Source organism: Micropterus salmoides, unplaced genomic scaffold (genome assembly GCF_014851395.1).
Source record: "Micropterus salmoides isolate LMB-PRFRI ecotype aquatic unplaced genomic scaffold, ASM1485139v1 Ms_hic_scaffold_15, whole genome shotgun sequence".
NCBI lineage: Eukaryota > Metazoa > Chordata > Actinopteri > Centrarchiformes > Centrarchidae > Micropterus > Micropterus salmoides.
The window spans coordinates 3,637,198-3,709,286 of NW_024040596.1; the positions used below are offsets into that span (position 1 = coordinate 3,637,198).

General features: G+C 40.5%; 2 protein-coding genes across 3 annotated transcripts in view; both read right to left on the reverse strand.

The window, feature by feature from the left end:
* Positions 1–4,179: 4,179 nt before the first annotated feature.
* LOC119903825 (insulin-like growth factor-binding protein 2-B) lies at positions 4,180–33,600 on the reverse strand. Its single transcript, XM_038720065.1, has 4 exons — positions 33,171–33,600; positions 13,462–13,613; positions 9,917–10,057; positions 4,180–6,230 (listed from the first exon to the last, which is right to left on the reverse strand). The coding sequence occupies exons 1-4, from the start codon at positions 33,529–33,531 to the stop codon at positions 6,072–6,074; spliced, it is 813 nt and encodes a 270-aa protein (XP_038575993.1). The 5' UTR covers positions 33,532–33,600; the 3' UTR covers positions 4,180–6,071.
* Positions 33,601–67,523: 33,923 nt separating this feature from the next.
* slc4a3 (solute carrier family 4 member 3) overlaps positions 67,524–72,089 on the reverse strand; it is a 36,162-nt gene continuing 31,596 nt past the window's right edge. The window contains exons 20-21 of one of the 2 annotated variants that reach the window (XM_038720066.1): positions 68,669–68,842; positions 67,524–67,826 (exon numbers count right to left, since the gene is read on the reverse strand). In XM_038720066.1, the coding sequence (XP_038575994.1) occupies positions 67,749–67,826; positions 68,669–68,842 (252 nt within the window). In that variant the 3' untranslated portion in view covers positions 67,524–67,748. The remainder of the gene's footprint in view (positions 67,827–68,668; positions 68,843–72,089) is intronic. The other variant, XM_038720067.1, reaches the window with a different exon arrangement.

A 72,089-nucleotide genomic window follows, 5' to 3' on the forward strand; every position in this document is an offset into this window, starting at 1 on the left:
TCATGGATGGGTCTTTTCTTTTTGGGGGCCACCAAAGTCTTTCCCTGGGGACCTTAAGACATTGACCAACTCCAGATGTGGGTGACTGAAGCAGGGCTTGAAAGGGTGGAGGGCCCAGCAGTTCCTGTACAGCAAGCAGATCAAGGCTGCCGTGAAGGTTGTTGTGGTGCGTCTGTGTGTGTGTACATGTAGCAGGGAGGGCACAGACTCTGACTTCAGGGAGGAGGAAACATGTGTTGAAGATTTGATTTGTGAGGCAGTGAACATGACAATTACTATTTGCCTTCAAAGAAAATGACAACTGCACTTAGGACTTCAAAGCATTTATGCCCCTTTTATTACATAATTAGGCCAACAACGCTGGGTAGCTTCATCTAACGTCAACACACGCACCTCACTCCATCCCAAACCCAGTCAAACTGCTGTGTCGAGTCAAACTGCTGTGTCGAGCATTTCGAAACTCAAGAGTTTTGCGCAAAGGTTGCATGCTCTTCCTCTCTGCATATCTTCGTATGCAGTATTATTATGATCAGTGCTGTAAAATCACATGCTATAGATTTGGAGATGCTTTCACTTGCTTGTGCGTCAATTTGCCTGTGGCTCATATCATTAAATGTGACTTTTAGAAATGATGATGGGGCATATAAAAACACAAGCGTACAAATGGCACGCAGATGTTTACACTGCGTAATTGGGATCTTGGCAAATCACTGCTTGTGCTCTTGTATAATGCTATCTCTTAAAGAGGTAATGGTGGTTCTTTTCTTCGCCGGGATGGAGATGAAAGGAGATTTGAAAGAATGTACAGCGGCTGGGAGTAAATCACACGACTTACTGGTGGAATCCTCCAATGCCGGTGGTAGACGACGGCAGACAAGTGTCTGCTAGTATTCATCCAAGCCCTTTCATCACTGATGGACTTAGACCCGGAATCCCAAATAGAGGGTTCTTAAGCTCGGATCGGATGTGACTGTGAGAACCACAACTGCATGTTAAGTAAACCAACTTTGAGATTAAGATTGAACATCCAACAAATCATAAAAGGAGCATATTAAGGCAGAATTATAATTCTCCTGCTTTGGCTGACATGCAATGCAGTATCAGACAAGGGCACGGTCTGTAGTCCTGCATTTCACCAGTGGTGTGGTAAAAATGCTTTATATAAGGAGGAAAAAACAAGAGATAAAAAAAAAAAAAAACATGTCATGGAAGATTTGGGCAATTTAAACCAGTAATCTGACATTTTAATGTTTAGAGCTTGAAGTTCTGGCCATTGGGTCTCAGATTATCAAACAACTTCCCAGTTCAACTTTGAGCTACAGTTCTCAAGTCACTTGTGGTTCTTGCACCGTCCAGCCTATTTTTAGCGATGTCACTGTGCTCAGAGATCCCAGCAATTCATTTTGTGAGAATAATGCTATGTAACCTGAGAAACGCGCTGGCCGGATCTACTGAAGATGCAGCTTTCCATTAAGTTTTTTAGCTTAGAATTGGTCTTTAGCATGCCGTGTTTCCAGGCTGGATAAACACACACACACACACACACACACACACACACACATAGTGGCTTAAAGATATTAGCTTGTTCAATATTTTCTTCTATTCTTGCCCCTTTTGCACAGTGCAAATATGCAAATGCATAACCCCATCTATACAGATTCAAGGCACTGTTACTCTCTTGACTATAGAAAGTCACAGTCTTCCACTACCTTTCCACATGCCACCATTACAATGCATATTTTAAGGTTTTGTTAATCAGTCTTTCTACAAAGCTGAAACATAATACCTCCGTCCTTTGTCCTTATTTGAAGGTAAACCCATCTACTGCTGTAGAATCTGCTAACATCGGAGTCCCATGACATTTTAACGTTGATAAAACAACAATTATTTTGTTAACATTCAACAAGTACAGCTTCAGTGAGTCTTACAAACAGGCACACCATCAACATATCAAGGGAAGTTGTTGAATGCTAACAAAAGAAATACTAGCCTGAAAGTAGGGCAGATCTTCGGCTCTCTAGGCCAATACACGCACATGTGCTTTTGCACATACACACAGACACAATCACGTAAGGACACACATACTCACCCCCACTCTTATTCCCACTGCTAAACTACCCTCCTCAGTCCATTGTGCCTGATCTATCAAACCCAAAACAAAAGACACTTGTTTTGATTTGTTTTCAGAAAAGGCCAGCTTAAAACTACCATTAAATGTGGTGAACAACCCGAGGACGCCCGGGATCCGTGGGTGACACCAAGCCAAGCTGTCAAACTTTTAAAGAAAACTTCCTGCCAAAAAAAACAGCATTAATAAAACGACATAAAAAGAAGTTAGAGGAAAAAAAACAGCATGTCGCAAAAGCTGAACAAAGCTGTAAAGTTGTTGTTTCTGGGACTGCTCAGCTAACTGGCACACTGGCACATGTATAAGGTTACAAGGCCAGTCAGGAGTGGTCTCATATGATACTCATTTGGCCAGAACTTCAAAGAAGTATTTCTTTATACCCAAGTCATGAATCTGTTTGATCCCAAATCAATGGTTACTTTAGTTTGATGACTCTTTCAGCCATGCGTAAAATGTACCAAGGTTGTATAACATATAAAAACTTTATGTGTGTCCTAACTGCTGCCTGTATCTCGATTAGTCCGTGTAAAGTCTATCAGAAACAATATTTTCTGCATGTCCTGAACCTGATCAAGAGGATTAAGAGGCATTTTTATTAGATTGTTTCGAGTCTAGTACATCACTCACATGCCATAACCCGCATTGAAAGTGTTAGGGGTCATTGTAGTCATTTCTCCTCATCATGTGTGAAGCGATCTGTTCCATATGCAACTACACAATGAAAGATGGGGGACAAAATCCTCTTCGCTCTGTGCAAACATGCATTCCAAACATCAGGTGATGCTACTTAAAGGCTAATTTTAGTTAGCCAAATCGAGAAGGTATCTTTGATCTGCCAGTGCGTAGGATTATTGCTGCTGTTGTTTCCTCGCAACAAACCCACATGTGACTGCCAGGATGTATCTCTCCGCCACAGCTCACCAAGGAAATACTGTCCGTGGAAACACAGTGGGAGTATGGTATTAAAAAGAGCTTACATTTGGAGCATATCCACTTGGTTTGGGTAACTCACACTGTTGTAGCCTCATATTAGAAGCATTTTTGCAGAAAACTATATTTTGTTGCACTTTTCTTTCTTTTTTTTTTACAGCGTAGTCTTGCTAGGAAGGTGACTTGAGTGTGGAGAGGAGGAATGACTAGAGGGACCAATAACTCTTTTAACCCACATAGTGAGTACTACATTTTGTAGCTTGTGTTACACTTTTAAAGCTCTTGGTCCACTCAGGCTAGTATCAGTGATTTACACCAACAAAACACATACACGTCACATTTTAAAATCCCTTGGAGGGATATAGCGTATCGTCATAATGCACAACTCTAAACATCATTTACCTGGGAGTCATGAGAACGTTAACCTTCACTTAACATAACAAGGGCCGGTCGACATGACGGAAGGTTATAAACGTGTCAGTCACATGCAAGCCATTACAAATACTTCCACAATCACAGCAGGAATAAAAATATATAACACGACTTTCTGATTATGCTGCATCTGCTGAATAATCCCCTTACTGTGTGTTTTTACAGTGGCTGCAATGGATTACAGATACACTTTTAAAATGTGATAAAAACATTCCATGTCATCCATCACTCATGATAATGAGCCTGGCTGTCTAAGGCACAATAACAGTGGATTGCTCACAGCCCATGAATGGCAGAATTGTTCCAGCACAGCCTCTAAAGGTGAGACAATACTTATCAAAGTTAGACACACGGCATTGATGGTCCCAATATCAAGTTTTGTCAGGGGGCATTCAGAATCATTTATAGCACCCGTCTGTTAAGACTTCACCCTGATCTGCAGCACAAAGATATGTGCGTGTGTGTGTGTATGTGCATTTGCGCACTTGGGTTGGTTTATTCATAGACACCTTTACCCACTTAGTATCACATTTGTCAATGTCAGCCCCACATCCTAATCCCTCTTCATTTCAACACTTCATTAGTAACCCCTGTAACACACACACGCAAAACACACACATCCACGCTCATGCACAAACACGCATGTCTACACACACAGCAGTGACAGGAATAGCGATGCCACACAGCAGTTTCCAGCGTTATTACTGTAAGTGCAATTTTTATTTTGTGACACTTATTTGGAGTTGACAAGTGCTGATAGGAAAACTGCTGACAAACAACAACAGCTCTTTGCAGCTGGGTGTGGATTCGTGGAAACACTTGGATGGTGTCAGATTTTACATTTAGAGTTAAATTGACATGATGTGTTTACTGGGAAACGTCATGAAAATGGCAATACAGAGAACAAACAACTTCAGACTCCTTCTCGCTGAATGTCAGAGCAAAATAGCTAACACAGTGGAGAGCAACGGTGAATCAACAGGGACATTTTACAAGATATAATCAGTGAAACGTATGAGTGTGATGCAACTTTGAATTACCTGCTTGTAAAGTATTTACTCATGAAAACAAGGTTAAACGTGTTGGCACTAAAAAGGCTTCTAGATTGCGTGTAGACATCTCCAGGATTCCAAGGAGCGCCTGTAAGTCTTTCACCTCAGCTCAAGAAAACTAGAGACGGTCTGATGTCTAAAGTATACGTCCTCGCTCCATCATTGGCAGAGCATCAAATCTGGCATGAGTTTCCCCAGACTGAGGCTAGAAGAGATCCAGTAACACTGTGTAAACGTGAGCATTCAAATGTGAACACATAGTTCCTTCCACAGTTTTTCTTTTTAAGAAATCATGAAATTACATAGAATTATGTCTTAAATACATTACAACTTATTCACATGTGAAGATAATAATGAGTGTATGAAACATTTTTATTTATTGGTTCGTGTAACAATGACATTGTAGGCCACAACTTTACTGTTTGGGTGCAGTCTCACTGCTCTCATTAACCTTGCTTCCAGCCACAGCAGGCAGCAGTTGTCAGCCGAATAGCTCTGATCAAACTGACTGTATGCTAGCCGCACCAAACAGCAGACAAAGTAAGCGACTAGCTTTTTTAACAGCTAAAAAGCCAGATATCTTTCTCAAGAGTTGATGGAGATCAAAACGAAGTTAAAACAAAAATGAACATAGGACTTACTTTTGTCAAGAGGACAAAAAAACAACTCCGAATGGATCCTAATGTTGCTGCATGTCTGCTGGAATGGGCAGTTGTTTGAGGACACATACACCATGAGGTAATTGTGTCAGCTTGTTCTGCTCCCAAAAAATCAATGAATGCAGCTTTAAATGATAGAGCTGGCAATATTCTTTATATACAGTATATTCTTATGTCCACAAATCCCACAAAGCAAAAATGAGTAGATCCTACTGGCTGGTATTGTCTGTGTAACTTAAGCCTGATACAACGTCTTCCTCTGTTGATGGACTGTGTGGCATGTGTCGTAGTTACAATGAGGAAGAGCTCTGTAGTTTGAGTCAATCCGACATAAACTGTCCATAAATACTTCCTAGCACCTCAAATGCACTGCAAAAACTGAGCTCTCAAAAAAAAAGCATTAAAAAATATTACTTAAAATAGGCATTATCTGCCAACAGAACAAGAATATTTCACTTGCTACTTGCTAAACAAGTGCAATTCTCTAACATCAAAGCCGCCTGGTAAGAAGAAATATCTTGTCAGACAAAAAGCAAGTATATTTTGTCTTAAATTGAGATAATTAATCTTTTGCAGTGTGTGTAATAATCAGTATCTACAAAAAAAAAAAAGAGCTATTTACTACATTTGCTAAAACTACAGTGGCCAGCTGTTTCAAGACATTACTAACTAAAAAAAACAAGCTAGAGAAGTTTTTTTGTGGGATTTGTGGACAGACACTTTAAACAGAGTGTCAATTATAAGAGTCAAAGCCTTCAAATATAGGGATGTCTTTACATGTTGTTAGAATAAGCCTACTGATGGAAAAATCCTTCCAGATTTTGAATCTTGAAGAAAACCCCACCCCGTCGTCAGATGTTCTGGTCAGTGCTAGTGAGGCGTAGCTTCGGTGGGCATCGCTCTGAGCTTCTCCTGAAACTGGTTACAGTTGGGATCCCCTCTTACTTTAGGCGTCGCTGGAATCTGGACCCCGGTTAAGGGGTCAACGCACCAGCACTCACCCCGCTGGCCGTGGGTGGACATGTTGCACTGGAAAGAGGGAAGAAAAACACAAACTAGACAAGATGGAAAACACTGGAAAAAGGAGGGAGGGGTAAAGAAGCACAGCGGGAAGTAGGGGGCGCGTTAATGAAGCACAGTGGCGTGAGATGTGTGTGTGGGTGTGTGGATCTTCTGGTGGTGGTGGTGGTGGGGTTGGGGGTGGGAGGGTGAGTGAGAGCTATGGTTTGGGTGGGACAACACTCACCCAATAACAGCCCATCCTCAGGTCATACCCCCTGCTCACAACTCACAACCCATCCACAGCCACACACACACACACACACATACACACATGCACAGGCATGCCAGTAGACCAGCCCCCCCGCAGAGCCCCCCTCTACTCAGAAATGAGGTCGTAATTGAAGTGGACACAGTTTACACCGCGCACGCGGGGCAGCCACGGAGGGGACGGTGAAAATAATGAAGTGCTGGAGGGGGGGGTGAAGACTTTCCATTTTCTTCCTTGGATGAGAAAGAACAAAAAAAGTGACAGTTACAGTAATTACCCCGCGACAAGGAGGGACAACTCCAAAAGGGAGCCGAGTGTTGAGGAGGTACAGTGTTCCTCCCTGGGAACCAAGGACTCCAGTCCGAAACAATGCTGTTGTTTGTGACCAGTGATGAAAATTGGCCGAGGGGTTGAGAGCCCTGCTTTAGGAAACTGTGGCGCCTATTCAAATCTTCTTTTCTGCTCTACTATCCTCGTAAGAAAACACTGGATATGTGACCTTGTTTGTCCTCCTCTGTCTGATTTCTATGGATGAGAAGAATTCAAATTCAAGCCCCCAGTCGGAAGCACAGTTCGTTCCTCGGCTTAACAAAAGTCTTCCCATGAAGTACGCCAAACAGTTTTATTGCCTTGTAACCTTGAGCTCAGAAGCTGTTGCCTCATTCATGATGACAACATCTCCCCACACATTTGTGTGTGTGTGCGTGTGTGTGTTTGTCTAAGAGCAGCGTATTTAGGAACTGTGTGTGTGAGTTTATAAAAAAAGGGGGGGTGCGGGTAGTTTGGTTAGTGTGGAGAGGGGTGGCAGGTGTTAGTGAGGGGGAGGTTATATTTTTTTGCCAGGGTGAATTTGCCAGGCTGATACAAGAGAGTTTTGTGTTCGCGTGTGTGTGTGCGCGTGTGTGTGGGTCAGTGTATGAAAGAGAAGAGAGGGGAAATCCAAAGGACAACTAAACAAAATGATACAGGACGTATGAGTGTGTGTGTGTGTGTGTGTGTGTGTGTGTGAAAGTGGTGATCAAATTGGACCAAACTAAAATGCACTACACATGTAGGCACAATTACCTGCATTGATATTGGTCAACTAAACCTTTTTCCATCATCAAAGGCAGCGGTCACAATAATCCTATTTACAACAGCTACCAACATAATTTGAAACACGATGACATCTGCGACCACTCGAGTCTCTCTTGTGTTAGTGTTCACCGTGAAACAGCAAGTCACCAGTGAATCCCGCAGAGCAGAACACGAGACAACGCAGCACCAACTGACCCTTCGCTAAGCCTCGCCCCGAATACGCAGCCGGCCAATCACAGCGCGGTATAGGTCTCGGAATCCACTGACTCCGGCTACGGCCCGTTACGCCAGCGCCACGGTTTCGATGCATCCATAGCGCGCCGTAGCCGGAGTCAGTGAGACTTCGTGAGATTTTAACTAGGTCTGAGACTTGGCTGCGCTCCACTGACTCTAATGCAAAAGGAGTCGTCGTATTTTTCCAACATATTACTAAGATACTACACAGTATGTCTACTAGCTATCCATACAACTCTCCAGCGACCTCTGTCCTCTTCCTATTAAAATACTGTATCATCCCTGTGTGAACATTTTGACTACTTTTAATAGTTTATTGAGTCGTAGCAGCGACACACACACATCTCAGAACGCAAGTTTCTAAGGTCAAAGATGGTCAAAGACAGGGGCAAAAAAAAGGTGGCCAGGGGATTTATCAGGAAACACCTGTCTAACTCTCCTAAAGAAAAGTAACCACCACAGCTGAGCCCTTGAGTTTAATAAATAAATAAGCCATATCATTATCAATCTTACCGTCACCACCGCAGCGTTTTTTCCGACTGCTTTGGTTGCTATGATACATTTGTTGCAAGTAGTTCTAGCTGACTTTACTGGATGGAAAAATGTCAACACAGAGCAGAGTACTTGCTCTGTATGAAGAGAAGGCTGAAGCAGGTAGCGAGAGAGGACGGATATGTGGGTTCATGAGATTTTGTGGGCGAGGAAACATCTCGGCGAGTACCACCGTTTGGTCCAAGAGCTGAGGTTTGATGAAGCCCGGTTCCAGGATAGTAACCGTTGCTACGGTGTGGTTTTGTCCCGCCCCTCCTCTACTGTGATTGGACAGCTGAGTAAAAAGTGAGTGACGAGCACAGCGTTTTTCCCAAACGCTCAGCTCAGCTCCCATTGCAATGAATTCAAAAAAGACGCTGGTGTTAGGAAAAAATGCTTTGGTGGACACGGGCCCTTAGCAAAGGGTCAATTGCTCTTTATGGGCTCAGTCTTTCAAAAACGCCACAACCTGGTCTAAACCTTAATGCGTGATGTCACAGCAGGAGTTTTGCCTTTGACAGCGGATGGAACACCTGCTGCTGATTGGGGTGTGGCCATCACTGTGACATTCCTGAAAGTTTCCACCCACTGAGAGCGGCCACTTTGCATTTCAGTTTATATTTAATGTTAAAATACGATAAATTAGTTCCCTGAAGAGCTCATGTGAAATAACTACCATCTGAGCTGAATAATGGAATTTGAATGAATGATAAGCCGAGATATTATTTCCAGTCTCAGGTGCCAAATTCAGACAAACAACTCTCTCTCTCACCCTATTACCGAGACACTGTTTATAGAGTTTTACATGTGCGTCATTTTATAGACATTTTCCTAACATACTGCATTTGGTACCTCTGGAAACTTTGGGACGTTGACCAGCATTTAAAATAAATATCTGTGGGTTTGAATGATGCTTGTGTCAACAACGCGCATTTGTCTTCTGGGCGGAGGAAGTGCACATGGCATTTTGTTTCTACCAGTCTTGAGATTTTTGATTATGTTAGTTTTAACACAATTATCCAGAAATCAAAATAAACTCCTTCACTGATTCATTGGCTGTGAGATGCAGTTTAAAGCACTAGAAAGAGATAATAAATGGACATTGAGTGAAATTGTTTGGTCAAACTGTTTCCAATGTCAATTTTAAGATTTAAAACTAGTTTTGAAAAATCCCAGACATATTTGTTTGATTACAACATCAAAACTAATTTAATGTGATGTACAACTTGGCACTTTTTACACAAAACAATATGGATTATTACTCATCATCAAGCGTTTGTGTGAACATCCAGTCCGATATGAACAGGCCACATTTTGACCCAAATGGACAAAAGTGTGCTACTGGGCACCTATTAGCCCGTTTCCTTGAGAGAGACAGAGTCTTAAGTCCCAATATTGGTTTTGATATTAAGTCATATTCGTAATTTTCCTACATGTCATCATATTTGAGATGTTTTTTTTGACAAATCATCCTGTACTGTAACTGCATTGAAGTTACATTTCCTCCATTTTGGGGGGATTTTTCAGTGTTCTTACTCAATAACAGTGCGTTAGTTCAGCTAAAGTTGTGTGATGGGAGACCAGTGCTCTGTCCATGGCTCACCTGTTTGGGGTTATACAGTCCATGTTTGTCACAGTTTGGAAATTTGAGCCCATACAGGTTCTCCAGCGGGCCTCTGTTATCCTCAGAGGTCATTTTGGAGATCTCCTCTAAGACCTTGTTCAGCTCTTGCTGACAGGCGCTCTGTAAGAACGAGGAAGGACAAAATTATAAATACCAAAACTAATAATGACAATAACTATTTAGCACTTACTAAAGCAGATGTACATATACATTTACAGAAAAGTAAATTAGATAGAATGACTAGGAGACAAGAAATACAGCAAGGATAAGTTTCACTTCAGTTTGAGTCCAAGAAATGTCCAAGAAAAGGAGAAATAAAACACTTCTCTGTGTAAAAATGTCACAAATACACACATTTATAGGTAACATTTTTATGAGGTGCAGTTAGGCAAGCAGAAAGTTCAGCCAATATTATTGATGTGAGTCTGGTGGAGTGGAACACTAGTGGCTAGACTGCTTAACTCAGCAGGTGGCCACGGCCACACACACACACGCAAACCTGTGCAGACGCATGTTCATACACCTACAGAAATACCGTGCACACACACACACACACACGTATCATGTATCCACGTGTACATGCAAACACAGACACACACACAAAGTGTATCAGGCTGCCAGTGGGATCAAAGTGGTCCAGTCTTATGATTAGTTGGCTCAGGATGAGAGAGAAGGGCAGGGGTAGGCGCAGTCTGCCACAAACCTTATCAAACATCTGAACATATGGAAGAAAAGTTCTTTCTTTTGTTTTTTCTCATTCACACTTTGTTTTTAGTCTTTGACTCCAAGGAGCTTGTCCCACTCTGTCTCATAATGAGGACACACATTAACCAGCACCTCAGTACATGCACCCTCCAGTTTCACAGCTGTCGAACTGCTCTCATATTAACAGATAGGTTGCACATACGCTCGTTTGTTTCTAACTCTACATCCACATTTTTTGTTTCATTTTCACACTTGTAGCTTTTAGCCCCAACTCAATCACTTGAGTTAACTGATCACGTTTAGTATAATTCTCTCTGGAGCCACAGAAGGCTTCGTTAACTGTTTTTCACATATGCAGTAGTACTCTCTGTAAGTAATCTGTAAGCACACTTAGAAAAGTGGTGAAATTCCCCTTTAAGGTTATCTGTCTTTATGACAATTAATCACATAAAAAAATCTTAATTTCCTATTTTACCATCAAATCATTTTGTATACTTGTTGCTTTCCATGAGCAAAAATGGAAATAAAATGTCTTAGTTTAGCTTGATTACCATATATATATAACAGTCAGACAGTGACCAAAAGAGACTTTTAAGTATCTAAAACAAATGTGTATATATACAAGGTATAAAGGTAACAAAACTAACACGACCCCAGACAGTGAAGCATGCGTTACAGTAACTGACCTCACATGACCACCCACAACGGAGTCCATCCATGCTTGACACCAGCTGTCTGAAATCCTCCCCCTGCCCAGCTGCACGACTTGTTTTAGTGCATTCTGTCTTTTGTTGCTTCTAATGATCTAGACAATTGTTTTGTCCAGCCCGCTTATGATTTTTTGTTTTATTTTGTTTTGTTTTGCTGCAAGCAAGTGAGGTAAGCGAGGGAGAAAACGAACAAATGCTCGTAATTGTTTTGCCATGTTGAGACATATATGGACCTCCACATGCGCGGCCCTGAGGACCCAAGCTCATTTGCATGAAACAGAAAGAATTTGTTTGTATGCCACCCCAAGGGTTTTCCAGGAATTGTTTTTAATTTCGTTGAGACTGTGAAATGTTGAGTGAGTGGTAAAGAATAGGGGGCGGGGAGGTTTAATCTATAGACAGCATTAAACTGCCAACACGCATTCCACTGTGGCGAGCAAAACAATATCTATTTTCATCACAAAGATGCTCATTATGAGCAATTACTGAAGCTAAGATGGCTCCGTCTGGATGCAGCTAACGTTGCTTACAGAACGCTGTACATAAATGTGAATGCATGCATAAAAGCACAAAGGTACTTTAGTGCTAAAAATATTCTAAAGTTTGAAAAAATTCTCAGTTTGAAAAAATTCTCAGTCAGTCACAAATAAAGACTTGTATGTACAGTATATCAGTATCTGTAAGCTAACTACCACAGCATTTTGGAAGTAGCATTTTTAAATATAACATCACATTATCTTTGTTGCATAATGTTTTCAGCTTTGTTGCATGTTGTTTTCTTATTTTATATCAATATATCATTAGTGCAATATCGTTTTGTGAATCTGACCTTGAGACAGCATAGCTCGTGGTTCCAAGTGATTTGCTATCATGAATTCATGGTGCTTTCAGCTTCAGTTTCAAGGGGTTGAAACATTATGTAATTAGCACTAAAGTACAACGTAAAGTAAAAGTACAGCTAAGGCTGAAGGGAATGTCATTAGTTCTGCCGGTATGTGGTCATAAACAAAGTACGGGACATATGGAAAGTTTGACCTGGTGATCCCGTCAGGTGAAAGGTCAGGGGATCACCAAAGTGATTACAATTCATTCCAAGGGAAACATGAATGCAGCACATGTCATGACAATCCATTCAACTGTTTTCTTTTGAATCAAAAGGGTCAACCTGCCAATTGCCAACCAGAGTTACTAAGACACAGTGTCTTGGAGCCATGAATGTTTGTAAAAAATAATAATAATTGCAGATTCATGCAGTAGATGTGGAGTAATTTCCCTAGATAAAAGGAACCTGCTGTTGGTAATTTATGCAAAGTCAAGGGATCACCAAAGTTGTTTGTCCTCTGCGGCACTTGAATATCTGTACCAGTGTCATGGCCATCCATCCAATAGTTGTCAGGACATTTCACTAAATAAGAAATATGTCAACTTGATGGTGGTGCTGGAGGAAAAGATAGATAGTGCTTATTCTCTGAGGACCATGAATGTCTCTGCCAAGTTCTGAGTGAAAGAGAGCCCAGAGGAGGGCACTACTGTAGCAGACACTGTTGCTCACACACACTGTTGACCTTGTGTCACTGCTTGCTTTTGATAGGCAGACATTTCACTGCATTCTGCCACGCACGACTATTAACTATGACTACATGCAAAATGTAAGCTGGGATGCTGCTGTGGGAAAATAAACAATTTAAAAGTTCATGCAAAATCAAGACACACTAATAAACACATCGTGTTTTGTTGGGACTGTTCATTTTCTACAGCAAACATACATAGACTAACAGTTTTGAATGTAAAATCTATAACTAGCAGAGTCAACTACTTCAGACTTTCAGTTCATAAATGGACTGGTGTCAGTTATGGGTCCATAAAAACAAATCTTGGTGAGATACATATATTTATTTTTAGAATAAGGGCAGAAAACTAGTGCTTCATTTCAGATGCAGTGTATCAATCTTCATGTGTGAGAAGCGTGAAATGCTTTAAACAGCCCACGTGATAGTAGAAAAGGAGGTACTTTTATTCAAAGAACTGGTATTATGTCCATTTTACAACTTTGCTTGGAGTTATAGTAAGTGATACATTTAGAAGAAGTTCAGAAGGTTGAGTTCTTACCTGAGGCCTAATCTGGGCTTGAGGGTCTTCTAGCTGATTTGTCTTCATCTTGGTTTTGCGCTCATTCTGGTGTTGTTTCATGGCGGACTCCTGCCAAAACCAAGCATCAAGGGCAGGTCTTTTGGCGAGGGGACTCTCAGTCCCGCGCACTTCTACAACCAGACAAGCATACAAACCTTCTTAGACAGACAATTAATCTGCAGCATCTGTACATTAAATCTGCCAAGGTCTTCCCGAAAACAGACTTTGTTTATGTCCAAAGAAAGCTATCCATCCATCGTCAACCGCTTATCCTGCGTACAGGGTCATGGGGGCTGGAGCCAATCCCAGCTGACATCGGCGAAAGGCGGGGTACACCCTGGACAGGTCGCCAGTCCAAAAAAAGCTATTCAAAGCTAAATCGACCTTTTGGTATACTTTCTATTTTTTATCCAATTGTAACATTTAATACTTTGGAGGTTCACAGAAATGATTCTAGAGAGTCACCTCTTTCTTTAGTAATCTGAGCCCTGTCTCTTGGGGAAGTAGTTAATGGACAGATGTTAAACACACAGAAAACTACCTCATCTTTAGACATTGCTGCTTTCTTTCAGTATCCATTCTTTAATCTCAAGCTGCTTTTAAAAGCCAACATTTTTTCTAATAACAGGCCCTTTTACAAGTCATCTTAATCCTGGAATTAGAAGACAAAGTCATTCTGTGTCCTCCAGGCATCCTGTGTCCCTCTTACCTCATGCCACTAATTCTATACTGGACAGTCAGGCGTTGCAATTGCTGTAATTACAATGGCGACAGTGTGAACAATCCCCATAAGATCTTTTCTGTGAAACAACTACAGTGCTACATCCAACCACTTAGGTTTCTAACACTAGACTAATCATCCAGTTTGCACAGGTCCCCTCTGAGCAGTGGGGTCACGCTGAGTGTTTCCTGCTGCTTGTCATACCAAAGCGTGTTCATCATTTGTTGGACACAAGAGAGACAAAACACAAACAACAAGCGAACAAGTTAATTCAGAACAGAAACAGACGAAGCATGACGGCAAATGAACACACAATGTCAGTCCCAAAATCAAGACCACTGACTGTGAGTGTAAAACAAATATATGGAGGGGTTAACATATTTATCAATGTATCCATCGACATTACAGACATAATGATCCAAGATTGTCTGACACATTCAACAGTAAAACAGACAAGAGCAGTGACTAAAATAAAGAGCCGAGCTCGACTGCTAGTCAGAGGTGGTGAGTCCAGACTCGTGAGGAAGCACTTCTGATGAATGCTTTTCATGCTGAGTAAGGATATTTTTAGGGATATCTAACCTACCTGCCAGAGGCTGTGTGTGTGTTAGAGAGTTTGTGTGTGTGTGTGTGTGTGTGTGTCTGTAATTAGCGTTGTAAAAACAGGAGCTGAACTCTGAGGTTGTAAATCATGGCTGTGAGGGAAAGGCCCCCCAGTGAATCTTCAGAGCTCATGCAATGACACTGTCTGAAGTGTTTCTGTGTGTGTTCACATGTGTCTGTGCACATGAATTTTGGTGCACACACTTCCAGGTGTCACACCCGGGGCACACTGCCTACCTTTACCAGTGCTTGACGGCTATGTCGCTGTACTGCTGCGGCTCACATGCCTGTAGTGTCCACACAGACAGCATTGCTGTCAGCCCTATCTTTCTACTTGAGTTTGCCTTTGATAAATAATAATAATAATAATAATAATCTTTATTTGTAGAGCACTTTTCAAAAACAAGTTACAAAGTAATTTAACAAGTGTAAATACAATAAACAATACAAGTCTTGTTAACAAATGAAGAGATTCACTCCACAGAAACGGTAAAGTGCTTTTAATCAGAAACTGTTACAGGAGTCATTGACTTAATAACATTTTAAGTATATATATTTTTTGTCTGTGACATATTCTACAGATTCTATATTCTACACGTGCAACAGGCATTTGTCTTACATGCTACATTCAGCATTTAAACATTCATATAAACATTTTTCAAGCATTTTTTTTTCAATTTTACTAATAAGTTGAGAAAATGATTTGTCTGCAATGCAAGTAACAAATGTAGTGGAACAACAGTGTGGATTTGTGCATTTTATATTGAATAAATTTGGAGCTACTCCAAATCCCTCTCTCCTCTCCCAGAGAAGAGCAGGGGTTGTTAAAGATCAACTTCAACAGACTGCTGGGGAGACCCCAAGGGAAGCGGGGGTGAAAGTTGCTTTCTCTAAGCGCTATCCCTGACCATAAAACTGGCACCTTTTTGATTCCGAAGCTGATAACGCGGGGCCTGACTGTTAAACTGACAAAGGGACACGAACCAGCGATTAGCATTTCCCTGAACAGCCTATCAAAACTTCCCTCCCCACACATGTAACCGTAGCAACTGACCTTGCTCTGTGTTTCATTACCCCATCAAAGGGATACCCCCTGTCTCACCCAAGTAGTGACATAACCCAGGACGCCTAACTTTAAATAACCAAAGACTGGAGTCTCCAAAGACTCAAAGCATTTAATTAAGTTTAATTAAATCTTTAGTTACCTGATTACGTTTGCCTTTATGTGAGTAGTTATGTTAACATGTTGTTGCTATCTGTTGTTGATATTAGTGCTGAAAAGAATCTAAATAAGTTACTTTTGCAGTGTTTTTATTTTCAGCAAGACACTTACTCATCTAATGGAATCAATGCTTGTTCATAATACTTTCCTACAAAATTCCTTTAGAAATGATGATAAAGAAATGTTTTACTATACTCTTAATCGCCAGCTTGAATTTAAGGATGAATAACTAAATTCCCCAGTTCCTAAGGAGAGATGATCTTGGATTAATCTAAGCTTTCCTCATGTAACCTGAGCTCCCCCAAGTGGACGAAATAAGTATTACATACCATCGTGGGAAATGCCGTTAAATGTATAAATATCCTGACCAATAATGTGACAATTGTTTCCTGTTACCAAATGCTTAACTTAGAATGGTTCAACCATTTGACCATTGAGGTGCGATTGTGGAAAATATTTGATTATAATACGTGGAAATAGATTTTCTTTTCTTTTAGACATTAAGTTTAGAAAGGCAGTCCCTCGGGAAACCGGAAACGCCCCCTGGGGAACCACGCCCCAGGCAACAAAAGAGCGACACGCGGCGTCGTTCGTTCTCTTTTCTGCTCTCGCTCTCTCTCCCTCTCGGCTCTCTGCCCTCTGGACGCTTCGGCACGCGTGCCTCGCCAGGCAACGCCCTAAGAGTTTGGCCAGCCCTTTGTTTGCTTGAAGCTACACATGCGAAGTGCCGCGACATCGATCTGTCCCTCAGTTTGTTTTATTTTCTTTATTTCTTTTGTTTTGTTATAGTTATCAGTCCGTTAAGTTACACTGGACTCATTCAGGAACGACCAAGTTCCATTTTAAGCTTTTTCGTCGAGCCAACTTCACCGAGGTCAGACCAAGCCACGTGGTCTCGTCAGCGGCAACGAAGGAAACCTGAAAACAGCCGAATTGCCAGACGGAGGACGGCCAACCCTTGAGGTTTTTCTTCAGTCAGACATGGAGAACCCCGGAGAATCCCTAGCAAAAAGCCAGGATCGGGCAGCTAGCGTGGGACCCGTGCAACAGGCCAAAGCAGGCCGTCGACAAGCCGTAAGACCTAACACACATTCTGGGGTCAGAGATGTTCCGAAATGTTAATATTTTTCATTAGTTCTCCTATGCCGTATGAGTCAAATGCTTCCCAAAATCGAACCTCCAGGCTCATTGTGCTGCCATTGTTTATTTACCCTTTTATATCACATTAGTTGGAGAATAAATTCACTGTAATATAATCAAGAACTGTGTGTGTTGCCTATTTCTATGTCCCTGCCAAGAGAATTGACCCTTTAGATATGAGACTGACTGATTGATTTAAGATAATTGAGCGATTATTAACTAACTGATGACTAGTAATAATTGTATAATTTTGCTGTAGTATTTTGCTATGCAAGCAGTTGCGAGAAGTACAGTTGAGGGTGATGGGAACATCATTAGTTTTATAGGTACTGTCATAAACAAAGTAGTGAACAAATGTTCTTGCAGGAACTTTAAAGATGAGCTGACTATAATTCAAAGTAATTTCCTTAGATAAATGGAAACTTTGCTGGTGGCACTATATGTTAAGTCAAGGGATCACCAAAGTTTTTCATCCTCTTAAGGAAACTTCAATATATGTACCAATGTCCATCCAACTGTCAGGAAAGAAGTCAACATGATGCTGGAGGAGAAGCCAGGGAATCCACAAAGTCAATAGTGCTTAATTCTCTGGGGACCATGGAAATGTCTGCGCCAAATCTAATGGAAATCCATTCAATATTTGACGAGAAATCTCACTCTGAACAAAAGTGGTGGATCGAGCCGTCATTTACCGTAGATTATAACATCCTTATTCCTTTGTATGATTCTGTGTGACTGTAGCCATTTAGGGAAACTTTTCCAATCTGAAATTCCACAGGCAAACAGTTAAAACTATGAGGCCACAAATAAGACATTAAAATGTGAAGACTTCAAATTATATTCACTACAGTGTGTGAGCAATGGCTAAAAGTCACAGGCTCCAACCTCCAGCTGAGCACACAAGCCTAGAATTTTTGTTCCAAGTTGTGTTAAGATATTCACAAACAGTGGAGGAATCTCTTGCATGTAGTGAGAGCTTCTGCAGAACACATTAAACATATTCAAGAGAGAGCTTGGCATTTATAATTAAAATATGCTACTGCTCTGAAAAAACTAACAACGTGGCGAAAAGTGATATAGTTTTCTTTACCCCTGGCAAAACTCACTGGACAGGAATGTTAAAATGCTAACCGAAGAGCAAATATTGACAGGTTATAAAAGTGTAAAAGCCCCAACGTATGTCTATAGCTGTGTTTAAGACCTTATTTTCTATAGACACATAGGAACTCATGACAACATGTTCCAGGGAGAATAAAAACAACAACACTTCTTTAGCCAACAACTGTCATCTAAATACTGTGTTGTTGAATTTGTCTTTAGTGCCATAGAAACTACCTGTCTCAAGCTGTTGGGAGTGTTGCCTTTGAGCAATGCTTTCATAGTTCACTCATAGCACAGAATGAGTAATGTCTTTCCATAGTTGCTTAGCATTAATGTATTTGCCATGTTTTTGTATACAGTGAAGCTGTGTCTCTAAAACTTCACTGTGCATCCACGGCCAAGAAAGTGGTCTTAACAGTACTTCAAACCATTGTCAGTGTAAATGGTTCCTCTCAAGACACGGCCACTTCAAACACTTTACAGCTGGCAAATGCACAAAAAGCAATTGAATAATGAAGAAGGTTTTGCTTAGCCAGAGATCCCGTTCAAACCTTTTACGGTTAGCTATTTCTTTCAACTCCTGATGTTCCATGTGGCCTTGTGTGTCATCCTAACCAAGTGAAGTTACCTTTGTAGTTTGAAATGAAAGCTTTTGCCAATTGGTGCTCCTACAGTGTCAGACTTGCAGATGTACACTTTAAGGTCAAGGTGATTTTCTCTTACAAAGTTGTACATAAGTGCTCATAATGCTGATTGACACTAAACTTTCAAATGGCCGTCTAGTGTTGTACTGCATGGAACCAATGTCCATATATAATTTTATTCTTTCAGTTTTTGTGTTGCTAATGTTTTCTCTTTTGTATTGTGTGTTGCATGTGGCTCCTCTTCATTTTGGAGTAACAAATAGCTGCTACAAAAGTGTTGATGGAGAAGTGGATAAGACACATGGCTTTGGTGTGAGAGACCTGGGTTCAACTCCCCACTGTGACACGTCCACCAATATGTCCCTGGGCAAGATACTTAACCCCTAGTCTGGAGGCGTGCGACCGCCGGCATATAAAGCAACTGTAAGTCGCTTTGGATAAAAGCTAAATGTTATAATGATAACTAACCATAAGTCCTTTCCCATGGCTGTTTCTTCTATATCACACACAAAGTTAATTGTTCAACTCTTGTGGTGTAAATATAATTTAAATTTCTTTACTTTAAAATAAATCAATATTGCTATTGCTACCACACAACGGAAATTGGCCTCATCCGGGACGGTGACGAGTCGGCCTACAGAAGGGAGGTTGATCAGCTGGTTCTCTGGTGCGGTCAGAACAACCTGGAGCTTAACACGCTCAAAACTGTGGAGATGATCGTGGACTTCAGGAGGAGCCCCCCACTCTGCCCCCCATACTCAACACCATACTCAACAGCCCTGTGTCTGCTGTGGAATCCTTCAGGTTTCTGGGATCCACTATATCCCAGGACCTGAAGTCAGTCAACACTGACACCAGCAGAAGATGTACTTCCTACGCCAGCTCAGGAAGCTCAACCTGCCTAAGGAGCTGCTGATCCAGTTCTACACAGCCATCATCCAGTCTGTCCTCTGCACCTCCATCACTGTCTGGTTTGGATCTGCCACCAAAAAGGACAGGAGCAGACTACAACGGACAGTCAGGACTGCAGAAAAGATCATCGGTGCCAACCTGCCCTCCATTCAGGATTTATATTCCCACAAGCCATCACTCTGATGAACAGCTGATTTGTGACTCACAGTATCAGGAACAGTTCCTTTGCAATAACCCAGTAACTGTTTACTGGTTACCACTTATTATTTATTCACCATTCTCTATTTCAGAGCTGTTCATAAGGTTTTATTGTCATTTTGTATATTGTATATTCTGTATATCAAATCCACCTACCTCAAGTACACGTGACATGCGTGGTGACCTGGAGGGCAAAACAACAGACCAACATAGCAGCTCACACCACGACTCCTGCGTAGAGACGCACGCCACCAAAGCAGTCAAATTTTATTTGGATCACCTTTCAACTTAAGAAAAAGAAAGAAAGATGAAACGAAAGATATGAAAAAGAAATATATGAAACTGCAAGTGTTGGGCACTTCCAATCCATATACTGTTACAGCATCCGCTGCTGCATTCAGGGGCGCCTTATAGGGGGGGAAGTTAGGACAATTCCAAGGGCCCCTGACTGAAAGGGGCCCCAAAAAATAAAACTAATATCAAATTATATTTATATAAACCATCATCATTGAGTATTTTAAATATAATAATCCAATTAATAATCTCTGTTTTTGGCAAAAGAACTTAAATATCCCCATTGAACAAAAAGTAAACATCCATATTGACCGACCACCCGCCTGTATCTGCATGAAATGGTTTGTTCCTGCCTTAGGGCTCTGATCAGTGACGGTGTTTAGTTGCAGTTATTAGATGCGTCAGAAATACAGTGATCACAATGTTGCCTAGTAAACCAAAAACTGGTTTTCAAAAAAGGAAAGAGAAGACAAAAGACATAGAGGAAAGACAAAGGAAAGGATGTCACTCTGTAACCCAGTTTTTCACCAAGAAAGGAGGGCAGCCTTTAGTCTGTGAGTGGTGTTAACCTGTTGGCTTCATTTCCACAGTGAAATAAGCTAGCTAGCTACAGACTAGTGTTAACCTACATTTACATCAGTGCAGGGAAACGTTTAGCAAGATATTCATATAAAATCATTGTTCCTGCCCCTTTTAGCAGACTAACAACAGATGAGTCAGCAGCACCCCAGTCTCCCCATAACTGTAGCCTCCCTGTCCCAGTGAAGAAGGAGAGCAGCATGGTGTTAATGCCAGTTAGCATCATTCCAGGGAGTCTGTGGGGATTTCTCTGTCTCTCTTGCTCTTTTTACCATAACAAAAAAGAAAATAAAATGTTTATTAATGAGAGAAATTCAAACATATTATTTTCTCACATAATGATCATTTTGAAATAAAATAAAAACAACCTTCTGTCTGTACTGTTGTACAGTTGGAAACAGTGATTAGCTGCATGTAATTTACAGACAATATTAAAATAATCCAGTTTGATAAGTTCAATTAGATTTAATTATGGCTATTAAATGACATCTATAGATAGTTAATTTTACCATAAAAATACATTGAGACTGTAAAAGATTGCCTTAAGGACATTTTTATGGTGGCTTTTAATCTTGCATCAAATAGTGAACTGCATACTGTGTGCAGACTTGCATGTACAAATCACCAGCAGCAAATATTGTGCTAGTACTAGTAATTCATTTGAGTTATGTAAACCTTTTGATGGGAAGGTTAGGTCCTAGAGATGTGGTGACAACAGCTGCGCAGAGGGGGCCCAATTAGATTTTTTGTCATGGGGCCCAAAGTTTCTGGCGGCGCCGCTGGCCGTATTTCTACTGTTAAAAACTGCCAGGTCCCTGCCGCCGCTCGACATAATGTTTACATTTACCTTGTGGGGAATCCCTCACCTAACACAGTCCAGGCTTGTCTCCTCCTCGATTAGTGCATCCAAAAGCACAACAAGCATCCAGCATTTTGGCAACGCAAAAGTAACAAACTCAAAATAACAGTGTATAACTTGCTTCCTGGTTGGCAGGCAGCGGAAAATGTTTCTTGCCCTCCAAGGGAGGGTTTTCCTTGAAACGTGAGGTCACGTGAAAACTATGAATCGTATAAGTAAGTACATTGTGAGAATGGTACAATCCAGAGTCAAATTCCTCGTATGTGTACGCATACCTGTTAATAAAGCTGATTCTGATATGAACACAGAGCTTAAATGAGAGTGATTTTTGGACTTTAGATTTAGATTTGCCAGGTATCCAGAAATACGACTCTTAACAAATGCTAATACTGCTCTGTGTGTCTGCTAGCAAACATTGAAGCAACAGTTTTCTGCACGTTCACCACATTAACTTCATGAAGTGATAATATGTAAGTGTTGGTTTACAGCTTGTTGTGTCACCTACAAAAGTGAGCACAAAAAAATGCAGGCTTGGATAAATAGCTACAAGCAATCTTTTTATTACTGGTGCGTTAACGTGGATGCATTTTAATGGTGATGGAGCTAATAATAATAAGCTATACTGTTATAGTTTAATCTATAACAGTGCATTATGAACGCTTACTTCAGTAAACGTACATAGCCTGCTGTGATAGTAAATTCTGGCTCATAGTATAATCATATTATGCAACATCAACTGTTTTAAGATCAGCACAGAGGGAGGGCTTCCTATTTACACCTCAGGGGGAGTTTTCTCAGAACTGCAGGCACCAGCATGCAGCTCCCACCCAAAGTGATGTCTTATGGCTTCACCTTATTCTGTTGATGTGTGCTGCATACACACTGTGTACACGTGTGCGAACACATCTGCATAGAGTAATTAAAGACCTGACACGGCAAGTGAAGGAGAAGGGGCTTGTCTCAGCAGAGAATCAACTGCAGGGCAACAAGGGCAGTTCTACCGAAAGATGGTCTGACACTTGAACTGATGATTTTAGATTTATTGGAGATCCCTAAACAACTGTAAGAGCTGGTTACAAAACACAAATCAACAAATATGTTAGCTACCTTCCCATACTGTCTCAGAGTATGTTAGCCTAACACTAGCTCACATTAAGCTAACGCTAACTCAGTTAAACAAACCGTTGAGTTATAGCTCACAACTAATTAAAGACACATATCACATCTTAATTTTAGAGTATTACAACAGACACTAACCTTGTGCCTCTTCGTGCTGATACATTACGGTTTTTCTCGATTGCTTAAACACATTTCTTAAAATTATGATTCTTTTTCTCGAAACTCTTAACACAAATCTACAACATCTCACCCAATTCCCCAAACATAATATTTTCAGTAGTGATGTGCGGATCAATCCTAAAGTATCGATATTTCTGATAACAATGTTTCCTGCTCTAGGATCGATACTCATATAAAAGGATCGATATCTGAACTCAGTAATTTGTGTTTTATCACAAGTATCTTACTGTCCCCAGGATGGTCTAATTATACTCGGTTGATAGGAACTACTTTTCCTTCCGCCTGTCAAAGTCAGGCTTGCGCTACGGCTCTGTGACGGAGCTTCTTTGAAGTGAGCCGCTGCAGCCCTTTACATTTCCCGCGATTGAATACTGACTCTGGCCGACTGTTAGCTGTGAAGGTAATAATGTTGCTCTGTGTGATGTGTGTGCAAAGACAGTGAAATACTTTGGCAACACTGCAAACTTCGCTAAACATTAAGTCACACTAATAGGATGATGTTATGAAGCAGCAGTTCTGAACAGGATACTTTCATTGTAATTAAAGAATATGACAGTAGTTTGATTTCTTGTCATTATGCAGCTATTATTTTGAATTAATAAGGCTATAGCCTACTCCTTGTTTCTCTCATAAATACAGAAACGGGAGAGGGAGGTCACATTAAACTAGAAATAAAATATGTAAAAAGTATTGGGATTGGTATTGGCAATACCAGCCTGGGTATTACTTGGTACTGTATCGTATAGGAATTAAGTGGTATCACACATCACTAATTTCCAGGTCAAAATGAAGCTCTCCACTCAAAACCATTCAATCTTGTTGAAAAATCAAACTTTGCCCACAGACATAAAACACAAGTCCTGACCCTGAACTGACCCTGGCCCTTTTATCTACACCAGGGGTTCTTAACCTTTCTGGCAGTCTAACCCCTTTCTGAAGTTGAAAATATTTCATGACCAGACAGAATGCGTTTTTTGCCGTGAGAGGCGCCTTTTAAAAAAATGTATTCTATTTGCAGTGAGCGTTCTGTGTGCTGTTTATGCGCCCTGAGCACCTCGCATTTTGGCCACCTGCTGCGCCTTGTGTTTTTGAATGAGCCCTCTGAGTGCATGAAGTTGAAAAAAATTCTACTCTTGACTGACGGGCCCTCAGTTGTGCTCACAGAAGTTTACAGTTGCTTGGGGTGGTGGTGATGGCGCAATGACTCCTGCCTTTGGTGTGACCTGGGTTCAATCCCCCACTGTGACACTTCCACCAATGTGTCCCTGAGGAAGACACTTAACTCCTTGTTGCTTCAGAGGGCTCCTCTGATATGTATTGTAAGTTGCTTTGGATAAAAGCGTCAGGTAAATGTACAGTAAATTGTCCAGAGACTGCAACAGTCTGTCCCCGACTCAACCTAAAATACGCCTTAAACCGACCATCATTAAGGCGAAGCCCCTGGACCAGCTGGTAGGCTACTACCAGCAGTGTCTCCTCTTTCTGAGGGTCTCATGTGCCACATGGATCTTCCTTTCCCTTCTCCTGCATGTTTGTACAGCTCTCACACTCAAAACGATGCCTGAGCAGGCGCTCTCCGTTTGTCTATTTTTTTAAAAAGCAGATGTCTTTAACAACTAAAGACACAGACCTTGAGCTGTGATCAGTTTCTGCTAGTATGAAACTGTTAAATTGATTTATTTTGCAGTATGCTAGGCCAGGCTTAGCCAGTTTCTGGTTTTCAAAATAGGAACAATAGGAGGAATATAAATGTAAGTACCACTTAAAACTTTTCTTCTTTTATCTGTAAGGAGAACAAGGCTGCAGCTGATCTGTAGCAGATGTTTGCTTTGGTATATTGGTACATAAATAAGAATTATTTAAAATAAAAGCAAATAAAAAGTAAGTAGCCTACTGTAACCACAACTGTAACATTACACTAAGAATGTAATGTCTATTTAGAATAATGATAATAATAAAGAAACAAGAGTCCCCTTTCAAACGACTTCCATTGTTTATTTTTTATCAAAGTGCTTCTAAGTTACACAAGCCTGTCAATCAAAAGCCAGATGTCTCTTGATTAAGTTAAAACGTTACAACATTACTCAGAATGTAAAGACAGCGGTACGAACATTCAAACCGTCTCACAGCTGCGGGTCTTTCCTCTCACGTTGTTGCTGGACTCTGCTGCGGCTGTTGGACCAGACAGCTCGGTGAGCTCATTGGCTGGCTCCATGAGCTGACTGGCCGGCTCGATAGCTAACGGCGTGGGGTGACTCATTAGCTTCCCCCCACCGCACTTTTTCAGTTCACTAACAATTTTCCTAAAACTGCTGATATTTGAAAAATCCACAAAATTAATATCTTGCTTCAAAACTTGTTAGAAATGAAATGATGAAATAGCATATAAAAATTGTAAAACAAGTTCTGTTGTTGTCTTCTAAAGGGAAGACCAGTTGTTGTTCTAACAGCACGCGAGGTAGACTGGTCCGATGCATACTGGAGATTTTTCCCGAATCAGTACGCCATCTGGATATTTTTGGCATATTGCATACTACATTTAGGCCAAATCAGTACGTACTACTAGTATAGTAGGCGGTTTCGAATACAGCCACTGTGTCAATGGAAGTCAATATTATGTGATATATTCTCACCCACCATCTAATAGTTTAAAATATTGCTCTGATGCAAAACTTCTTCTGACCCTTCTTCTTCTAACGTATGTATTCAACAGAGTCAAGTGTCTGCTCTGCCTGAATTCTACCAGAAGTAGAACAAGAAGAACGTAGTGACGAAACGTGCTCTGTAGCGCTGTTTGTCCGTTTTCAGCTACTGTAGAAACATGACGACGCAACGTGGCGACGTGCATGGAAGACCAGCGGTTATGTTGTTATAAATGGCTCATTCTAAGGTAATAAAAACATAATGGTTTATTATATAAAGTCTTTATACACCACTGAAAACATAGTTATACTTCTTAGATTGCATTTCTGTCAATAAGAACTTTCGTCTAAGAACCTTGGCTCTCTCATAGTGTGTAATCAAGTTAAGTGTAACATTTTGGTCCCCTTAAAATGTCTTGTTAAGTACTGGGTTTTAATAAAAGACACTAACAAGTCGGCTGTCAATTTTTTCTGGTAAGAACATTTAGTTTAAGCTTGACTTTCACTTTGACAAACTTAGCTTCCCAATCACCCTCTCAGTTAACATGAATAACCTACCAGGCTGGTTAGCACTGGCTAATTACTTAGTATGACGGATGAAATGTACATTTAGGAGTTTCACTCCTCCCCTCTTCCACCCTCTCGTCCAATTACGGTCACTTGTGTTTCTAAAAAAAAACAAGATGGCGAGGGCCAAAATGCCACACTCGAGGCCTCAGAACAGTAGTCCACACACCCACGGGTGACGTCACGGTGACTCTCTCACTTATTTTATACAGTCTATGCTGAAAACAGGCAAGAATACATAATAAAAGCAATAAAAATGACTGTCAGCAGGCAACAATTGTGTTATTTACAGACAGTCTTTGTCCACCAACTAAACAAGAAAAGAAAGGAGGGAGTAGCACAAACACAGAAGCACAAGGGAAGTGAAAAACAAGATTATACAGGGCAGTGGTTTCCTATTGGCTGGAGAAGGGGGTTTGTCAGTAGAGGATTGGTGCTCTGCATAGTTTAATTAGAAAGAATCCACACATGCCCTTCTATTATGAGATAGTGGTGAGTTGGAGGAAAAGCCCCCACTGTGTACATGTACATGTAGCAGGCACACCTAAATGTGTAGCTAGATTCATTCTGCCTAATTAAAGTTTAACCCAACCACTATCATTATTTAGGCCTCCTATTTAGGCAACCCCCCCCCCCCCAAAAAAAAAAAATTTGAATCACTAAATGCTGCTGGTAGTGGGTTTAAAATAATGCTGTGGATTAGAAGTGTAGAGTTTCAAGTATGTCGAATGAACACAGTTGTGCTGAGTACACATTGCTCAACAGCCGTTCCCTGCATAAATCCAGCACATGTTAAAAAGGTAATGCTTAATACAAATACTGTTGTATAATGATGCATCCATTCCAAATTCACTGCACAGCTTTTTGTTGTGTTTCAGCAGAGCGTTTCAACTCTCACGCGGGCCCAACAGTAGCGCTTGTTTGTATTCCACGGTTTGGAGAATATACAGCAGTCTCAGGTGAGTTTACCAGGACAGAAGTCAGTAAGGAACAGTACATCAATGGACAGATTTTAGAAACACTGAGCTGATTTAGTCAGAGGGTGTTTAGTTTCAAATTCACTGCACAGCTTTTTGCTGTTTTTCAGTAGAGGTGTTCTTTTCCCCTGCCCTTCCAGGTCAGTGGTTGGTCACTTCCTCGTTTCTCCTCTCACAGATAGCGAAGTATCAGAACTCTTGACCTGTAGCCGTCCAACTACATGCCCACTGGATCCGATTCCTACGAATCTCCTCCAAGCCATATCTCCTACTGTGGTCCCGACAATCACTCATGTGATAAATACTTCTCTGGCTTCAGGAACCTTCCCGACCACTTTCAAAAGGGCTCGGGTTACACCCTTGCTCAAAAAGCCCTCACTTGACCCAACTCAAGTTGAGAACTATCGACCAGTGTCTCTTCTACCTTTTTTATCCAAAACTATTGAACGAGCAGTATTCAAACAGGTCTCAGAATTCCTCTCAGGGAATGACCTCCTAGATCCATATCAGTCTGGCTTTAAGAGTGCCCACTCTACTGAAACGGCTCTTCTGTCTGTAACAGAAGCCCTAAGGTCAGTTAAAGCTGCAGACCAATCCTCAGTTCTTATCCTGCTTGACCTATCAGCTGCCTTTGACGCAGTCAACCACAGGATCCTACTATCCACTCTTCAGCAATGGGCATCTCGAGTAAAGCACTCCTGTGGTTCGAATTCTACCTCTCGGGGCGTTCCTATGTTCCAATGTTTTGTGGCAAGGACAATTATCCTCCTCCCACTGCCTCTCCACAGGGGTGCCCCAAGGCTCAGTGCTTGGGCCCCTTCTCTTCTCAATCTACACCACCTCACTGGGGCCGATCATTCATTCGCACGGCTTCTCTTACCACTGCTATGCAGACGACACGCAACTCTACCTATCCTTCCCGCCAGGCGATCCCACTGTCTCGGGGCGGATCACGGACTGTCTATCAGACATATCTGCATGGATGAAGGCTCGCCACCTTCAACTAAACCTCTCTAAGACTGAACTCTTGGTCAATCCAGCCAAGCAATCTATCCACCATAAAATCAAACTACAAATTGACTCCGCAACCATCACTCCAACCAAGGTGGTGAGAAACTTGGGTGTCATGATTGATGACCAGCTGTCCTTTTCAGACCATGTTGCTGCTGTCTCTCGGTCGTGCCGCTTTTCTCTATACAACATAAGGAAAATCAGGCCCTACCTCACTCAGTACGCCACCCAGCTTCTGGTACAGGCCGTGGTTATCTCTCGCATCGACTATTGCAATGCCCTCCTAGCAGGTCTCCCAGCTTGTGCGGTGAAACCCTTACAAATGGTTCAGAATGCAGTAGCGCGTCTAGTTTTTGATCAGCCCAAAAGGCTCATGTCACCCCATTACTCAGTGACCTCCACTGGCTCCCCGTGGCTTCCAGAATCAAATTCAAGTCACTAATGCTGCACACAGAGGGACTACTGGGTCTGCACCCATCTACCTAAACTCCATAATACAAACTTACGTTCCTTCTACGCTCCTCCAACGAACGCTGCCTGGCTCTGCCATCCCTTCACACAAAGCAATCTCAGTCCCGGCTATTCTCATCTGTGACACCACGATGGTGGAACGAGCTACCACACGCCATCAGAGCAGGGGCGTCCCTCTCTAACTTCAAGAAGCTCTTGAAAACTCATCTCTTCCGAGAACACTTCCTCTAATAACACCTCTAACTCCTAACCTCTAACATGCACTTCCTGTGCTCTTCTTCTTCTATCCCCTACAATGATCATGTATTGATTGCACTTTTTGTTTTGATTGCACTTTTTGCTAACTCTTACTTCCTTCCCTAGGTATCTACCCCATTGATGTGATATGTACTGTGAGCTCTTACTAGTATTTATTGCTGCTCTTACTAGTATGTATTGTCAGTTGTAGATCTGTAGTTGATGCTCTGTTGATGCTTGTATGTTGTTCCTCAAATGTAAGTCGCTTTGGATAAAAGTGTCTGCCAAATGAGTAAATGTAAATGTAATGTTCAACTCTCACGCAGGCCCAAAAGTAGCTCTTGTTGTATTCCATGGTTTAGAGAATGTACAGCAGCTTCTGGTGAGATCACCACGACAGAAGTCAGGAAGCAACCGCACCTCAAAGGACTTTTAGAAAAATTGCTGATACACTCAGGGGGTGTGTGAGTTTACTTACTAAAACACGGAGCAATTTAGTGTTTTCAATAGGTATAGGCTCCCTTGGACACAAGCTGTAAAGTCACAGCTGGGTTTTGAACCCAAGATTCCAGTTTACAAGAGGGGCCCTTTTACCATGTAAGCTACAGCACCCGCCACCAGGAAGAACATGTGTCAGGCTCACACCACCATCCTCTCGGTTAACAGCAGAGCGCGCTAACCAATTGCGCCACAGAGATGTATGCTTGTGCACACATCCAGTGTACTTGTCTGCCCATCTCGGATCAAGATGCACGAAACCCATGTCCTTTGAATGCAATTCGTGTGTCCCCTTCATTGGGACAAAATCCAGCAGATACTGGTCCAGCCTACCTCTAAAAAGAAACAATTTTCATTGTGCTGTAGAGGTGCTTACCAACCCATCAACGCAACAGTTTGTTTTTTGACTTTTTGCACTGCTGTGCTCTCCCAGAGGACATTTGTTCCTTGGTGAGGTGGCTATAATAGGAACCAAGGCTAGTATTTTCTACCAATGATTTTTGGGGAAAATTGGTCTCGACCGCGATAGCCCATTAAAGCCACTCTGTATTCCAAGGTGCAGAAGAATCATACTCATACCTGCCACGGACTCCAGTCCCTCATGAGAGACAGTAAAATCATTTTCTTTGCTCAGATTGGAAGGAAGGGAAATACTTTGATTCATTTGGAGAATGAAGCTCATACACACGTCATCTGACTGAAAACTTTTTCAACGTTCACAAACCTTTGTGGACCTTTCCATAAACCTTTGTGGACCTTGACTGAAAGAATATTTCCAAGTGAGCTCCCATTGAAAAAAATAGTTCAAGTGGAAACACTGAAGATGATGTGCCATTTCTAATATTACACACTTTTTGGATTGGAAGAGTTCAAACCAGGGACGGAGCTAGACTCTCAGCACAAGGGCAGCTCTTCATCAAGGGGCCCACCTGCTATCAAGTCATTTATACGAAGTTTACATGACCTCAGACTCACTCCAAAACTCTGCTCTGGCGGCTACCATTGTAGTCAATGCTTGTGCTCACACCAGAAGTGGCTCTTAGCTCCGCTCCAGAGAATACGCAGCCAGTGTATTTTTGACAGAAGCAGCACAGAGCAGATGAACCCGGCAGGAAGTCAGACACAGAAACGGCATAGAGAAGCCGGTCAATTTTCTAAATAAAATACCCTGTGCAGACCCAATCGTATATAAACAATAAACACAGTTAAAACTGACAAAAAAATAAGCAAATTAACTATGTAGCCTACTTAATCATAGTAGAAGCACAGAAACCAAGCACTAATCACCAAAATCTAAACATGTCAGCAAAGTCAGGCAGGTAAAACGCTCTTATTCTGAAATGCTCTCTGTGGGAAATGCACCCGTGCAGACAACGGGTCACAGAGAGCTGTGAAGAATGTAGGAGAAGCAAAAAAAAGTACTTACAATTGCTATATATGTCAGAGGTCGCACGCCTCTGGAGCAACTAGAGGTTAAGTGTCTTGCTCAGGGACACAATGGTGGATGTCTCACAGTGGGAACTGAACCCAGGTCTCCCAAAACCAAAGTCAAGCATCTTATCCATGCGCCATCACCACACCATCACCCCCGAGTAGTCTACGTCCGTCCCTCAGAATTCCCATGATGCATGACGGTGAAGGGAGTTTTGTTGAAATTTGCTAATAAGTTTCCCATTTGTTTGAAATACAAATTTTACTTTATGTTTTATGTTCTTTAAAATGTGTCTGCTTAGAATATAATGTTTTTTGTTGGTAAATGTCAGTCTTGTGGTGTTTAACCATTGAAACCAGGATTGAAGTGACGGTTTTATTTGATAAGAACAGCTGTTTTGTTTTTATTGTTGGAAGCAAACTGCACGCACACAAGTCTTGTTGGCTCGAAGTGTGGAGGAACAGTGTCAGGAATTGTCATTACGCATAACCTTTATGTAGTTGGTCTTTTTATCAGTTCACTAACTCTCCCTTCATTTCAGATTCCGGTTCTTCTTCCTGCCTGGTCATCACTGCACTCCCTTTACCTGGTTATCCCCACCATTGCTCATTTCCCCCGGTTTGCCTCAGTATCTACACCTTCCCCTTTAAACGTGCACCCTGCCAGATTGTCTAGTATCTGTTTGCTTGTTTCCCAGGCCTCCCCTGGGCCAGGCTTTTTCAAATGATAATTTGACCAAATGATTAGCAGTACTTATTACAGTCCTGCGACAGCCACAGATACTGGATTTTTTTTCATTCATGTGTAAGAGCATTTGATCTATTAATTGCTGTCAGGAGGTAAAGAGACTATCAACACATTTAACCCAAATATGCTTCTTAAATAAATTGCCTACTCCAGCTTCAATGACAAGCTGGAGTGTTGTTTTTTTTTTGAACTCTGAACTGTTTACTCAGGCCGTCATGCTGTTTGCTTCAGTTTAGATAGGCAGGTGAGAATAATGACATTTGAACCAAAGAACCACAACCAAATGCTTCAAAATGTCTCTGTCCCCTTTCAAGTGAACAGCAGTGTGGTTATTTAGTAGTGAGAATGTAACCCAAACCGACTACAGGAAACAACCCCAAAATGTGCATTTTAATGGTTACAAAGGAGACAGATGTTGACATCTGATAGCCAGCAGTTGCTCATGCTTGAAAAGCCAAGCATAACACAGTGAACTGAGGTCAGTCTGATCTGATGCTCATTTTCTTTATGTGTTCTAACTGGTTTGAACAGCAAAGGCGGTAAATCACAGCAGAGAGCAAAGGTCCATACCGTGAGCTGAAGTTACACAGACTGGAATTGGGTTTGTTTTTACTGCCTTTTCCCAACAAAACAAATGACGATTCCCGTTGAGTCTTTTATTGTCTGAAATGTTTCAGTCCAAGAACTTACCAAATACATTGCTCAGAGTTCACCAAAGATATCATGATTGAGAAATGCACCTGTTACCATGGAGATCTGCAAAGTTCCCAACACTATTCTCAACATCAGTCTGTGGTGTGCATCTTCCATATTTACAGCATGTTAAAAGTCCAAATTCAATAAGTTTTTCATTTTCAAATGTGCATCAAATCGCTTTCATCAAATATCAATAACAATAGCCTAGATCAAAATAAGACACTCCCAATAGGAGCGCTTTGAGGATATGTGGGTTACGGACATGTTATGGGTTCATAGGAGGGATACTGCTTGTTTGCGCTCACAGATGTGGGCCTGCCAAACACATTGCATATGTCAACATTCCTTTTCAGGAATCAATAGTGACTCTTTGTCCTTACTAACTGTAATGTGGGAGAGCAAAGCTTAACATTTGCGTCCCTGCAGGATTGCTGGGAAGTTATTGAGACCAAATATGTTTTTCTTCTGCAGTGAAAATACTGTTCACACTCAGTGTACAGCTTCTCTGTGAAGGGTTTTTACATTCAGGTAATCGTTTTGATATCATGCCCCAGTTATGATGACAGGTCAAAACTAACTGGCTGGGTGATGCAGGCACACTAATAAAATATTAATTCATATGTTACACTCCCTGCAATGCCTTTTGCCTGATGTCAGCTGGGATTGGCTCCAGCGACCCTGTACACAGGATAAGCAGTTGACGATGGATGGAAGGATGTTACACATCTTAATGAATACTGGACAGGTTTGTTTTAAATTACAGTATGCAAGTACTAAGCTGTGTAGACTAAGGCTGCTAACTTCCCTCTCTTAATAAAATTTTCTTGACTGAACTTACCATTTGTAGCATGGTGTTCCAGACTCGTAGTGACATCCGAGTTCACTTTTTGTCCACATCGTCCTAAACCCTGGATGAGCTGTTGCAAAGGTAATTCAGCCTCCGTGCTCGGGTAGCACCTTTGGCCACTGGAGCACCTTGGTGTGTAGACGCCACAAAGCTCCCCCTCCTGCCTGGCACACACTGGACAGCAGCCGCAGCCCGGCTCCCTCACTATTTCTGTACATACTGCTGGGACTCTGGGACACGCATCTTGATGCTCCGCGGTACAGCTTGGGCATCGAAAAGCCAAATCCCCAAGTAAGATTCCAGGCAAGGTAAAGTATGCAAACAGCAACCCATAAGTCAAGTATGTGACCATTCTATCGTTTTCTAGGTTTATTAGTGACTACTGGAAGTCAAAGTGAACCTTGGAAGATAACAGAATGAACCTCAGATCCTCAGTGAACTGTGTGTGGGTAAATAATGTGATGCAACTGACAGGGTCCTATGTGCACTCATATTACTGCGTGACTGTATATGAAAAACAACAGAGCCCATTACTTTAACTAGGGCTGAACGATTTTGAAAAAAGTGATTTTTTTTTTTTAACCAAATTTCAATTCAAGATTCCGATTTAATACGCAATTAATTTTTAAGCTCTTTGCCTTCTGTATTATTCAAAACGGACAAGCAGTAAATCAGTGTATAGCATGACCAACACAGTATTAGATAGATTAAACACTGTTTTTTCTTGTAGGTCAGGCCTGTGTTATTATGAAATTAGGTGATGCATGAATTGCATGAATTATTATTATGAGCAATGGTGGAGAAGAAGTATCAAATTTTCATAATATGAGAAAGACAGTTTGAGAGTCAAGTCATGGCATTAAATAATATGATATATCATCAGGTCGGTCCACCTACAGACGACAAGGAAAACTAAGTTCTCCACAGCGCTCAATACAAAACCCACAGTTCAATCCCAACAATTAATGCGTCCTCATCTCAGTTCAAATCCCCCAGGTCAGCGGCGCACTGGCTGTAACCAGGCTGTAACTCTGGACAAACTGGGCCTCTTTCCGACTTGTGCGTTTTGTTTGAAATGCCGTTTCACAGATATTTCCTGAGCTGACTGGTTGATGTGTGTGTGTGACGCCGGCGCCAATCGCTTACCTTACTTCACGTGTCTTTCTGTGTATATTCCAGCATTGAAATATTTATTTTTTTGTTTACATATGTAAGGGCTTTACACATTTGTACACAATTTCATTTATTACAACCATATATTTTGTAATTTGAATACTCTAATTCAATATAGATTAACAAAGAGATACAAGGTGGACAGCATTGTTTCCCTCTTTATTTTATTTCACCACAGTGCCAAACTGGAATAACAAACTCCCTCACTTCCCTAACTCCCTTGTAAAACAAACTCCTACTCAAAGCAACTCCATTTTATGTAATCCAATTATTTTGCCAAGTGGTGGTAATCAACATATGGGCTGTTTTACCAAGTGAACCTGGAAAACCCAAGTGATTCTGGCCCGGCTGCCCCTTAGCCTCAAACTTGTACCCCACCTTCATTGCTGTGTTTCTTTACTCTGCTTTAGTTTTTCAGTTCACCTTGATGTTCCTTAATTTTGTCATTCGTTCCACAGTATGATTAAAAGTGTCTTCATCTTCCTATATTATTTCATGTTTATATGACAGTTACTAGCTACATCAAAGAAAACTGTGTCAGAAAATGGCCACAAGCAAAAGAAGGGAAGCACATTGTGTAAGATATGTCCGGAATGTTAAATTTAACAGCGTCGTCTATGTATTGTGTTGCAGAGATAACTTGCTAGCCCCGTGCCTCGAGAGGCAATAGTCTGAGTAAAGCTCAGACCTACGTTACACAAGCTCTCGGGAAAAGGTCTGCCAAGGTAGCTGCGTAGCTGACTGCGCTAACTTATCAGCAGTTATGACTGATGGCCATTTCAGATAGGAAGCGATTGCGCATAGTTAGGGCTGGGTAATAAAACAATAATGATAATTATCAATAATTTTCCTCAATATCAATATAATAAATGTTCAATATATCGTTAATAAATAAATAGGGATAGGGATAAATTCATTTGAATCACGAACAAATTGGCACTTAATTTTTCTGTTAAAATATTTATTTTGTTGAGGAAAAGGGACTCATAATCATATTTGTGTTTATCATAATAGTTTTCAATGTTCTACCTTAGGCTTGTGAAGTGATACACTGTTTGGCATCAAGTGTTTTTCCCATTCTGACCATAAAGAAAAGTTGAACCACATAATAAACCATCTGGTTTCTTCAATTTTCAGTCAGGAGCAAAAATCAGCCTTTAAACTTGAAAGAAATAATGATTTGACATGTGATAATTATCGATATCGAATGAAATGAAATGATTTTATCGTGATAACATTTTTGGCCATATCACCCAGCCCTAAGCATAGTCTATTAAGATAAACACATAAAAGAATAGCTTCTTATTGTATATATCAGCGTTTCCCATCTGTTCATTTATTTGCGGCGGCCGCCACAATATCAACGCTGACCGCCACAGATTGATGTTCAATTTTTTTTTACTAAGCCTATTTAAAATCACATTTGATTGTAGAGCGCCATAACACATTAGCACAGCACATCCTCTCACCCCCTACCTTATGAACACAGCTGCATAAATCACAACACGCCAATGTCGGAGACCCAGCTTAGGCTAGCACGCTGTATGTAGCTGGTAACGTTAGTCAATATCGACTGCAGGCATACAGGTCTTTATTTTCCAGATCATTCCTATACAAATTCATCTTCTGCTTACCAAAATGCCATGAAAACAACATAGATTATTCATGAAGATATCTGTAATTTTACAGCATTTAACGGCTCTTGCCTCCCGGCTTTTCTCCGTCTCAGCTCTGCCTCTGTACTCATTTTCTCGGCAACACACACTCACACACTGACTGAACACTGTGCGATGTGTGTGCATGCGACCAGTCCTGTGTGATGATAGAGACGGGGGGTGGGGGGGGGGGCGTATGGTCTACAGGTAAAGGACTGTGGCTGCCCTGTGACAGATTAAACTTTTTTATTCTCGTTTGACAAAAGTCTGCACGTTGTATTTGGCGTTCACACCCTCGCACAGTGGCACCGCTGGAGAGAGTGAGAAGTGCCTGTTGTGTGGATTCTCCTGCTACTAAAAAAGCTTGTGAAAAAGCCAGTCCGTAACTCTAAATATCCACAACATCTTCTTGTTTACCGTGTTGTCGGTAAAGACAATAGGCTTCACGAATGGACCAATGAGCAAACACCATGGGTGTTGTAGTGTCGTAGTGTTGTTATTTCAGATGCCTGTTGACAAGACTACAATTTTTTAACATGCCAAAGTGGCTAGTGGGAGTGACTGCGTAACCCGGCTGAAATCCACCTGCATTTGGCAGGTTGGCCAGTGGCGCCCCCAGAAAATTTTCCTAGGGGTGGCCAGATGGGGACACTGAAAATCCTGGGGTGGCAGACTAAACCAAGAGCCATTACTGAATTTCAGGAATTCTATTATGCAGTATATAGACTAGTTGAATACTGCGTAAAAAGATGATGTAATTAATGTTTATTATTATTTCCACAGATGCATTCAATGAGCGTCTGCGAAGCAGAGGAGAACTCTGAGGAGGACCACATGCCTACACACAATGGGAGGCTCCATCTGTCTCTGACCACAGCTATGCTTCAAAATCACCACTTAACCTGAAGGCCCCTCCATCTGATATGGGAACACAATGAATGGAGGCCAGATGTGTTGTATATACAGTATCTCTACTGAGGAACAACCACCTTTGTCACTTTTTTATGAACCCACACAGTGTGGTTGTTATTCCTCATATCAGGTGATAGAGTGATTAGACTGATGCTGACTAATGTTATACTTAATATACACCTACCAAACCTTACCTTTTGCATATGCACCCCATATAAGTTACTTAGCCTGTATATGTCACAAACACATGTCAATATACTTAGGTTTGTACATGTATTGCATTTTTATGTTAACAACATGAACGTTGCAAGATTTCATCATGAAGCCGTCAATCAATCAATGTGAGCTCTACTGACCACCCAACATACTCTGACAACAGCTGTGCAGAGAGGAAACAAGAGGGAATACAAAAGGAAAATTTAAGCAAGTTATTGTTATTTGAAAACACTGATGCATTAAACTGCATTAACAGGTTGAGGGAAAATCAAAGGTTAGACATCATCATGGCTGAAAATGTTTGGCAAGCTGCTAAATGTGGTCATACTTCCAGTCACAACATTTGCACTAAATATAGTACAAAAAAGTATAGTTTAGGATGATTGTTGATTGCACAGGATTCACTTTTACCACATAATTACTTCTCAAAATAGAATAGACACTGCATAATCTTTATGTAAACTAACATTTAAAAAGCTATGTCTTCAATCTTACAAACATTTGAAAACCATAAATTCAGACACTTTCATCAGATTAATCTTTTACAGAACATAATAGTAGATGGCAACATTTTGCATTTATCTTGCCGGCAGTTTAAACTACTGTAGTTTTAAATATTTCTCTTAAAACTTAAGAACAGTGATGTCTGCTTTTGTTGATGTAGACATCCCACATTAACGCTGTATATAAATCACAGATAAAAATAAAGAGACACAATGTTCTCTGACATGAATATAAATTGATGACCTAATTATTATTACAATTATTGACTGATTTATAATATAGTAATATTGCAGGAAGTTTGCTCATTAATAATGTGTGGGTGGCCCTTTGTGGGTTTGTTTGTTAATGATGCAGTTCAAAGTACTGTACAGGATTAATTTCTTCAAAGCACGTCTGTTACACATTTATCCCACTGTGACAAATGTCATGCCTCTTCCTGCACCCTAACCCATATGTTCTACTCTTGCCCATTATTATTTTCCTTTTGGCAGAAGTTTTTTGATACCATATCAATAATACTCTCAATAACTGTTCAAATCTCTGCCCATATTGCCATATTTGGGTGTCCAGAAGATTATAAAAGATACAATTTGAACCAATTAAATATGTTTGCTTTCACTTCCTTATTTGCAAGATGATGTCTTCTTTTCCATTGGCAATCCACAAAAAACTCCTTCCAGCACTCAGCTTGTTTCTTTTTGTGTGTTGATTTATTGAGATGCAAAAAACAATATTTAAAACAATTACTTTTTCCCCCTTAACTGTTGTTCTGTCACGATTCTGTCTGCTTTGAGTTCTGCTGTCTTGATCCTTGTTTTGGCTGATTTTATTTGATTGTGATTGTTCTGCTTTAGTCTGCTCTGTTTTAGATATCCTGCTCTGCTTTGTCTGTGGTTTCTCAATCTGCGTGCTTGTCTTGTTGTTCTGTTCTTTGTCTGTCTGTGTTGGATATGAACCTTGGTATATCATTCAGTTGTCTTAATGCATCTCGGCCTGGTCCTGACTGCACTCTGTCTTGTTGTGAGGTTTGTCTGTATCTATCTGACCCCCTTGACTGGTGTCACCTGCTTGCCTGTACTCACCTGTTTGTAGTCCCGCCTTGCTCGTTGACTGTGTATAAATGTTTGCCATTTCTGTTCTGTCCTTGCTGGTCCGTTGTCTCTTGGAGGAGTGACATAGCAAATATTCTAACATTAAATAAAAAGTATAATGTTTGTACAATATTAATATATTTACAGATTACACTTTATTGAAAAAACTGCGTACAGATAGTTTATAGAGTATTTGTAACATTTAAACATATTGAGATAAGTTGAGATTCAACAATAAAGCTGTTTCACAAACGTTTTCTGATATTACATCACTGTGGTTACGGTTTGATTAGGGCTAATGTTAGTGTGTTCATTATAATTTCAATAACAATAGCTTACCACTAGTACAATATCAATTCCAGTTGGACGAAACAGCAGTTTCATGTATGTGGGTTGTTTTCATTCATTAAATTATTGTGCAAGAAAAATGCGCTACATTGTGGTTAGTCTGTGATTTGATAATGCTAAATACTAACTATAATTATATCCATTCATACAGAACAACAACTTCAATATTTAAGAAGTTTGCTGTAGGCCTAGCGCGTTGACCTTTTTAATGTCCTGCCCGATCTAGGCTGTGATTGGTCGGTTCACGAAAAGTGACTTTGACGAGCAACTTTATGCACACAGCTGCATGAAAGTCACCCGAGCTTCTCCCTTCTCTCTCTCCGCCGACAGAGATTAGCTGGCAGGCGAGAATGTGAACAGGTGAGCGTTGAGTAGTGCACAGAGAACCTGATATGCAGAATGCAGAGAAGAGGACCGGCAATGTGTGAGAAGTGCCATTATGCAAGAAAAAGTCCAAGTACACCAAAGACTTCAGCACTTTCTTTATAAACATCAGACACACAGAATCCCCTGGCTTACATTTACAAAAAACATTGGTCTGATGTGTAGTGCCAGGTTTGGTCAAATAATTAGCCAGTTTCATTTTGCCTTCATTCCGCTTTGCTGTGAGCCGCTCTGAGCCAGGTGCAAATAGGGCCCCTTGAGTTCAATCTTTGGGTGGAAGTCCCAACGTGGCGTTGTCGATCATTAGTGAATAGCACACTCTGAACGAATGCTCTTTTGGGCCCACTTACAGATACTCAATCTTTAACTCATTATGTAACCATAAAATATATAAAGCAGATCATTTTGTTATGAGCATAATGCCCAAAATACAATCCTCCACTCACTAAGCATCTGAGAGGAGGAAAAAAGAGATGGCTGGAGCACCTCTTTATAGACCAGAAACTTTCCTTTCCTTTCCTTGCTGTGTTTGGCCTACCAACGTCCCCTGAGGGCTATTTCACAAAACCTAGATAGCAGATTAAGCCGGGATTTTCCAGTTATCCTGGCTGAATTTAGCTGTGACTCTGTTTCATGATAGCAGTGGCACATAAGTTTCCATGGAGATTTATTTTGCACACAACACCACAGCAAATTGAGGTTATTAGGTTTCATGACTGTATAATCCTCCCAAATTATAGTTCCACTTCCCTGGATCAATCACTATATAGTATACTGTAATGAAACAACAGGGAAAGGACACCACAACGTGTTTTAACCTATCATTTTGATGGGATCACTTGTCTGCTGAGAGCTTGGGAGAATGATTAATACATTGTGATCACTTACTTCTAGTGCAGCGGGAATTGTGAATGGTGTGGATGTGCTTCAGGTAATGCCGTGTTGTCAGACTGGCTCACGTCATGGTCCTGTTAAATAAAATAAAATATGATATTTTCTATGACCACCACATCACTGACTTCTTGTCCATTATGTACTAACACATATCTTTTCTTCAGACGTGTGATTTTGTTGTGGACAGAAAACCTTACTTGAATTGTACAGCACTGAGTTTGTCTCTGTACTTATCTTCCATGCGTTATAAATAAAGTTGGTTGAAAGAAAAGCTTTGTGTAAGTGCAGTCAGATTCTCTTAGTACTGCAGTTGACTTTTCCAAGACCTTATGAATTCTCCTTCGAGTCTTTCCTTTGCCTCATGACCTTTTCCTTGGAGGTCAAGTGTTTAGAAAAAGACATAGGACATAATTGTTTTGTCTTCGACAGATCCCAATGAGATGGCTCAGACAGACAGGTGGAAAAGTCAGAGGGCATCTGGTGGACAAGTAGAGAATGGCACAGAGGCTGCGTTTAGACTGCAGGCCAAAGAGACCCATATCTGATTATTTGGCAGTGTGAACAGCTCAAGTCACATGGAATCTGATCTTTTCCAGTTCATATGTGGCTAAAGTGTCTCTGCCATCAGAAACAAAATACACATTCATATACATTCACGCACCGATGGAACAGCCATGGCGAGCATTTTGGGTTTCAGTATCTTGACCAAGGATACTTCAACATGCAGACAGGGGGAGCTGGGTGATCAAACCACCAACCATCTGATAAGTGGACAGCCGCTTTACCAATCTAGAAACAGGTCGGATTGTTTGAAATGCGACCTGTCAGGACAGTCAGATCACTCTAGAGCCTGAGATGTGAGTTACAAGTTCCATAAGTCAGAACTTATTCGGCAAAAGTGTTTCCACTTGCCGTTTCCATCAACCTTTTCTAATGCGATACTTCAAAATGTGCATAAAAAATGTTGATGTAAACACGGCTTGTGACACAATAATGGCAGTACGTGGAAAAATACCCTCTCTCCCTTGTTCTCCATTCTTCCTTTAGCTTTTTGGCTAACAGCTGACTTAAACAACATAAGGTTCAAGGATGGTGCTTTCAGTCACTGTGTTGAAAAGTGGTGGGGACATAGGGGCTCAGATTAGGGGTGTGAAGAGACACTTAGATAAATCAGGTTCACAAGAACGAGACGAAAAGATCTTTTAACAGTGTTTTAAAGGTATCATCAATTCTGAGATACAGGTGCGAGGGGTCTGGGGAGACCTTTGATCTTTGAATTTTGATCGTTAAACACATAATTTCCTTCATTCCTGTGAAAGTTTCTGCACCAATTTATGGTGGAAATGTTTTTATGTAGAAGGAACGTGACATTTCAAAATATACAAATATAACTGAATCTAAGTCAGTGCAGCTCTCAGGCATTCTGTGCTGCTTTCAGATCTGTAGATCAACTTTTCTCATGTAAAATCATCCCTGCAGAGGCAACAGAGTATAATTAGACCATCCTGGTGACAGTAAGATACTTATGATAAAACACAAACTCACTCCAAATTACTGAGTTCAGATATAAATCCTTTTAAATGAGTATTTATCCTAGAGCAGGAAACATTGGTATAAGAAATATCGATACTTTAGGATCGATCTGCACATCACTACACATGTAGGCATGATTTAGTCTTCCCTCCTTTTGTCATGTTAAAAGGGAGAGAACGAAAGAAAACTTGGCAAAAAAGAAACTGTGTCAAGAAGTTGTCATTTTATAATCAGCAGCTTGCTCTTTTAAGATTAAGTTCCTTTTTTGGACAATGCAGATTTGTTTCTTCTATATTTTAATTGCATTGCATGTTTTCTCACTGTGCAAATAAACCTTTCTAAAGGCCTTTTCATTTGTTATTTAACTCCAAGATATATGTCTGAACGTTTTTTAACAAATGATGCTTTCAAAAAGTGAAGGGGACATGTCCCCAGTGTAAATGACTCTTGCTTTCAGCAGTGCAGCCTTACTTGGATTAGTAGCTGTAATAATAATACTGTTTTGGAAATAGTAATCCCTTATACTACACAAATTAAAATTCCGTGTTTATACCTGCATGAATATATGTACATAAATACTTGTGTTTATTGTTTTATTTTAAATGTTTATGTTAAATGTATTGTTTTAATATGCATTTAATTATCTGGTAAGTTATGTGTGTATAAATATGTACGGTAGGTGATTGGTCTTATGTCCTCAACCCGGACCTGCACCTTGAAGTAGTAAGTGGGCTTTAATAAACAAAAGACAGGCCTTTTATGTTAACAAACGTATGTTACTTTAGCTCTTTAACCATCGAATACCTCATGCTAACTGCCCTCTAATTATAGAATTAAACAATACAGGTTAAAATGGTGAATTCATAATTCATATCCACGTCTTGCTAAGACTTAGTCTTTATTTCCACCTTGCCTGTCACATGGTCTCCTGTTTCAGCTGCTGGCTCTCCACTGTCCATTGTCTGCCAGCTGACCGCTCCCCCTCAGACAAGTTCTCCTTTCCAGGAATCCTATACTGCCATCTTCTGCAAGTCAATAGGAATACTGAGCCTCCTACGCAGTTGGACTCAAACTATCTGCCCTGACCTCATACTCAACCATCCTCAAACCATACCTCGTCCTCCTAGTGCGCTGGTGTTATGTTTGACATTGAAATTATGAATTGAAACTTTTAATTAATATAAAAAGGTCTTTACATTTTGTGTCATCAGCATTTTTCACTTATGCCAGCCATTTTATATCATAAAAGTCTGTTGTTTCCCCAGAGACAGGTAGTGCTGGCAAACATCTCCCCTGTAGGCTACAGCACATTTTTTGCTACCATGTAACGTTTGCTTAATTTATAGGAAGTAATGTTAATTAGCTGCATGCCAAATAAAATGCTTGTTTATTACACAGAAGAGAGGCGGTTCTCATGTTGCCTGTTTTTTATGGTTTTGTCCCAAAGCTCTTACTTAGTAGCAAGGATTGAGGATCAAGTAACAATGTCTGACAAGTCACGAGTGAGGACACATGAGAACAATCTTAATGGAAGTCATTCAGCTGAACGCCATGAGGTATAAATACCCTACATCTGGCACATTTGAATGAGAAACTGTAAGTGTGAGTTCCTGGTGGTTTTATGTCATGAGTGTTGTGTTGAGCTGCTCCTTACCAAACTGTTATAACCGATATAAAGCATTCACATCGCCCTTTCATAATTTACTCTTCTTGTGTTTGTTTTTTACAAAGTGCATTACATTCTTGTGGTTTCAGTGTGTCTACATATCACTGATAAATCCCCTGACGTGGACAGGGACAGATGGGTGGGGGAGGCCATGGCAGCCACTTGGCCATGGTTTACTTTAACCCCTTAACGCCTGAATTTTTTTACAATAACAAAACAAAAAAATAATTTATACATTTGCTTCCAAGCTGATGTTAAATTAAGGGAAGATTGTTAATGTGTCTATAGAACATAGAAAAGATATAAATTCAGGTATGTGTAGGTATGATGCAAATTAGCGACAACAGGCATAAACGAGAAACCAAAAGGTTCCTAGGTACGTATTGAATATGCACCAACAGACATTGTGGGAATCCATGTGCTATCTTGGCTTGCTGTCTGCAAGGAAGAGGTATGATGCGAATTCACGACAATCGGCGTCAAGGGGTTAATGCACAGGGCCATCAGGAGGGGGGTTGTCCTGATGGACTGGGAAGGGAAGTGTTAAGGGGAGGCATGAGCCTGTGGCTGACGTGGCCTCCAGTGGTGGTGGCTTATCATCTCCCGGAGCTGGAGCCACTACTTGTGGCCAGGCATGTGAGGAGGAAGAGAAGCCTGCACAGCCTGGCAAAAGTACCAGCACCACCACACAGGTGGATGATGAGCTAGATGAGATAAGGAGGACAGTACTTCCAGGCTGGATGTTTTTTGGCTGTGGAGGAGTTTGAGGAGTTAGTGAAAAAACAATGAGTTTGTAATTAGTTTATAATTTGTATCATTTATTATCGTATCATTATATTTTGTTTTTGTCTTCACAGTAAAATAAGTTGCGGAAGACAGTAGTGTTGTAGTACTTCGTCTCGGACTCGACCGCATTTGTACTCGGTCTCGGACATTGACGATTTTTTTTCAAGACCAGTCAAGACCGTAACTTTGGGAATATCAATAAAGTGCTTTTACATTGTCTGATTTATTTGACATCCTAACTTTGATTGGATGTAAAACTTATTGCTTCAAATGCAACCAATAAGCCTAATTAAAATGTACTGTTACCGTTAACGACTCCATGCTAGAAAGCATGGAAAAGGAGTGTTGAATAAAGATGGTTAAGTTGATTTCAGCTCTTAGTGTTTGTATGTGGGTGTTTTAATGGGAATGTGGATCAGATCAATCTGATGAGTACCTATGATCTCGTTCTACATTTTATTGTGTGTCATGTAATGTGGGGAACTGGTCTTGGTCTTGATTTCCTCGGGCAGGCTGTTCCAGAGCCTCGGGGCCCTGACAGCAAACGCTCTGTCCCCTTTAGTTTTCAGTCGAGACTCTGGAACAGACAACAGACCTCTGCCCGAGGATCTCAAGGTACGTACTGGTGCGTATGGGACTGAAAGGTCAGAAATATAACAAGGCGAGAGGCCATGAAGAGCTTTAAAGGTGATCAATAAAATTTTAAAGTCAATTCTAAAACACACTGGGAGCCAGTGTAATGAAGCTAAAATAGGGGTGATGTGGTCATATTTCTTTGTTCTGGTTAAAAGCCTGGCAGCTGAGTTCTGGACAGTCTGGAGTCGATCAATAGATTTTTGGGTTAAACAGGTGAAAAGGCTGTTGCAATAATCCAGGCGTGATGAGATGAAGGCGTGTAAAATGGTCTCAGTGTCCTTAAAAGTTAACATAGATCGAATTTTAGCTGGTAAAAACATGATTGCACTAGCTTTGTGGTGTGCTGCTCGAAATTTAAATTACTATCAAACCAGACACCAAGATTCTTTGCAACAGGCTTAACATGATTCACTAGGGAACCAGCACATGGCAGTATTTGCTTTGCCATCTGCTGGGACCCAATTACTAGGATCTCAGTTTTGTCTGAGTTGAGCTGGAGGAAATTATTTGACATCCAATTTTTGACTTCACAGAGGCAGTCGGTAAGTGAACTCAGCATGCCAGGGTCTGTGGATCTGACCGGCAAGTACATCTGTGTGTCATCAGCGTAAATATGAAAAGAAACACCATGTCTCTGAATAATGTGTCCAAGGGGAAGCAGATACAAGGAAAATAAAATGGGTCCTAAGACCGTCCCCTGAGGCACACCATATTTAACTGGACAGAATGAAGAGACTTAGTTGTTCACAGACACACAGAACTTCCTATTTGACAGGTAGGATGAAAACCATTCTAAAGCGGTACCAGAGATCCCCACCCAATGGGAACAAAACTCTTACTTAAAAACATCTTAGGAATATACATATATTCTGTTCCTCATGTCTGGCCTGGTGACAAATATATATACATACATAATTAAAAAGAAAAGAAAAACACAAAAACAAAAAGGAATATACATAACTAAAGCAAAAAGGGCCTTAAGATACATGGCTTGTCATAAATTTATTTAATCTTGCAGCCTCACAGCGTGCACGCCTGAGCAGAGACCAGTCCTGCCAATCAGTCTCGCTGGCTATGTCCGCTTTGTTCCCCCTTCACTGGACGTGGTGGAACCACACCAATGTCCCTGACATCCTCGACAGCCTAAACAATGAGGCGGATGTTGTGTAGCACTGCACAGGCGGTGATGACTGACGGGACAAGGGTGTGGTTGACCTCCAAAGCCCTGAAGAACAGCAATCTCCAACGGTCTTCAACATGCTAAAGGCCTGCTCTATAACTGAACGGGCCTTAGCATGATGGTGGTTGAAGTGGGTCTGCAGCCTCCCTTGCAGTGGTTTTGTATGTGGGGTGATGATGACCATAGGTACTTCAGCGCAGAGGTAGCCACCATCACACACAATAAAGTAGCCTACCGTGCAGAGTGGGGAACCAGAATTTAGATATTTGTAGTTATTGATGACTATTGATCTATTAGGAATCACAACCCACATGAAATTACTTGTTTCACTATCAGAATTTGACCCATTTGGTCCGTTAACATAACATGCTGCACAATTAAATCATTATATCTCCATTCAAGTTAGCAGAGGGCTAAACCGTAGGTTAGCCAGCTCGGAGGAAGAAATGCTCCTGTGGAAGATCTGGGTTATTTTATACCCGAAAGTCGAATTGTTTTTTTTTTTTTACTTTTATGCGCCTCTGAGCAGCTTTCATAGGAATGAACCCACCTCCAATGTGGCATCCACTTCTCTTAATTTATCCATGGGCTTCAGCTAAGAAGCTAGCTAGGTATTCTCAATCCAGAAATGTAAAAATAAAACACAGAAATAAATAAGTTTGGGAAAACATGGAAAATGCAAAGGGAAAGTAACACATAAACACATGAATAAAACATGTCTACATTAATAAATAAAATGGAAGATTTAATGAAAAGGTAAATAAATGAATGGGGGATTAATACATACATGAGTCATTTATGTTTGATTTTGGCAGTTTCGGTCTTCCATAAATACACCCCACCTAAACAGGACATGTCAAAGAGGTGATTGATATTTGCTTAAAAAAATGTCTATATACTGTCTCAAGAAATATACACAGAAAAAAACGTATTATTGTATAATTGCAGTATAATTGATATTAACAGGAGTTAACTTTACTCCATTCATTGAAACAGAAAAGTTAGGATTATAGTATTTGACAGCCTTCATGATGGTTACGTAGTGACATCGAAGTGCATGTAAGCACCTCTTTGACATTACATTTACATCACATTTACTCATTTGGCAGATGCTTTTATCCAAAGCGACTTACATTTAAGGAACAACATACAAGCATCAACAGAGCATCAAATACAGATCTACAACTGACAATACATACTAGTAAGAGCAACAATAAATACTAGTGAGAGCTAATAGCACGTATCACATGAGACGTGCACTGACCGGAAACTTCTGTCTCATTACACAAGGACGATATTTCCTCCTCTTTGACTCTTTGACTGCACACTAGGGTTTCCAGCCTTGCAGTACAGTGATGTCAGTGTAGCTCACTGTATAACACGCTTCAGCTTAGCTAGACTGGGAATATGAAGTAATGTCTTTCAGGGCCATCTATCCTCACTTCGCCTGAATCTGCCACTTGCATAACGTTTCTGGATTCGGAAAAAAACTGCGACAGGACCAATGGGGCTTCTGAAAGGTAAGTATGACTTTTTTTGGACTTGTAAACAAGTTCTAATGTTCAAACATATGAGATAAGTTCCTGACAAATGAAACTTAAGTGTCTGGCTAGCTTGAAACAAAGTGTTAGTAGAAAATACTTTTATGTCAGTAAATCATTACTGACAAAAAAGCAAATTATGAGCTTTATGTAACATTATGAATGGACTTAAGTTCTTTGGTTATAAAAAAAAGGACTGGTTTTGATTAAAGCCATTACAGTAACCTAGTGGTCAAATTTGAAACACCAGACTGAACTAAAACAGAATGTGGCTGACAATAATGCATTACTTTGTGTGGGGAAATTTCTCAATGGCCCAATCTCCAAAACTGACAAAAATTCCAACGCACTGACATTTTAAGGCACTTGGAGTTTCCTCCCCACCCACGTATGCAGCTGCGTGTTGATGGAAGACACTTGTTCCATTGAACTACTGGCATATCACAAGCATTTCACTCTCAAGCTGCTAATGGCTGGTGAGGCCTCCTCTTCATTAGATGCATTTATTGAGCTTACTTTTTAATTGTGTGAAAATGTCAGTTAGAGGCCACCATATTTGAAAGTGTTTTTGTTGCTTAAAATTGCTTATTAAAAGGGTGTGGGTAGTGCAACATGCCATAAAATCCATTTTTTCTCTCAAAACATGCTTTCATTGAATTGAATAAAATGAACAGCTGAATGTTTATGCTGTGGAATTACTTAAATTTTAATTGTTGTTTGTAATGTACATCAATAATAACATTGTAAAAAGACAGTTACGTACACCTGTAATAAGACACAGGCATGATTTTCTTGTTTAGTTTTCTTGAATCATTTTCACTCAATTTTAATGTTTTCATTTTGTCATCACTAACATCATATTACTTCATATTACACTCATCTTTTTGAGGTGTTGTGAAAGTCCATGAAGCGGTTCCGCTCTTGGGTAATGCACATTTGGAGCACCTCACAATGCCTTTGCGTCCTGGCATTTTGCACCCGCCCATCTCACTTCTTTGCAAGGCCCAGTGATGTCTGGATCAGGTGGCACAAAGCTGTAGCGATCTTTTTTCTTGTGCTCCAGGACAACAGCTGGAGGAGGTCTCCCCTTTCTTTTGTTCAACACTTTGCTCTCCATGCACAAACAGGAGGCCACTTGGATCTTGAAGTCCAACAGAGACAGGTGGGCGCTATCTGGAGATTGGCAGTCTCTTCAGTACACCAGCCATCAGTGGTACCACTTCTTGGACCTGATGTTGGTGCATTAGAGGCCTATCCTTTTTCCCCAAGGTCAACTAGCCCCATGCTCATAATGTAAACTGTGTCAATGTTGAGCCAGAGTACATATTGAAATTGTAAAAAATGCCACGCTGGTCAGCTAAGATGGACCGGTGTCATAGAAATGGAGCTGCTCGATGTCGCAGAGACCGAGCTGACCCGCGTCGAAGAGATGGTGCAGCCCTGCGATCCAGAAACTCAGCCGGTGAGCGCCGACTAGCTATACTGCTACTTAGCTGTCCAGTAACCTTTCTGTCTAGCCCTTCAGAGACTTTGTTACTCAATTCCCCAGAATGTTGCTATTTGGTGGTGGTGATGGGGTAGTGGATAGACAAATTCTTTTGAAGTGACAGACCCAGGTTCAAATCCCCACTGTAACACATCCACCAATGTATAAGCAAGACACTCAACCCCTAGTTGCTCCAGGGGGGTACTATGACGGTTCTGGAGTGGTTGGTGTTTGTCTGTGATGTGTCCTGTTTTACTTAATAGTTTGTCTGCCCCTAGTGTCTTTGTCTTGTTTTATTTCCTGTGTATGTGTTTCAGTGATTGTCTAGTGGTTTCACCTCTTCGTGATTAGGTTTACTCCCACTGGTGTATCTAGCTGGTCTGACCCTCTCACTTGTTGCATGTTCATTGTTCTTCATTGTTGATGACTGTGGTCAGATTTTCATCTTCATCTCATGTTTCTGGATTGTACCCCTTGTTTCCCTTTCGGTCATTTGTTTCTGGACTACGAACCCCACTTCACCTGAAGTCCCATCTTTTGTTCCAATAAACATTTATAATTTACCTGCTCCACTCCCATGTCTGCATTTGGGCCCCAAATCCCTGTTTCCCATATCTGGGCTAGACAGACTGAAACATGAATGAATTTTCATATCTATCTATGCAACTTTCAAAGCAGGGTTATACAAATACTTAAATAATTACAGAACTTTAGCAACGTAGGGCGGACTGAGCTCAGTTGGTGGGGCGCTCGCCCCATGTACAAGGCTGTCCTTTTCGCAGGGGTCTGGGTTCAAGGCCAGTCTGTGGCCCTTTGCTGCATGTCATCCTCTTTCTCTCACTCCTTCATTTCCCGTCTATCTCAACTGTCCTATTTGAAAAAACATATCTCTAAAAAAAAACACCTAAGAAATGTATACCAGGCTACAAAGCTAATGCAGTTTTTGTAGACGAACACAAGGATCGATGTTTTTCTCTGTCCTTTCTAAGGCAAACGTTTACAGTACGTGACCTCTTGTTCCCGCCTGAGAAAATATTTTCCATTACTTTAAATGAGAGACACAGTCCAAGCAGCACGTGAATCGCCTTTCACAGGCACAGAGCATTTACCAAACCGTGTCTATCTGCTGTGTACTCTGTTTGCTCTGTCGCTTATAATGTTACGCCTAATTTAGGGAAATGGAAATGTTTTTTATGACCACTCTTCAGCATTTCTCTTCTCACAAATGCATTATGATTATATTATGTGTTCGCGTTGCTTAGCAACTCCAAATGAATGGGCAATAGCTGAACAATGTTGGAATGTTTAATTTTATACTTAAGGGGAACGACCTGATAGTGCAGTGCGGAGAGATATTTTAACTGGTCTCCTGAAAGATCCATCTTTCAAAGAGTCATTTAGTCGAGACAAATGGAATACCACAGAAAGGTGGTCACATTTTCCACAGTCAGTCATATTCCTCAGTCACGGCTATAACTCAAAGCAGAGGAGTGAAAAGGAGGCCTATATTTGGGAGGATTCTGATATCCAACACTGAACAAGAGACTGATGAGGTTTTAGGATTAAGAAATAAAGGTCTCTAAATTATTTTTAATAAAATAGCAGGATTAGTACAAGAAAGGGTTTCTCTTGCTTGTGTGTCTTTTCTTTTTTTAATGTGTGTGACATAATCTGTGAGTTTCTTGAGAAATGCTTTTAATTTCCTAAAAAGGGAACATTGTTGTTTAATCATTAACCACAAACAGCAATCATTCATAGCTAGATACAGATGCACATTTATCATCTTTTGGTGAACACCTCAGGGCAAATTGTTTTCAGGAGTGAGCGTCTGTGTGTATGTGTGAAAAAAAGAATGCAAGAGAGTGAAAGAAAATGATGGTGCATTGAATCACCTGCTTTAAACCACACAGTTATACCCTTATTTTTTGCAACTATAATCATTAAAAACTCCTAACCCAACAAATGCAGTATTTTATTCTTAATATTTGCTCTTTCTAATAGATTTGATGACACAAATATAACTACATAAATATCTATCTGCAGTGTTTTTTGGGTGCTTGGGAAAGCAGGCTCAGTAGATCTGGGAAAGCAGATCACCATGTACTTACTCCAAACATTCCTGCAGCAAGAACTCCGTCCAACCTAAATCAAACAGTGGCTGTACGTGAAGAGCTAGGACTGAATTTGATCCAGTAGTCACCTTACCTATTACTGTATGTAAAAGGATATTCCCATCTCTGTGAATACCTGGCTCTGTAGCACTACAATTATGGTCCTGCTTTGTAGAGAATAAGATTTGTCTTCTTGTTAAACTTCATTTGTAACTTGCATGGTTTACACATCAGCCGCAAAAGTAATCGCGTTGATTCAGTAAATGCAGAGATTAAGATTCTTATTTAAAGCTGCAGAAAAAAAAAAGAATGGATCAAACGTGAAAAGTGTGGAAGAACCCACAATCCTCTCCCCTGAATCTACAATTTCCCTTTCCACATACCGTTTCGTTCAGCATTATGTTTTGGCTGACTCTCACCAAAAGCTCTAAAAACCCACTGTAAACTACCTGCAAACAGTTGATGGACAAAGTTAAAACAGAGCTAAAAGAGAGTGAATATTGGACTTAAAGGTCCAGTGTGTAATACTTCTGAGGATCTACTGACAACATAAGATGCATAACTATGTTTCCAGTGATGTATAAAGACCTTACATTATGAAGCATTACGTTTTTATTACCTTAGAATGAGCTGTTTGTGTCTACATACACCGGCGGTCGCCTTTACATGGACGTCGCCATGTGCCGCCGACATGTTTCTACAGTAGCCCAAAACGACAAACTGCTCTTCTTCTTGTAGAATTCAGGCAGTGTAGACACTCATCACTACGTTGAATACGTACATTCGAAGAAAAAGAAGTAAAAATATACAGCAGGGATCGGCACATAAGTTTTGCATCAGTGCAATTAGTTTTATTCATTAGATGTTGGGTGAGAACATGAGACATAATACTCAAAATAGCTGTCATAGTGTTCGGTGAGCTCAGCTGATAAAGTGCAAGACTGTTGCCTAGAAGGTTGTGAGTTTGATCCCATGTCAGTGTGTGTGCTCTAGCGTTTGATCTGCTTCCATCAACCTGCGGACACTTTTTCATTCCCCCAGTATCTGCAGGCAGAGGACATTTAGGGGAATCACGTTTTCTGATGCCTCTTTCAGAGGTGTTTCAAGCAGGCTACAGACTCATTTTAATGTCATTCAGAATTTTTCAAAGTAAAAGCTTTCAATTCGAAATAAAGCATTGCTTTAAATAAACGTTCTTGCACTTTTATTTTGCAGGCAAAACCACTGAAGACAAAGTGATTATGTGAGTAACAGTTGCTGTCATGACTGAGATGTATTTCAGCACCGCAACCACAGTATTTATTTATTTTCATTTTTTGCTGGTATCAAAGTATAATGAACTGTGGTTGCAGAAACAGTGATGATGTTACACACGCTTGGCTTACATTTATCATGTTATCTGTCAGTGGCCCAGAAGACACAGACACAGATTAAGTTTGTGTCAGTCCACAATTCAGATTTGGTGACGCTCAATAATTATGTATTTAGATCATTTTTTATTTTAAAGAGTTTTATAGTTTTTGAAATTCTCACTGACACTCTAGTAGTTCCAGCTACATTTTTGAAGATAGGTAAATGTGCTGTTGTAATTGTCTAATCCACAGAATCAAAGTAAGTGTGCACAGTATGTGTGAGGGATGTTTCTAAACTTCAGTAGCCTCTCACATTTGGGGAAAAAACTCAAGCTGCATGTAGCATGGCAAAATCGTTTCGATGAGGGTTAGCATTTACTATAAGCAAAAGTTAAGACAAGCAGCTGGGTTTTCATGTAATTAACAGTTTCCCAAATTAATCAGAGTTTGTGTGTATGTCCACATTTTGACGCTTAGCCAGTGGTGAAAGTGCTGAGCAAGGAAGGGAACATTAAGGTTTCTGTGTTTCCTATTAAACCTGTTGCCGTTTTAAGTCCAAAATCCGCCTATTTTGTTGCTCCAAGTCTCGGAGTCTCTCCCGAGCCCGCCTGCTCTCGACATTTCTGCAGAGAGGAAACATGCCGCTTGAGAACACACGGTGTTTTACCATTTTGTGGCCGACCCGTTGGAGATACATAGACATGCATGGTACCAAATGAAAAGTCTGGTCTAGCCGGATCGATTTTTATCAATATTTCAATGTTTTGACATTTAGAACTTGGTTGTATGGTCAGAAAAAGTGTTTTAAAGATATCTACCAATAACAGTCAACATTTTAACAGTAAATATTGCCAAAATATGGATATTCGCCTGGTATATTTTGAAAATGTTGTATTATAACTGTTGGAAGATATTCAGTTGCATTATAAGCTTCATTATCATGGTTTTGATGGTTTATTGCATTAAAATATAGCTTTTTTTTACCAGTCGACGATGAAAATATCATATTTTTTCTTTATTGCATCTCCATTTAGTCTGTAATGGTAAAATAAATATATTAATATACAATGGATTTAATTTCCTTAGCTTCTGACTTTTCAAAGGAGACCAGAATTATGCATCTAGGCCAAATGTTTGAGGAGTTCTGGGTATGTTATTTTAGGCGTCTTTCCTGGGAAAAGGTACCTTCTGCTCAGCACATGCTGGATTAGCAGAATACAGTCCACCTCTAATCTATAACACCCACGCCTCTGACCTTGAATCTTATGAATTACCAAAAGTCATAAACACGGACATTATTCATGAGGTACCCCCATGTCGGCTTGTTGACACAGGCCTCTTAGTTCAAATGTCTCCGGGGGACTGTGTGTGGAACGTGTCTTTGGGTAGCATGGGAACAACCGAGTTCAGCCTGGGAAAGGAAACAGGCTGTCCACTGCAGTTGCTCAATCCAATTAGCTCTGAGTTGCACAGATAAGAAACTGGACCAGATCACACAGAGGCTTTTTGTGACCAGTTGTGCATCTGTTAGTTTGTTGGTAAATGGTTTGAGGCATCTTCAGCACAGGTTCTAATCCAGGCTTTTACCAGGGATCCACAAGGAAGAAAATACTGCCATAAACAGAACCTAAAAGCTGGGGTATGTGCTTACAGACCATCTTCTCTTTGCTAATCAGTTGGTTCTTGTAAGATTTGTAACCTGCTTTACATGAGATATTTTTTACACAGTGTACAGTGACGGATGCTTCTGTTGCATTAAGGTAAATAATATGAACAAGATTGAATCCAGTTATTTTATGCATTTTTATCATTCTTTCATTTTCCATATGGACCTGAGAATTAACAGTATTTACAGTATAGTAGTTTCTTAAAAGAACAGTCATTATGTGTGCTTATTTAACAAACCAAAAAAAGAACCTAGAAACCTTCCTGTATTCCCTGGTAACATCTGTTTTCAGTGTCTGCCTCCCACGACATAACTTCATTAATTTGTGGGAATGTCCAGGAAGCAGATGGTCATCATGTCTGTTTCATGCAGAGCTTATTGCTTTTTCTTTGCGAACGGTGAAGCTGGATGTGAGTTGAACATGTTATCTTGCTTGGAAAGTAATAGATCTTGGTAAATGTTAGGGTAGGTTTTTAATTTAATAAGTGGCAGATCCAGCACCGGTAAGTAAGCATTTTCTCTCACTCAAGTTATGTATCACCAAATAAGATAAAAATGAGGTACAAAAGTCATGCATTGCCTTGGTTATGCATTTAATTAATAAACTACTGTCTTTACTGTCACATTATCACTAACTGTGGGGGAGGAAGCGGAGAAAATTGATTTTCCAGTATTCCACATATCACAAATTGAGATAACAAACATTTCAAATATAACAACAAGAACTCATTCAGCCACAGCTCCGTTTATCTTATCCTCATTACCTTTGCATGTAAAAAGGTTGATCAGGTAATGTGCATTTTTATTGCATGAGCTAGTTCTAAAAGGCTGACACACACGTGTCAAAAATCCTTTCCTGTGTATGAAGGTCATGAAATATTTTGACAGCTTAATTACAGGATTATGATAAGTAATTACTGTATTTGAATAAGATGATTTTTGTTTTCTCTTAAATAGATGCGGTTGACAGCATACTTACTGGCACTTGTCTGGACAGGTAAGCCAGGATTTCTATATATCCAGGTACTTAGCTTGGTGGCAGTCGTTCCACACCAAAAAAGAGAAATCATCAGGTAGCGTTAGAATTAAAATGCTCATTATCTGAGGTAAGCTCTAAAGCAAGAGTCCTACTTATAGTGATATAAAGGTTAAAAACGATGTGATGCACCATCCAAACCAAACATTATTGATGGTTTGTCAGGCTCTGTCCACACAAAATTTGCTTTACAAAAATGCTCTCCATAGTTAGAATCTGGAAATGCTGGTCTTGGTTTTAGTGTGAAAGGGGAAAACTGAGCTTCTGGATGATGAAAGATTGCTCACACACATGCAAATTTTGTCAGACAACTTCTTGACGATGAAACGATGATCAGTGTCTCAGTACGGCAATGCAGGAGTTACTGTTTGCCTGGGGAACTGGTAGGATTTATCACTGTTACACGCTCATTCATTAGTCTGACAGCAGGAAAAGAAAAATACAGTAAAATAAACTGTGAGTTTACAACACAGTACAGGTGAACACGGAGAGCGTTAACCAGCTGAAACTCAGCACAGTAAGTGTGATACACACTTTTCCATAGCCTGCTGACTGGGAAACAAGAAAGAAAAAGAGAAGAAGCCGTTTTCCAGCTATTTCAGTGTGCAAAAAAATCTTTACTAACTAATTTAGCCACACAGTATGGACATAAGTCTGTAAGGGATCTTCCATTAGGTCGCAGCAACTCTGCAGCCTGGTAAAAACAACAAATATAAAACAAGATTACAGCGAGAAAGGGCTGTGGTGAAACCATTATCTTCTACATTACTGTGTAGCACATGATGCTTTTCTATTGATTCTCAATACATATTAAAGACCGAGATAGCGTTTAAGCTGATTTTTTAAGGATGTCTGTGTCTGTCATGTTAGTTGATTAGACTGTTACTCTCATTTACTTCTACTACTCTACTTTGCTGTACTTTGAAGTGTTTGTTTTCTACAGGAATGGCTGCAAAATTTGTTCCACCATGTGACCAGTACATGTTTGATAGCAATGTTGACAACTGCCTGTCAGACTTCAACAAGAGCATGGAGACGAGTGGCTTTCAGGACAGGTGCCCATGGCCTGCTGTGAAACAGTAAGTTTTATTTTAAATGCATTTCTGTCATCATTTTGCAAACGTAGGGTTCGTAAATTACTGACATAAATGAATTTGTATTAGACACAAATTAATTGTGTTTGAGTGGACAAGTGGTCTATCTGATCCTTTGTTTCCTGAACTTTACTGTGTTTTCAGATTAAGCACAGCTACTGTTTTAATGTGTCAGATAGAAATTAAATCAACAGTAAGTTTTTAATGTTTGAGCCTTGGCATGTATGTGTTGCAGAAAGCCATCCCTGAGCATGCTTTGTGTAGCCCACTGAGTGAAAACACAGGAAGGCTGGACACAGTGGCACATTACGCACTTTTATGGCCTTTTCAGTAAAGAAATATCACCTTTAGTCATGGGAAAGTCAGATATTTTTCCTGTTTCCTGGCTACATTTGGTGCCGGTCAAAGTTTCAGCTAGTTACTCAACTTTTAATGAAAAAGTGCTAGACGGTTGCTGCCGGGCTCACATTTCCAGACAGCAGTTGTTTGTGGAGACTTTAGCTCTTGCCGTGCTACCCACACTAGACTTTAATTATGGCGGTAATAATCCATATTTTACCGTTAACATGGTTTGCTGAGCTCCCTTAAAGCTCAAATAGCGTGTTAGGGTGGAGTGTCCATCATCACAAGGAGCCCGGCTTGTTGATCAGGCTTCCAGCTGTCAGGCTCAATTGAATCTTAGTGGATGTTTTCCACACTAAAATCTTGTAGTGACTGCGTGATTTATGTTGGTTTAGTGAGGCTATGGTCGCTTCTCCACCCAGATTGCAGCTGACTCCTCCCACCCCGGTCACAAACTGTTTCAGACTCTCTCCTCTGGCAGGAGGCTGCGGTCCATCAGGACCAAAACCTCTCGCCACAAAAACAGCTTCTTCCCGTCTGCAGCCTCATCAACAAGGCCCGGGTCCCCCACTGACACGCCCCCCCTTTCAAATAATACAAATTTCTCTGCATGTGTAAATACTGTTTCATCTCATTTCATTTCATGCACAAACCTGGTATTTTGCACATATTTGTTGTTAATTATTGTTATTTTATATTTTGTCAATTCTATATTTAAGTACACTATATCCTCTCCCGTTGCAATACGTCTGCACAACACAAACCCGGAATAATGCACATGTAAATATCTGCCACGTTGTTCTTTCTCTGCAAATAGCTGTATTATTTTTCTCTATTCTTATACAACTTGTATCTGTTTATTATTTATGTATATATTTCAAGATTTATTTATGTCAACTGTATGTTTGTCTACGTGTAGCACCTTATCACCAAAGCCAATTTTTATACGTGTAAAATACTTCCTGGCAATAAGGCTCCTTCTGATTCAGAGGACGTGGCACATGAAAAATTGACAGTGAAATGTAAGCTGCCACCTAAACACAGTGGGTGAAGCTTGGCGTCTCCAAAGCCAAATGTTTTCTGCTCACTTTGCATTATCTCAAAATACTGAGTTTAGATATTAAAGTTTCCGCTTTAAAGGACTGTGCCAGCCTTTTTATTTTTTTTTCTTCAAATCATAATGGTGATCATAATTTGTAATCCACTTTCCAACCACTTGTGACCACTTTTTTTAACCTAGGGCATTCCCGTCATAGAGATGTTTTCATTACAAAATTAGAACTGAACTGAAGATGTCTCGTATAAGAGACGAAACGTCTTTGAGTATCTTTAGGCAAGTTGTCAGTTGTCCTTGATTTGAACCTTCCTTGGATGACTATGACCTGGATGACTGAGAACCTTCACAGACTTTACAAAATCAGCCTTCACTTTAAAGTTGAATTCTTTTGGCTGGCTCAGGTTCAGTCATCTCATCCATCAGGATTTTTTTTAGCTCTGTTTATAGTGACAAATAATTCCATAGCAGACGCTATTTCAGACTGCTGGAAAACTGGAAGACTTCTGAAAAGCGTGTTGTTTTACTGACATTTGGTAACCTGGAGCGGTCATGTCACCCATCTTAGTTTTGGCATGACTGCATATTTAAAAGGGTTTTTAAGATGGCGATGTTGATGTTTGTAAGTTGTTTCTTTCATTTTGATGTTTAATGTTTGTTTTCATGTTTGCCTAATTTTTTGTATGGTAAAAATGCGTAACATAAAACTAACAAACCTTGGATTAGACCTCAAGGTGCGGCAGGAACCACTGCTGGGACTATTTATCTACCATTAGGGCATTGTCTTCCATTAAGTTCCATATGAAATTAAAGTTTACATGCAGAAAATTACATTTTAATTTTTGGTACTACAACACATTGACCATGCATGCTGTTAGCTGTAAGTGCATATCAATGTGAAAAGCTTTTCCTGCTTCACCATGTAACTGCAATACAATAACTGAAACATATAATTGTATATTTATATAATAATTTCAAACTTGACTTGAACTATGCTCAGTCAAGTGAAATCAGATTCTCAGACTACAGATTTTATCAGTCCCAACTCTCAAGACTGCTGAGACATGTTAACTTCATCTGCTTTACTCTCTTCCTCTGCAGCATCTACAATAAAGTGAAGATTTGCGTGGACAACTGGGCAAATGTGTCTTGGTGTAAGAGTCACAGATTTCTGGCAGACAAGGTCTTCTTGGAAGTCCATCACAAGTACTTTCCGCTCTGTGGACAGGTCCACGACCCCCCACTCACCACTCTAATTATGTTAATAGCACCTGTTATCATTGCCACGCTCTTCCTGCCGCTTCTGTGTGTCAATCTCACCACCTGGCAAACGGAGATGCCCAGCACTTTGGGGCTCTGATGTGCGGAGCTGACAGAGGAGAATAACTATAGATATATAGATTTCAGCCTGAGACTAATTCTCCCATTCTGACAGTGGCTCAGACTAACTTTGTTTGCCACCTCTGGCACAGAGAGATTGAGAATTGTGGACAGTGTGCGGCAAAACAAATTAAATTATTTCGAAAATCATTTAAAACACTGGTATTTGAATCCAGCCACCAGGATTTGCTAACTTTCTCACACCAGATTACACAAACAAAGATTTAAATCAAATAAGTGAAATATTAAAATAAACAATGGCTTACATGGTAAGCAGCAACGATTACAACCCATGAAAAGCAATGCCTTTTAGGATATTTGCCTCTGTTGAAGAAGATTAATGCGTGAAACAGATACTGCAGATAAATAGTTAGTTTGGTAGGAAAAAAGATTCTTCTTCAGTTAGGAACAATAGCTAATCCAGGAGGTTAATTTCTATGTTTACTTATGGTCTGAATCATAGACAAGCGTTTGAAGTGATGAACGTAAAACTTAAGTTTATTTGGAAAGCTTTAGGAGGCTCAAGGAGTTTGTGCCGATATAATCTTCCTGATATCTCAAAAACAGAGGTGCGAGTGCAAACTTGGCATGACCCATAGTCAGAATAGCCAAAATTATGAAAATAAGTACCACAATTTATAGATACATGTACACAAAAACAGAGCACATATACCATTCCACTATCAAAATCTGTTAAAAGCAAAAAGTACAGATATTACATTTAGGAATATGCTAATCAGTGTCCAATTATGAGCAATATTTTCCACAATCTTTTCATTTTCATACTCAAACATTATTATACATATTTCATGATATCAGTGGTGCGTCAAGTTATTTATAACGCATAAACTTCCCATTTGTTGTGGTTATTTTCTTCTTCTCAAAAGTCAAATGTTCTGTTCAATTCAATTCTGTGTCATGAGGTTCCAAAATACTGTATATCCTATGTATATCCTGTACGTACAGAAATGTGTACTTGACCGTCTACATACTACATTTGCTGTGAATGTCTGAACTTTCTGGAACCCCACCCATCTGACACATATAGTAAGAAGAGGAAAACAAAATCATAATGATTTACTGCACTGTTTCACACCAAGGTAATTCCAGCAGTCTATGTGATAGAATAATCTGTATTGTATTTAAACTGAGGTAGGCGACATTGGAGAAACTACCAACCCCTCCCTTCAAGCCTCCCTCCAAAGCCACTCCCCCCAAACACATTTTCATGGTCACTGGGTGGACCCTTAAGCCAGTTAGGCATGTAGGTAGGTAGACAGGCATGTAGGCCAGCCAATCATTTCATTCCATTCTGACCGAATTAAATGATTGGATGTGCTTATTAAGGGCTGTGGCAGCCACAGATAAAGGATTTTTTTTGTTGTTGTTGCATCATTTGATTAATTGATGTCAGGATGTAAAGACAATTTCAACCAATATAACAGAAAATGTTTCTTACATAAATTGCCTAGGCCAGTTTTACATTTTGTAAGCTGACAAAAAAGAATGATGCTGTTTGTATTTGAAACACATAATAAATATTTATTTCAGACAGAAAAATAATGTTTTTCACTCTTTACAGCAATAACAAGATGGACCTGCTCTTCAAGAATCCACACGACTGAAGTGTCAGTGTTATGAATGCAAACACACTGCATGTCATACTTTGTCATCATCATTCATACATCAAACGATTGTTGTGTAGACCTCATGAAGACCAGCTGTGTGTCATCAAAACACTGTAAAGCTGCATTAAGCAATGTTTTCAATTTCAACTTTGAATCCAATGACTGCCTATAATGTGAAATTGGTGCTAGTGCTCAATCTCACTGAGAATCAACACCCCAATCTGTAGATCTGTGCTGTGCTGAGTGCACTCTACCTGCCCAGCATGGCAGAGATATAAGTCAACAGGAGGGCACTGAGGAGAGCTGAGCACAGAGTCATCCAAAGAGGAGTACACCATTTTTCTCAAGAACTATTGGACCACACCAAAGAAAACGCAATGGAAAACGCAGGAATCTCTGTTTCTGCTGGACGTGTAATAAGGCTGTTCATTGCAAACACACTTGACTGGGCTTGTTACTGTGAGTTTATTGTAAACGTTGCTTTCTGTGCTCTAGTGCTTAATACAACTTTAACAGCGTTTTAAAATAAATATTGTTTTTTGGAAAGAAATGTCTTTAAATGAATGTGATAGTCGTAGAAGTCATAGATGTTCCTGAATGAACATACCTGCCACAACACTGAAATGAAACCTTGTATGTTAAAGACTGTTTCACTGAATAAAAAATTACTATGCACAAAGTATTAGTATTTAATTTACAGCATAGGATATCAACAAAATGTGACAATGAAGAGCTAAATTAGGAAGCTAATCTTGCTAAGGGACTAATCTTTTGGTATGCAGTGGAGTTAAAGAAAAATTAATGGCATTCCTGTAGTATCCATAAGATACTGTCCTCTATAACTGCTGCTCTTGAGAGAATATCACGTGAACAACCTTCCTTATAATAGTTGATCTAGTTTCACACATATCTGATTTATAGTAATATAATAGTCAAACCTAATACACTATTCCATTTGTTAGAACTCCAAGATCGCCAGATATCTTTACTCAGACCAGTGATGCTGAGAATAACATAGCAAAGTCTTAGATTTGGGTGGGTGGTCTGGCCTGCTACCATGGTGGTAAAGGGCGACGAAATGAGGTGAACTCAGAGCATTGACATGGCAGAACGTTTTGGGGGTCAAAAAAAATATTTTTATAACTATTTTGCATGTTTCGACATCTAGTGCCCAGACAGGACAGTGGCAACACCGCACCTTTTATTATCTTATATAATACCCACAATTGCACTTTTTCTCTTGTGTAAATACTGAGAGGATGTTTTGCTAAGTATACGCTCGCAGACTCTATCTTGGCTATCGCCTACGCAGCTCCATGCATATTCAAACACACCAGGTCTTGTCATAACTAGAGCACGTGGATGTGTAGACCAGTCTAACAGAGATGTGTTCCCATACAACTATGGAAATAGACCCTTGTGACTCTTTTATGAAGCAGCAAAGCAAAAAGATTTGTTTTGTTCCCCGCTTCTCTTCATCAGGTCAAATTTTTTTTTGAACCAGACAATTACAGCTAGTGTCCGTCTAATTTTTGTATCTCATAGCACTGCACTTCTTTAGTGTGTCTAATTAACTGAATCTTAGCCTCTGGTGGTTCAGTCCATCCATCCATCGTCAACCGCTTATCCTTCGTATAGGGTCGCGGTGGTGGTTAAGTATGGAAGTTAATTAATGACAAAACTATTCATCGGGCACAAAACAAATTTAAGCATTAATTAAGCTGATAGTCAAGATGAGAGCTTGCAAGGACATATTTATGGGCTTAAAGGTTCAGTTTGTAATATTTAGGAGGATCTATTAATAGAAATGCAATATAATAAACATAACTATGTTTTCAGTGCTGTATGAAGAAGTTACATATTAAACCGTTTCTATCTATATACACCGTGGGTTATGTATTACTGGAAGAAGCCACCCCGTGGGTTTGAATGGAGAGCAGTGAAAGCAGTTTTGGTACTATGAAATACTACTACAGGGCTACTTCCTGTTGGCATCAGCGTCTACTGCGCAGCATAAGCATGGTTTAATGACGTAGAGCAACGGCAGAAACACCGTAATACTGGTAGCTACAGGGCTGCGGCAACAAAAAGTCTCTTGGCTTAGTGTGTCTGACTCGGATCGTCACTGTTTAATCTGCCCACCTACGAGGCTCACCTGCCAAACACCAACGTAGCGTCATGATGGCCGAATATTTTTTTTTTGATTCGCCTAGAGTTTATAATCTACCCAGTTACAGTTAGTCTTTGGTTGGCTTCACTGTTCAATCTGGCTTGCCCCCTTGGTCCCCTTACATGGATGTTGCCATGTCGTGCCGGCATGTTGTGCCGCCGTGTTTCTACAGAGGCCCGAACGGACAAACTGCTCCACAGAGCACGTTTTGTCACTACATTGAATACGTACAAAAAAAAAAGACGTAGTAGTAAGAGTAATAGTAGTAGGAGTAATAGTAGTAGTCGTCTAGTTTGTAAGAAGAGAAGTGAAATTTGGACAATTGGAGGTCCACAAGTATTATTTAGCACAAGAGCTGACAGAGCGGGGTGAGCGATGACTGATGTGGTGTCGGAATAATCGGAATTTTATTTTCCTCCTTAAATCATTATTGCAAAAAAAATTAAGACTAAAGTGTACATGGGACATAAAGAAGTATACAGTATAGTACACAAATATATAAAAAGACAAATATTAAAAACTTTGCCAAGGGTAGCGTATATTATATAAAGATATTAAAAGAGGATCATATATTGACAGTTTTCACAGCCTTTTTGTTGTTGGATTTAGAAATTAAATTGATATAATGTACAAACTCGTGGAGAAAAAGGTGCAAAGCTAGTTTTTTTACTACTGATTTTACGATTGCCATTAGAAATAAGTACTTTTTTTTTTTCTTTGACTTTTATAAAAGCCAATTACCACATCCTATAAATATGGTCAATGACGAATCTGCTGAAGTCGAAGGAGTTGCCGAGTTGTTGACGTCAAACATGTAGAAACATGGCGGACAACATGGTTGATGGTAAGAAATTTTTGATTTGTGCAAAATCACGTATTAAATATACATATTTTGCAACAATTTTTGGTTAACTGGTTTCAACAAGACATGCGCACATCCAGCTCTTTAGGTCACAATTAAATTCTTCAATCCTGATACTACAGGTAAATTCCAGTGGATTGTTTTGCTTTCCGTCGGAGTTTACATGAAAGAAATTTAAATAGGTGTAAACACAGAGAGTGTTCCAGCATGGCTGGATGAACGTCTTACTTTTAAAACACATCTTATTGTTTTGGTGAGGAAGCTTAGAGTGAAGATTGGTGTATTCTACAGAAATAAATAGAAACTACTTTCATGTCAGTACTTGACTATGGCGATAAACTGTATATGCTTCATCTGCAGTGCTAAAACCTCTTGATGCAGTTTATCATGCTGCTTTGCGGTTTATTACAGATGCCAATTACAACACACACCATTGTCTTCTGTACTCGCTAGTGGGGTGGGATTCTTACCAGGCACTGGTTATTATTCGTCTATAAGGCTATAACGCATAAACTTCCCAGCTATCACTAAAATAAATTGGAAAGTCGGTGGTTATCAGGCACGTTCCTAAGATTGGTTAGTCTTAGAAATTCCCCCGAGCCCATTCTGAGCTAGGGAAAACCGCCTTTGAATATAATGCTGCGAATTCTTGGAATAAATTACAGGAAAAGGTAAAACTGATTTCAACAGGACAATTTAAAGCAATGAACACTTTCCTCACGAATGTAATTGTTACCTAGAAATTGTCTGTTGTTTTTTAAATTATATTACATATATTTATATCTGTGATAAATATTTGGATCCGTTTGCTGGACACAGGGCTCAGCTGTAATAGAGTCTGAGTCAGTTTCTCTGTATAAATAAAGGTGAAAAAAAAAAAGAGGTCAGAGGAAGCCTTACTGCTCGCTTACATGGCTGTGGCTGTTTTACACAGAGGTCATGTCCTCTTTTTTTCTCAAGGAATTAGGGACATAATCCTTGTAGTGCGCTCGAAGCATCTTTAACCCTCAACTAGGAATTAAATTTGTTTGTGGTCACTCAATAGCTTTGTCGTTATGGAATCAGCATTGCTAAATTAATCAAGTGCTTGAAAACACAGACAACCAAACATGCCTGTATACATTCAATAATGTCACGAACATAGTGGACCAGAGTGCAATAGAAAAAAGTATCAAGTGTTTTTGCCATCGGTTTGCCATTCCAGTCTTTGTAAACCCTGAAATATGTGGATAAAAAGGTTGATTAACTGTGCAGCCAATTTGAAATGAAACTATATGTATGTATAGCACGGTCAGTAACTTATTCACTTGAGGAACTGCAGGATTAAATACAGATTACAACAGTGGTGTGCTTCACATCAAAGTGTAAAGGGGCCATGTCACTAAACACAATATTCTCTTCAGTTGACCTCATTTCATCCATTGCATAACACATACATTTTTACATTGCTAGTGTTGGATTGCCTTGACCGCTTTATGTACACAAAAAGGGACAACAAACTAAAGGCTGGAATGCAATATTTACAGATTAAAGGTCAGTTTCCCCTGAGACAGAATTCTTGCGTGGCTCATAATGGAGGACATGGTCATGTGAAATGAGATATACTAATTATTGTGATTGGCATACAAAAAATATATTACACTGCCAACCATTTAAAGCTAGTTTCTTTCATGAATGTCATCATCTGTGCTTCACTTTTTAGCACTTTGGAGTTTTCTAAGTTGATTGAACGCCTGCAGCAGTAATCACTAATATCAGGTGAACACAAGAAAAGCTTTTTCTTCTGTTTTGTCATATTTAATAGTTATTTATGGAAACCGCTTCATCTGTCTCTTTACTGGTTCCACCCTATATTTCTTTATCCATTGCAGCAGATACAGATGTAAGGATAGAAGGTAGAGGGATTTTGCATACTACTAACTCTGACAATTTAGTGTTTATTGACTAAATATTGATATATTTGGGAGACAGGGTGCAGAAACCTTTTATTTTATATTGGTTAAACCTTTCTGAGAAACTCTATTGCTCTTTAATGTGATCAAAGAGTTCAGTGTGCCTTTTTGATTGTTTCAGACTGTCACAGTATAGTCTAACACAGTGGTTCTCAAACTTTTTCACATCAAATGAAACTGACACAACTTAGACCACGGACCACCATTTGATAGGATTTTGTCCCAGGGTCGACCCTCTGAAAGGATTTTGGCTTTTAAATGTTGTATTACAGAACGTGAATGAAACCCATGACCAAAGCAGTCCTACAGTCTGTCCTTGTGTTAGTTATAGATGGACTTATGGTGAAAATAAAGGATTTTCCTTTTTGCTGGGGCCCCCCTATAACCCTCCCAAGGACCCCACTTTGAGAACTACTGGTCTGACACACTGGCCTTTCAGTAAAATCACATGAACGTCTTCCTCTTCTTCTCTTGTTACTTAATAATCAAGTCTCCTGTGAAATTGTGTTTCAATTTTCAACTGGTGTTTCTGTGTGGCAGAAGTAAGAGGTTTCTGAAAATGGCGTCACGGCTGAATAGTAATTAAAATTCTATAGTTGGCTCGCAATACAGGAGGTGAAAACTAAATCTCTGGGTATTTCAAAACAACTCTGAACACAGATGGTACATTATAATTCCAAACTCACAGTTTTGCTGTACAATGCATCATTCATACATCCTGCCAACACTCAACTGTTCCCCAATGTCAGTGTTTCAGTGTGTTTGCTCAGTTTCTATGCTTTTCCAGTCAAGTGTGTTATTATATTATTCATGACATCTGTGAAAAATGCACCGCACTGTGGAAATATTGAAGAGAAGATGAAAGAACAGACGAATAATGACATATTTTCTGTCACCCTACACAATTTTTTTTTTAGTTTATAGCAGTTTAAGCTATTCGGAGTCTAAACATCACTGAGAATCTGGCATGGCATTAAGTCCAAAGGTCACGAAATAAATAGATACAACAAAGTAGAAAAATAAGGTCGAGACCATGTTAGCTATTTACTTTTACATCCAAGGTCACACTAAAGGGGTCAGAGGACTGGTATGTTGGGCACTAAACACCTAACAAAGTACAGTAACACCCCTTGAAGAGGCTTGCACAGTCTCTGTGGAGAGTTTGGCTTCAAGGGGAAACTACATTTAGACAGGAGGCTTTGTGCCAGGGAGCTCGGTTGGCAGCGACAAAAGTGAACTTTTGCCCAGTCAAAGTGCTCATTTACTAAAAAGTCTGTACAGAAAGGAAAAGGACTACTTAACTCCTTGTTTGCACATCATTGCAATCTACAGGCAATGGCAGGAGGATTAAGGAAAACGGCGGCTAAACTTCAAAGGCAGGGGAATTCACTTGGATAATTCTGAATTTTGATGAAATCCACTTCCCGAATGAAATGAAATGAAAGCAGACTGACCCTATTTCCCACTTTCAGGACAAAAATAAGTCTGAATCAGCTAGTCCGCTGTACTCCTAGAGGTCATTGCACTTATGCCCAGAACCTGCAGAGGAATTAAAGGGATATATAGGATAAAAAGTTGGATAAAGTTGTGTTTTTTTCTGACCACTTCAGGCAGGGTGCTATTTTCTGGCGTCTCACAGAATAACATCTTCAGGGAGTTTAACACAACACCACCACCAACACAGAGATCTAACATTAGGTGTGTTCTTTTTAAAAAAATGGAATAAACAAAGGTAAGAGGTGATTATCCAGCTATAGCCTTTGAATATTTTACACAATTACAATTACACACCACTGCGATAGCTCCGCTCGCTTTGTCTCCGTCACCCAGAGACACTGAGGTTTCCAAAGAGGCTTGCTCTGATTGGTCAAAGCTGGAGGATGGAGGAGGTCATATTGGCCGGGTCCATATTTAAATTTATACAAGCATGTGGATCTCGTTGTACTCATCTCGTCCATCTTCATCAAAGTTGGGAGAATCCTCGTCGCAATCCAGCTGCGGAAAGAGAAATTATCTTGATTAATTTTCATTCAAAGGTCAAATTCAGGCAGGATGTTGCTGTTCAAAGAAACTCGGATGAAATTATTGGACCATGTCAAAAGTTTGACAATTTGGGAATTAAGCTTAATGGCTTTCTTTTCTGGCTATACGAAGCTACAGCCAGCAGCTGGCTAAATTAGCTTAGCATAAAAACAGGGGGGAAACAGGGGGGAAAGTGCCCCAAGCATCCAAAAGAAAAGAAAAGTGCAAAATCTGGTACATATACTGTAAGGGTGAAGGCAAGGCAAATGTATTTATAAATAGCAACAAGGCAGTTTACGTTAAAGGTCTAAAGTTACAGAGTGAGTAAAATTTTCAGGTTTTAAGTTTAATTTCAAGGTCCTCTTTAGTTTCAGGAAATTCCACAGTGCCTTGGGTTCATGAGACCTTTGGATGAACACAACACGCATGGTGGTCAAGTTAGGAACAAAGCTGTTTATCCTAGCATTTTGGAAATGGAAGGTTTTAATCTGACAGTGATGACATGTATGGGTTTGGGGGATATAACCAAGAAAACATGCTTCATGACGGACTGTGACTCTCTTTCTGGTTAGAACACAGAGCAAAAGGAAATATTTGCATTTCGTTTGAAAACATTTGCAGGGAGCTGTTCGTGATCCCAGAGGAGAAACTCATCCGTAGTTCATATGTAGCAAGAGATCTTAGACAGATAAAAACAGGCCAACGTCCATCAAATGTTAAATTTGCTGCAAAAGAAGTATCCCGAGCCTCTGCGGGATCAGATTATTGTGGCAAAGATTCAAACATTCCTGAAATGTCTCTGCTACCCAACTTACCGCCTGGAGCTCACGTTCCTCAAAAATCCTGGAGAGGATGAGGCGTCGCAGCGGCACCGTCATGATGAGGACGAAGGGGAACGCCAGGGAGGCCACGGTAGACTTCACTACCCACAGAGCCACGATGCACGCCAGCTGCGTGATGGTGAACAAGTTCATACGCCATGTCTTCACCTGAAGCAACACACGGTGGTTAATGGGTAGCAAACCAATAGACCGTCCACCACAGTACTGACGCACAGGCATAACTACAGACACATATAAAGACACGTTACAGTTTTTCATCACTGTTCGCAGGCATTTGAACTAAAATCATAAAACCATGACTCCATTTTTCAAAAAGCAAACCCATTTCCCTAAACCCTAGACACAAATCATTCCTCACTGCCTACATACTACCATGTGGTCAATGAGAAAACACTGACATTCAATATTGTTCACTGAAGTCACACAAAGATCCATTCGAGTCAATTGATAACACACCAAACACAGACTTCAATAGATAAAAGAGGAGGAAGGAGAAGAGGAGGAGGGAGGAGGAAGGAGGAAGGAGAAGAGGAGGAGGGAGGAGGAAGGAGAAGAGGAGGAGGGAGGAGGAAGGAGAAGAGGAGGAAGAAGGAAGAAGAAGAGCAGGAGGAAGAAGGAAGAAGAAGAGGAGGAGGGAGGAGGAAGGAGAAGAGGAGGAAGAAGAGGAGGAGGAAGAAGGAAGAAGAAGAAGAGGAGGAGGAAGAAGGAAGAAGAAGAAGAGGAGGAGGAAGAAGAAGAAGAGGAGGAGGAAGGAGGAAGAAGAAGAAGAGGAGGAAGAAGGAAGAAGAAGAAGAGGAGGAAGAAGGAAGAAGAAGAGGAGGAGGGAGGAGGAAGGAGAAGAGGAGGAAGAAGGAAGAAGAAGAGCAGGAGGAAGAAGGAAGAAGAAGAGGAGGAGGGAGGAGGAAGGAGAAGAGGAGGAAGAAGAGGAGGAGGAAGAAGGAAGAAGAAGAAGAGGAGGAGGAAGAAGGAAGAAGAAGAAGAGGAGGAAGAAGAAGAAGAGGAGGAGGAAGGAGGAAGAAGAAGAAGAGGAGGAAGAAGGAAGAAGAAGAAGAGGAGGAAGAAGGAAGAAGAAGAGGAGGAGGAAGAAGGAGTAAGAAGAAGAGGAGGAGGAAGGAGGAAGGAGACGAGGAGGGGGAAGAAGGAAGAAGAAGAGGAGGAGGAAGGAGGAAGGAGAAGAGGAGGAGGAAGAAGGAAGGAGACGAGGAGGAGGAAGAAGGAAGAAGAAGAGGAGGAGGAAGGAGAAGAGGAGGAGGAAGAAGGAAGAAGAAGAGGAGGAGGAAGAGGAAGGAGAAAAGGATGAGGAAGGAGGAAGGAGAAGAGGATGAGGAAGAAGAGGAGGAAGAAGGAAGAAGAAGAGGAGGAGGAAGAGGAAGGAGAAAAGGGGGAGGAAGGAGAAGAGGAGAAGGAAGAGGAGGAGGAAGGAGGAAGGAGAAGAGGAGGAGGAAGGAGGAAGGAGTAGAGGAGGAGGGAGGAGGAAGGAGAAGAGGAGGAGGAAGGAGGAAGAAGAAGAGGAGGAGGAAGAAGGAAGGAGACGAGGAGGAGGAAGAAGGAAGAAGAAGAGGAGGAGGAAGGAGAAGAGGAGGAGGAAGAAGGAAGAAGAAGAGAAGGAGGAAGAAGAGGAAGGAGAAGAGGAGGAGGAAGGAGGAAGGAGAAGAGGAGGAGGAAGAAGAGGAGGAAGAAGGAAGAAGAAGAGGAGGAGGAAGAGGAAGGAGAAAAGGGGGAGGAAGGAGAAGAGGAGGAGGAAAAAGGAAGAAGAAGAGGAGGAGGAAGAAGTAAGAAGAAGAGGAGGAGGAAGGAGAAGAGGAGGAGGAAGAAGTAAGAAGAAGAGGAGGAGGAAGAAGGAAGGAGACGAGGAGGAGGAAGAAGGAAGAAGAAGAGGAGGAGGAAGAGGAAGGAGAAAAGGAGGAGGAAGGAGGAAGGAGAAGAGGAGGAGGAAGAAGGAAGGAGAAGAGGAGGAAGAAGCAAGAAGAAGAGGAGGAGGAAGGAGAAGGAGGAGGAGGAAGGAGAAGAGGAGGAGGCAGAGGAAGGAGAAAAGGAGGAGGAAGGAGGAAGGAGAAGAGGAGGAGGAAGAGGAAGGAGAAAAGGAGGAGGAAGAAGAGGAAGGAGAAAAGGAGGAGGAAGAAGAGGAAGGAGAAAAGGAGGAGGAAGAAGGAAGAAGGAAGGAGGAAGGAGAAGGAGGAAGAGGAAGGAGAAGGAGGAAGATGAGGAGGTGGAGGAGGCCTGTCCCAGACCAAAGACAGGATGCTGGGGCAGAATAAAGAATTGTTTGGTGTGTTGTACTGTGCAGTAACTGAGGAATAAAAAATATGTGCAAATGTTTACATTTATTTTGTCGTGTTCCTCATGTGAAAAGACTGTTGAACCACAAGCAACAGAACTTATAACCAGTTTTTGTAGCATTGTTTTGAATTTCTCTCCCCAGTGTGTCACACTGTGTTGTAGCGTGTGTGTGTTTCTGAGGGCTTGTGTGTTATGTCTGAGGGCAGAGTTTGGTTTTTCAGCAAGATTGAATGGTTTTGAGTGGAGAGCTTCATTTTGACCTGAACATAGGATGTTTGGGGAATTGGGTGAGAAGTTGTGGATGAGTTTCGAGAAAAAGACGCATAATTTCAAGAAATGTGTTTAAGCAATCGAGATAAACCGTAAACGCTCCTCTGCATGAATTAAATCCTACATGTTTTTGGCTCCATCTAGTGGAACTAATGATTTGTGTAAAGTATGCAAAATATGCTGTCCTGTCCTTTTCCTGTGTTTTTCATGCATGTACCACAAAACGTGATTTAAATCTGACACCAAGTGATATCAGATCCAGAATCACCAATTTTCAGATCCTGTTATAGTGCAGCTTCTTTTTTTACTGTTCTCTGTTTATTGCTTAATCCCAACACAAGACCTTTAGTGAGTAATGATAAATTCTCTTAACTAACAAGGTGACTGCTGGCAGAGAAGCACAGTGTGTGCACTAACACTAACTCAAACTGAATTTTTATGTGTTTATTTTTATTGAAAATTATTATTATAATTTCATGTTCCTTGTTAGCCTGAAGTTTAAGCATTGTGTGCTGTTTGCGTGATAGAAAACACACGTCTTTGGTAGAAGTTCATTTGAGGCAGCGGCAATCTGAGTTACTCAAATCAAGCGAGTATCTTACAAAGTTACAGGGTTTTTATTATGAAATTCCCTCTTGCTGTCCCTCCACTGCAGCTCAGCAAGGAAACACTGTCACGGGAAGCACAGAGAGGGAATTCCAATTTAAAAAGATTTATAATTAATTTCCCCACAGAACAAGGTCTGGCACTTCCAGTTAGCCAGTATGAACAGGAGAGATGATAACAGCAATGTTCATACGGGCACCTGACTAGTGTTTTAAGTTACTAGTATCCTGACTATCAT

Bases quoted from the DNA above. Each gene is read 5' to 3' on its own strand.
- LOC119903825 (XM_038720065.1), bottom strand. From the start codon at position 33,531: ATGGTCACATACTTGACTTATGGGTTGCTGTTTGCATACTTTACCTTG. The intron at 10,058-13,461 runs GTAAGAACTCAA...TCGTTCTTACAG, and splicing joins AAGCCCAGATTAGGCCTCAG to AGCGCCTGTCAGCAAGAGCT. The intron at 6,231-9,916 runs GTGAGCCATGGA...CCCTCTTTCCAG, and splicing joins GACTGTATAACCCCAAACAG to TGCAACATGTCCACCCACGG.